The sequence below is a fragment of the Oncorhynchus clarkii genome, chromosome 22 (assembly GCF_045791955.1).
Source record: "Oncorhynchus clarkii lewisi isolate Uvic-CL-2024 chromosome 22, UVic_Ocla_1.0, whole genome shotgun sequence".
In the NCBI taxonomy this organism is placed as follows: Eukaryota; Metazoa; Chordata; class Actinopteri; order Salmoniformes; family Salmonidae; genus Oncorhynchus; species Oncorhynchus clarkii.
The window spans coordinates 40,933,371-41,003,549 of record NC_092168.1 but is presented as its reverse complement, the minus strand read 5'-3'; the positions used below and the strand labels follow the sequence as shown (position 1 = coordinate 41,003,549).

The 70,179-nt window shown below is 43.8% G+C and overlaps 2 protein-coding genes across 9 annotated transcripts in view; one reads left to right on the top strand and one right to left on the bottom strand.

Annotated features, from left to right (window-relative positions):
• Nucleotides 1-7,785, top strand: part of LOC139380502 (ly6/PLAUR domain-containing protein 6-like) — an 11,290-nt gene extending 3,505 nt beyond the window's left edge. Inside the window, exons 2-4 of the mRNA XM_071123210.1 lie at nt 3,315-3,413; nt 5,322-5,452; nt 7,076-7,785. Coding sequence (XP_070979311.1) covers nt 3,315-3,413; nt 5,322-5,452; nt 7,076-7,249 — 404 coding nt within the window. The 3' untranslated portion in view covers nt 7,250-7,785. The remainder of the gene's footprint in view (nt 1-3,314; nt 3,414-5,321; nt 5,453-7,075) is intronic.
• A 21,362-nt stretch (nt 7,786-29,147) lies between these two features.
• On the bottom strand, nt 29,148-41,149 carry LOC139380912 (cobalamin trafficking protein CblD-like). 8 transcript variants are annotated; one of them, XR_011628481.1, is made up of 9 exons: nt 40,982-41,149; nt 40,637-40,683; nt 40,403-40,553; nt 39,987-40,207; nt 37,249-37,357; nt 36,817-36,947; nt 31,062-31,148; nt 29,657-30,851; nt 29,148-29,544 (listed from the first exon to the last, which is right to left on the bottom strand). XR_011628481.1 is itself a non-coding variant. In XM_071124073.1 (8 exons), exons 2-8 carry the CDS (start codon nt 40,643-40,645, stop codon nt 30,651-30,653), a joined length of 909 nt encoding a protein of 302 aa, XP_070980174.1. In that variant the 5' UTR covers nt 40,646-40,683; nt 40,982-41,142; the 3' UTR covers nt 29,148-30,650. The 8 variants fall into 8 exon arrangements, 2 of the variants coding, with proteins under 2 accessions (XP_070980174.1, XP_070980173.1); XR_011628483.1 differs by having other exon boundaries at nt 29,148-29,509; nt 30,058-30,851; nt 40,982-41,147; XR_011628484.1 differs by having other exon boundaries at nt 29,148-29,480; nt 29,613-30,851; nt 40,982-41,136.
• Nucleotides 41,150-70,179: the final 29,030 nt, after the last annotated feature.

Genomic DNA, 70,179 nt, shown 5'->3' with positions numbered 1-70,179 from the left:
GCGATATCATGGTCTAGCTAGCCATGACAAAGCGATATCATGGTCTAGCTAGACATGTCAAGGCAGTATCATGGTCTAGCTAGCCATGGAAAGGCAATATCATGGTCTAGCTAGCCATGGCCAGGCAGTATCATGGTCTAGCTAGCCATGACAAGGCGGTATCGTGGTCTAGCTAGCCATGGCAAGGCAGTATCATGGTCTAGCTAGCCATGGCAAGGCGGTATCATGGTATAGCTAGCTAGCCATGGCAAGGCAGTATCATGGTCTAGCTAGCCATGGCAAGGCGATATCATGGTCTAGCTAGCCATGGCAAGGCGATATCATGGTCTAGCTAGCTAGCCACGGCAAGGCAGTATCATGGTCTAGCTAGCCATGACAAAGCGATATCATGGTCTAGCTAGCCATGACAAAGCGATATCATGGTCTAGCTAGACATGTCAAGGCAGTATCATGGTCTAGCTAGCCATGGGAAGGCAATATCATGGTCTAGCTAGCCATGGCCAGGCAGTATCATGGTCTAGCTAGCCATGGCAAGGCGGTATCATGGTCTAGCTAGCCATGGCAAGGCAGTATCATGGTCTAGCTAGCCATGGCAAGGCGGTATCATGGTCTAGCTAGCTAGCCATGGCAAGGCAGTATCATGGTCTACATAGCCATGGCAAGGCGGTATCATGGTCTAGCTAGCCATGGCAAGGCGATATCATGGTCTAGCTAGCCATGGCAAGGCGATATCATGGTCTGGCTAGCCATGACAAAGCGATATCATGGTCTAGCTAGCCATGACAAAGCGATATCATGGTCTAGCTAGACATGTCAAGGCAGTATCATGGTCTAGCTAGCCATGGAAAGGCAATATCATGGTCTAGCTAGCCATGGCCAGGCAGTATCATGGTCTAGCTAGCCATGACAAGGCGGTATCGTGGTCTAGCTAGCCATGGCAAGGCAGTATCATGGTCTAGCTAGCCATGGCAAGGCGGTATCATGGTATAGCTAGCTAGCCATGGCAAGGCAGTATCATGGTCTAGCTAGCCATGGCAAGGCGATATCATGGTCTAGCTAGCCATGGCAAGGCGATATCATGGTCTAGCTAGCTAGCCACGGCAAGGCAGTATCATGGTCTAGCTAGCCATGACAAAGCGATATCATGGTCTAGCTAGCCATGACAAAGCTATATCATGGTCTAGCTAGACATGTCAAGGCAGTATCATGGTCTAGCTAGCCATGGGAAGGCAATATCATGGTCTAGCTAGCCATGGCCAGGCAGTATCATGGTCTAGCTAGCCATGGCAAGGCGGTATCATGGTCTAGCTAGCCATGGCAAGGCAGTATCATGGTCTAGCTAGCCATGGCAAGGCGGTATCATGGTCTAGCTAGCTAGCCATGGCAAGGCAGTATCATGGTCTACATAGCCATGGCAAGGCGGTATCATGGTCTAGCTAGCCATGGCAAGGCGATATCATGGTCTAGCTAGCCATGGCAAGGCGATATCATGGTCTGGCTAGCCATGGCAAGGCGGTATCATGGTCTAGCTAGCTAGCCATGGCAAGGAGATATCATGGTCTAGCTAGCTAGCCATGGCAAGAAGGTATCAAGGTCTAGCTAGCTAGCCATGGCAAGGCAGTATCATGGTCTAGCTAGCCATGACAAGGCGATATTATGGTCTAGCTAGACATGGCAAGGCGGTATCATGGTCTAGCTAGCTAGCCATGACAAGGCAGTATCATGGTCTAGCTAGCTAGACATGGCAAGGCAGTATTATGGTCTAGCTAGCCATGGCAAGGCAGTCTCATGGTTTAGCTAGACATGGCAAGGCAGTATCATGGTCTAGCTAGACATTGCAAGGCGATATTATGGTCTAGCTAGACATGGCAAGGCGGTATCATGGTCTAGCTAGACATGGCAAGGCGGTATCATGGTCTAGCTAGACATGGCAAGGCGGTATCATGGTCTAGCTAACCATTGTAAGGCGGTATCATGGTCTAGCTAGACATAACATGGCAGTATCATGGCATGCGACCCAAAGGGGACCCTATTCCCTATGAACTGCACTACTTTTGAGCAGAGCCCTTTAGGATATATAGTGCACTACATGAGGAATAGGGTGCCATTGGAGATGTAGCCATGGTGATTGGCAACATACTTTGTGTTCTAAATGGTGTTTGCCTGCTCTGCAGACCTTCAGCTGTCACTTGGGGAGGGTGTGGACCTGGCCAATTAGATTAATGAAATGGTGCGAAATTGGAAAGACTAACAGCTTCCTCGTCTGTTTGCTCACAACATATGGCCAATAATTGAGAAGGGAAGGGAGCAACTGGGCTACATGCTCTTAGTCTTAGTGTTTTACTCGATTAGCAGAGTGCATGATGGGTTAAACTGTACTTGACACTATAGGTCTATATGAGAACAATTGTGGGAGAGAGATAAATGGCTTGGCTGGTGATAACAGCTATAAAGAGAGATAGATTAAACTACAGTATATGTTTGGAAGGACTGAGTTCCCCCAGACAATGGTTTCTCAGAGTCCATATTAGAAGTGTGACTATATTAAACCAATCCAAAACAAGGCCTTCGATGCATTCCAAACTTTTTTATCCATCTTAATTATCCAGATGTTTCATATTTTTCTGGCCAGATTTCCTAAACTGATGTTATTAACACAGTTTATGGTATGAACTTGCAAATCTTATTCAACATTTCAGAACCTCTGTATACACTGAGTGTACAAAACATTAGGAACATCTTCCTACTATTGAGTTGCAGCCCCTTTTGCTCTCAGAACAGCCTCAATTCGTCAGGGAATGGACTCTACAAGGTGTCAAGTGTTCCACAAGGGATGCTGGCCCATGTTGACTCCAATGCTTACCACAGTTGTGTCAAGTTGGCTGGATGTCCTTTGGGTGGTGGACCATTCTTGATACACACAGAAAACTGTTGAGCGTGAAAAACCCAGCAACGTTGCAGTTCTCGACACACTCAATCCGGTGCGCCTGACCCTTACTACCAAAGGCACTTAAATATTTTGTCTTGCCCATTCACCCTCTGAATGGCACAACCCATGTCTCAATTGTCTCAAAAGCTTAAAAATCATTATTTAACCTGTCTCCTCCCCTTCATCTACACTGATTGAGGTGGATTTAACAAGTGACATCAATAAGGGATCACCTGGATTCACCTGGTCAGTCGATCACGTTCCTAACTTATTCAATGTTTCAGAACCTCTGTATATAGCTTATTCATGTCTGTTAAGGTGATTCGTTATGGCTGTCCCAGTGCCCTGTGCATGACCCCTTCTAAGTGTGTGTATGTTTCCGCAGCTACTCCATTCCCAGGCGGGTTCAAGTGCTTCACCTGTGAAGAAGCACCTGACAACTATGAGTGTAATCGCTGGGCGCCAGACCTGTACTGCCCACAAGGTGAGTCAGATCACTAGGACAAACCATTGTTCTTCTCAGCACTGTTGATGATTACATTATGACTTTAAGCTCAGGAAGTAATACTCAATGTGTAAATTCTACACTCCCTCTGCTCTCGGATAGGCCTACTCTTATATTGTATTTAGATTAGGTGTTCTCATTAGGTGTTCTTTCTCCGAGTGCTTCCAACAAAGTTGTAAATGAACACTCTATTGGTTCAATGGAGGCCTCTGTACCTGTGTATTATTGAGTATAATGTCACCCTGCTGTTGACATGTTTAGCTCATAAATAGCTAACCTCATCAAGAGAGTTAGCGTGTCGTGACCACAATCAGGCCAGATTTACAGCACTCTCTTAAGGACTAATAAATTACTGTGGTCGAGCCCTAACTTCATAGATTGTTGGATGGAGAGATGCTGTGCTTGACCTAAACTGCCTGGAATGCACTGTGTAACATGGTATGATTGGCATTTCCTCCAGGTTTTAGTGGGTTTGATACTAAAAGTGACCAAGGTGACCTACAGTCATGTGTCACTTTGGAGTATATCAGATACCGTATGGCAGGGACTTTAATTCAGATACCGTTTGGCAGGGGTGTCAATTCAGATACCGTATGGCAGAGACTTCAATTCAGATACCGTATGGCAGGGGTGTCAATTCAGATACCGTATGGCAGGGGTGTCAATTCAGATACCGTATGGCAGGGGTGTCAATTCAGATACCGTTTGGCAGGGGTGTCAATTCAGATACCGTTTGGCAGGGGTGTCAATTCAGATACCGTTTGGCAGGGGTGTCAATTCAGATACCGTTTGGCAGGGGTGTCAATTCAGATACCGTATGGCAGGGGTGTCAATTCAGATACCGTATGGCAGGGGTGTCATTTCAGATACCGTATGGCAGGGGTGTCAATTCAGATACCGTATGGCAGTGGTGTCAATTCAGACATTGTATGGCAGGGGTGTCAATTCAGATACCGTATGGCAGGGGTGTCAATTCAGATACCGTATGGCAGGGGTGTCAATTCAGATACCGTATGGCAGGGGTGTCAATTCAGATACCGTATGGCAGGGGTGTCAATTCAGATACCGTATGGCAGGGGTGTCAATTCAGATACCGTATGGCAGGGGTGTCAATTCAGATACCGTATGGCAGGGGTGTCAATTCAGATACCGTATGGCAGGGGTGTCAATTCAGATACCGTATGGCAGGGGTGTCAATTCAGATACCGTATGGCAGGGGTGTCAATTCAGATACCGTATGGCAGGGGTGTCAATTCAGATACCGTATGGCAGGGGTGTCAATTCAGATACCGTATGGCAGGGGTGTCAATTCAGATACCGTATGGCAGGGGTGTCAATTCAGATACCGTATGGCAGGGGTGTCAATTCAGATACCGTATGGCAGGGGTGTCAATTCAGATACCGTATGGCAGGGGTGTCAATTCAGATACCGTTTGGCAGGGGTGTCAATTCAGAGACCGTATGGCAGGGGTGTCAATTCAGATACCGTATGGCAGGGGTGTCAATTCAGATACCGTATGGCAGGGGTGTCAATTCAGATACCGTATGGCAGGGGTGTCAATTCAGATACCGTATGGCAGGGGTGTCAATTCAGATACCGTATGGCAGGGGTGTCAATTCAGATACCGTATGGCAGAGGTGTCAATTCAGATACCGTATGGCAGGGGTGTCAATCCAGATACCGTTTGGCAGAGGCGTTAGATGGAGTTAGTCTGGGGTGTTTTTAGCCCACAAACTGAACAGAAAAAAAATAACAACAGTTTTTCTATCAATTCTTAGTCCCTGGTTAAGCTGAGTTAACTCAGTATCCATCCATGCTAACCAAAAAGTGGCATTGTAGCTACCAGGTCAATATGTCTTATTTACTATATTTATTATTCTCAACAGAGGCTAGATACTGTTACACGCGGCACAAGATGGACATGGAGGGGGACAGTGTCTCTGTGACAAAGCGTTGTGTGGCTTTGGGAGACTGCCTCTCTACTGGATGCTCTGAAGAAGACAATGAAGGAACCAGGGTAAGGAGTGGGGAGTATTCAATAAGGGGAATAGTGTTGGGAGGTTAGATTCAAGATGGGAAGAGGGGAATAGTGTTGGGAGGTTAGATTCAAGATGGGAAGAGGGGAATAGTTTGGCCTGGTGTTGGGAGGATAGAATGGAATGATGTGGGGTAGGGGTTTCTCTGGCGTAATTATTCTGGTTGACCTTGGGCATGGCATTTTCTTACTTGGAAAATAAGAAAAAAATCTTATATTAAGCAAACCAGACAGGCACCATTTTAAAAACTTTTTTTTTAATGGATAAACTGGAGGCACACTCAGACATTATTTACAAATGAAGAATGCGCACTTAGTGAGTATGCCAGATCAGAGACAGTAGGGATGACCAGGGATGTTCTCTTGATACATGTATGAATTGGACCATTTTCCTGTCCTGCAAAGTATTACAAATGTAACGAGTACTTTTTTGTGTCAAGGAAATAGTAAAGTCAAGTACAGATACCCCCAAAACTACTCAAGTAGTACTTTAAATAATATTTACTTAAAATTGTCCGGGGGGTCAATAACCAGGGTCAGACTATGTGAACATGGCCCTTTATGTTACGGCCCAGTCCATGTCACCACCACAGTGCTCACTCCAGTACACTGCCATTCTAATCCCTGGTGAAAGGTGTGTCCTCACAACCTGGGAAGTCTGCATGATTCCCCTGGAGAGAGGGAGAGACAGAGAGGGGAGACAAGGAGGAGAGACAGAGAGGGGAGACAAGGAGGAGAGGGAGAGAGGGGAGACAAGGAGGAGAGGGAGAGAGGGGAGACAGAGAGGAGAGAGAGAGAGAGGGGAGACAGAGAGGAGAGAGAGAGAGGGGGAGACAGAGAGGAGAGAGAGAGAGGGGAGACAGAGAGGAGAGAGAGAGGGGAGACAGAGAGGAGAGAGAGAGAGGGGAGACAGAGAGGAGAGAGAGAGCAGAGAGAGAGAGAGAGGGGAGAGAGAGCAGAGAGAGAGAGAGGGGAGAGAGAGCAGAGAGAGAGAGCAGAGAGAGAGAGAGAGAGAGAGAGGGGAGAGAGAGAGGAGAGAGAGCAGAGAGAGAGAGAGAGGGGAGAGAGAGAGAGAGGGGGAGAGAGAGAGAGCAGAGGGAGAGAGCGCAGAGTGAGAGAGAGAAAGCAGAGAGAGAGAGAAGCCTGCAACAGGAAAAGATAGAGCTTGACCCTTATATAAAAGTTGGACATTAACTTTATGAAAGGATGTGTAAAACATTTCATAAGGCGCATTCCCTTTAGAAGTAAACGCCATATTCAATACTATAGACTAATATGTCTGTCAAAGGCTATACTAAAGGCCCGATGTCTGTTAGTAAAAATGGAAAACTGAAATTGATTCCACGGGAGGGAGGGAGAGGGAGAGGGAGAGGGAGAGGGGAGAGGGAGGAGAGAGAGAGAGAGAGAGAGAGAGAGAGAGAGAGAGAGAGAGAGAGAGAGAGAGAGAGAGAGAGAGAGAGAGAGAGAGAGAGAGAGAGAGAGAGAGAGAGAGAGAGAGAGAGAGAGAGAGAGAGAGAGAGAGAGAGAGAGAGAGAGAGAGAGAGAGAGAGAGAGAGAGAGAGAGAGAGAGAGAGAGAGATCTAATGGTGAAACGTTCCTCCTTAGGTTTGCACAGCATGCTGTGAGGGGAATATCTGTAACCTTCCTCTCCCCTGGAACGTGACGGAGGCTGTGTTCGCCACCACCTCACCCCTCAGCGGCACCACAGGGCTCTCACAGTGCTACACACTAACATCCAGCCTGCTCTACTTCACCCTGCTCATCTCCACCTATGTCTGACCAGTGGAAAGAAACACACATATATATAGCATTTTATTTAACAGTTGAAGGTCTGAAACGACTAGATGGACTCAATATACACCCGATGGAGATAGGACTCACTGCAGGGTTTGGACAATTTATTTCCCTTTTAATTCAATAGGAAACCAATTTTGATTACCTTTCATCGTTATGCAGGGCCTCAATAAAACAAGCACTTAGAGCTCGACACTGCTTCTGAAATAGGCAATATGGCTGTCAATCTTGAAGGATCAAACATACTAAATATCACAGTATGACATTGCATCATTCTCCCCCTACTAGTCTTCTGCACAGGGACAGAAGGAGGGGAACCGTGGCGTGTCTGGACTCGTCAGTAGGCTATAGGTCATTGTAAAAGCTGCCATATTTTCCAGTGATGAGGAAGAATAACAGACAGCAGCTTCTGTGAGGATTAGTCTGCTTGAAACTTTTTTGTGTTTTTATGTTTTCACATTTGTGAGTCGGTTCCCCATGTTGTATGTTTGACACATTATGTACATATACATAGTATTTATTTTTTTAAGGAACATGTTTGTTAGACAGTGATTATGTATGTGTGAAATGTTAGCATTTAGGTAAAGTGGAACAGATAACACTGCTCATGTCTTTATGTGTAGTATGTGGAGAGTCTTTTTAACAACAGAATGAGAGCCTGGTGCCCATCAAACAAACGTAGAACGCTTTGCATGAGGTGGTGTTTCTGTTGTGGAAAAACTATTTCCTCAAACCTTAAAAAGGTTTAAAGTTAATTACAGGTCTATTTTGGCTTAACATTTTCCGATCATGAAAAATAAATCTGACTTTCCACACAGTACAGTAAGCCACCCCCATAGCTAAGCACAGCACTTGGGCTAGGCTTCGGGAGCTGTACTGTAATTCTAGCACTTAACTGCAGTTTTAGTGAGAGGCAACAATGCATGACACCATTATTTACTGATACTACATTGCATATGCTCTTAACCAGAGCTCCTTACAATAGTGAGTGCATACATTTTCATACATGTCCCCCGTGGGAATCGAACCCACAACCTTGGCATTGCAAACACCATGCTGAACCAACTGAGCCACACAGGATGCTCTACAGTGTTTTACTTACCCCTGTTTTAATGTTTTCCGTTCTCGTGACACATACCTCTGGTGTTTATACGGTGTTTCGTGACATGTTTGTCATCCATCACTCTTTGTTGGCCGGCGTGGCTGCCTGGCTGGCCGAGAAAAATGCAGAGTAAGCAAATACAGTGTTATTGTTCTCCAGGCTTTTATGATTTGTTTAGGCTGACCGCCCGAGACATAGAGGAGACCGGTCATTTCAAATGGTATTTGAACCAAGGTGTGCAAGCCTCCATCTCTGCTGTCTGTTCAGTAGCACTTACAGGCAAATGATAAGAGGAAAAGAGTGAAGCGTGATTTACAGATGGCAAACGTTTTTATCTACTGTAGTCTGCTTCTGTTCACATTTGATAAATTACATTCAGTTTTTTTTATGACGGGCCTTGTGTTGTCCACTATCACAGCAAGATGTTATCCTGTATTCTGAGCTTATCCAGAAATGAGAATTGCACCCGATTTGCATTTGTCTGAGGATGGTTCTGGACCATCTGAAACAAACAGAAAAAGGGGGCAGTTTTTAAGGTTCAAATCCAGGTCATGTGACGATTGCTCAAAACACAGGGTCCTATTTATGGGGTAAACAAAGGAATTCTTCGGGATTTTGGCAATGATGCCCTTTATTTATTTTCCTAGAGTCAGATGAACTCACGGACACCATTTTATGTCTCTGTGTCCAGTACGAAGGACGTTGGAGGTAGTTTCGCTGTTAGCATGCTAGCAGATACCCATAGACTTCCAGTCATTGTGCTAACGCTACTTCACATTGGCTCGCGAAATAACCTCTAACCTTCATACTGGACACAGAGTCATAAAAATGATATTCGTGAGTTCGTCTGACTCTGGGTAAGTAGATAAAGAGCCTCATTGCCAAAATCCCGAAGTATCCCTTTAAGGGCTAGAACATGTTGTTCCCCTTAAACTCTAGTATTGCCTGATTGATTTAATCTTTAAAATATTTCACAAGGTCTTTTGCATTGTGACCTGAGAGCCAATGTAACGGATGTGAAACGCTAGCTTAGTTAGCGGTGGTGCGCGCTAAATAGCGTTTCAATCGGTGACGTCACTCGCTCTGAGACCTTGAAGTAGTAGTTCCCTTTGCTCTGCAAGGGCTGCGGCTTTTGTGGAGTGATGGGTAACGATGCTTCGTGGGTGACTGTTGTTGATGTGTGCAGAGGGTCTCTGGTTCGCGCGAGGGGACGGTCTAAAATTATACTGTTACACCAACATATCTTGCCAGATGTTGCCTTAATCTGACTCTAGAGAAGCACCGTACAAGTGCGTTTGCATGAGTTTATCAACATTGATAATGTGGCTGTTGCATGTTATGTTGTGCCAATTGATATTATGTAAATATCATCTCTGTTTTTTTACATGCAATGTTTTTGTAAATAACTGTATATATAGATGTGAACAACTTTGTAACTTCATATTAAAGATGAAGACATGACCACTTAGTCAATGGCGTATGAGATAAGTGTTATTTGAGCAACAAAACAATACTACTGTAGTGCTGGATACTAATTCAACCAATGGTCTGACCAAACTAGGCCTGAATACCCATTCAGAGTCAGGCAAGAGAATCAGCATTCAATCACTACGCTTCGTCCTCTCACTACAATAGGAATTAGTGGGAGATTCCTGTAGGTGAGGATCATTTGATAGATGTCCCATTTTTGCCATGCATCTGCATTCCATTGCTATTCATATCCGTCCCTTTTCCACAGATTGCAGAATTTCCATCAATTGCGGCCCAAGTCCCAGCCCCAGTCCCAGCCTCAGTCCCAGCCCCAGCCCCAGCCCCAACCCCAGTCCCAGTCCCAGCCCCAACCCCAGTCCCAACCCCAGTCCCAGCCCCCAACCCCAGCCCCCAGTCCCAGCCCCAGCCCCCAGCCCCCAACCCCAGCCCCCAACCCCAGTCCCAGCCCCCAGTCCCAGTCCCAGCCCCCAACCCCAGTCCCAGCCCCAGTGTGGTGCCTATAAATCTGTTTGTTTTTCTACCCGTCCAACTTTCAGTGGTCATAAATATAAAAGTGACATCTGAGGATGACTCTTCGGAACCGAGCAGACCAATGTCATCAGTAGAATCGGCAGCAGTTCCTGATAAGCCATCTCTGGAGTGTTGATCGGGCCCCTGTGTGCCTCTGACAGGCCCCTGATTCCCCGTTCTAATACTTAGGGGTGGCAAAGCAAACAAACAACCCTTCAGTCTGGACAGTGTTTATGTCCCCCTTGGGTGAGGAATGGTCGCTATGCTGATCCTCAGGGCAGGGTAGCCCTACGGGTAGTATACAGTGTCTGGTGTATTGGACTGCAAAGGGATGGAATGCAACAGTATAAGCAATAGGCACTAGGTAAATGTGCATCATTCCAGAGAAGGCATTCAAGAGTAAATATGACAAATTGACGGTTTAACATTGAAAATAAAGTGAATTGTGGTGCTTTGTTCCAATTCAGATCCAAATTACTTGAGCAAACAGTCAAAACAAGTGGTCAAATACAATACAACAGTAAAATCTGTTGGGACTGGGTGATGGTGAGTTATGGTCTGGTCCCAGGGGCCTCAGACTGCTCCCATAGTGAGGCGTTGTTTGGGAACATGACCCCAGTTGGATAGATCTCCAGGGGAGTCGGGGGTTAATATCCTGGGGCCTTTGTCCTCTTCCTACCGCATATGGACTCCGCGGCGAAAATGAAGTCGACTTTGTAGAAAATTCTAAAGGCTTTAGGTTTCACTCTGAGGTGGCGTCAGTGGTAGCTGGGGTTCTTAGGTGATGTCCTAATCTGGAAACAGCCGTATATGTATGGCAGTCAGTGGGAGAAAAATATCTTGTTCTCTTTTTTTTGCCTTCTCCTCTTTCAGGGGCAGTGAAAACAGCAATAGCGTTCTCAGGCTTTAGACCCTGCAGTGTCATTTCCAATCCTTTTTTTCTCCAAAGGGATTAACCTCTTTCTCTTTTGCCTCAGGATCTTTGTTCATTTAAAGGTGACCGGTGGAGTGGTTGTGTTGCCCAGAGATCTGCTCTCACAGCCTCTCATCGTAGGAAAAGAGAAACACAGAAACATGAGTTTAGAGGAGTCAACAAGAAACCACAGCTATACAGAAGCATGAGAGAGAGAGAGGGGGAGAGCAGAGAGAGAGAGAGGGGGGGAGAGCAGAGAGAGAGAGGGGGGGGGGGAGCAGAGAGAGAGAGAGGGGGAGAGCAGAGAGAGAAAGAGAGGGAGAGCAGAGAGAGAGGGGGGAGAGCAGAGAGAGAGAGGGGGGAGAGCAGAGAGGGGGAGAGCAGAGAGAGAGAGGGAGAGCAGAGAGAGAGAGGGGGAGAGCAGAGAGAGAGAGAGAGAGAGAGAAAGAGGGAGAGCAGAGAGAGAGAGAGGGGGAGAGCAGAGAGAGAGAGAGGGGGAGAGCAGAGAGAGAAAGAGAGGGAGAGCAGAGAGAGAGAGGGTGAGCAGAGAGAGAGAGAGGGGGGGAGAGCAGAGAGAGAGAGGGGGAGAGCAGAGAGAGAGAGGGAGAGCAGAGAGAGAGAGAGAGGGGGAGAGCAGAGAGAGAGCGAGAGGGAGAGCAGAGAGAGAGAGAGAAAGAGGGAGAGCAGAGAGAGAGAGAGGGGGAGAGCAGAGAGAGAGAGAGAGAGAGAGGGGGGGGAGAGCAGAGAGAGAGAGGGGGAGAGCAGAGAGAGAAAGAGAGGGAGAGCAGAGAGAGAGAGAGAGAGAGAGAGGGGAGAGCAGAGAGAAAGAGAGGGAGAACAGAGAGAGAGAGAGAGAGAGAGAGAGAGAGGGGGGAGAGCAGAGAGCGAGAGAGAGGGGGAGAGCAGAGAGAGAGAGAGAGAAAGAGGGAGAGCAGAGAGAGAGAGAGGGGGAGAGCAGAGAGAGAGAGAGGGGGAGAGCAGAGAGAGAAAGAGAGGGAGAGCAGAGAGAGAAAGAGAGGGAGAGCAGAGAGAGAGAGAGGGAGAGCAGAGAGAGAGAGAGAGGGAGAGCAGAGAGAGAGAGAGGGGGAGAGCAGAGAGAGAGAGAGAGAGGGGGAGAGCAGAGAGAGAGAGGGGGAGAGCAGAGAGAGAAAGAGAGGGAGAGCAGAGAGAGAGAGAGAGAGAGAGAGAGAGGGAGAGAGAGAGAGAGGGGGAGAGCAGAGAGAGAGAGAGAGAGAAAGAGGGAGAGCAGAGAGAGAGAGAGGGGGAGAGCAGAGAGAGAGAGAGAGAGAGGGGGGGGAGAGCAGAGAGAGAGAGGGGAGAGCAGAGAGAGAAAGAGAGGGAGAGCAGAGAGAGAAAGAGAGGGAGAGCAGAGAGAGAGAGCGAGAGAGAGAGAGGGGAGAGCAGAGAGAGAAAGAGAGGGAGAGCAGAGAGAGAAAGAGAGAGAGAGAGCAGAGAGAGAGAGGGGGGAGAGCAGAGAGAGAAAGAGAGGGAGAGCAGAGAGAGAGAGAGAGAGGGGGGGGAGAGCAGAGAGAGAGGGGGGGGAGCAGAGAGAGAGAGGGGGAGAGCAGAGAGAGAGAGAGGGGGAGAGCAGAGAGAGAGAGAGAGGGAGAGAAGAGAGAGAGGGGGGGGGGAGAGCAGAGCAGAGAGGGAGAGAGAAAGAGAGGGAGAGCAGAGAGAGAGAGAGGGATAGAAGAGAGTGAGAGAGAGGGGGAGAGCAGAGAGAAAGAGAGGGAGAGCAGAGAGAGAGAGAGAGAGAGAGCAGAGAGAGAGAGAGGGAGAAAGAGAAGGAGAGCAGAGAGAGAAAGAGAGGGAGAGCAGATAGAGAGGGAGAGCAGAGAGAGAGAGAGAGCGAGGGAAGAGAGAGAGAGAGAGGGAGAGCAGAGAGAGAAAGAGGGAGAGAAGAGAGACAGAGAGCAGAGAGAGAAAGAGAGGGAGAGCAGAGAGAGAGAGAGAAAGAGGGAGAGGAGAGAGAGAGAGCAGAGAGAGAAAGAGAGGGAGAGCAGAGAGAGAGAGGGGGAGAGCAGAGAGAGAAGCCTGCAACAGGAAAAGATAGAGCTTGACCCTTATATAAATGTTGTGATTGAGGGCTGTTTCAGGCCTGGTTGTTAAATTACATGTTTTTAGTGATTGTGATTGAGGGCTGTTTCAGGCCTAGTTGTCGGATGCCTGGCTGGTGCAGGGTTTCAAGAATGACCCTCATTGTATGAGGGCACGGCTGCATATCCTGTTCAGCTTCTACCTGCTGAGGTTTTAATTACCCTTCGAGGACTCTCAGGGAAGAGGGATCTGCAATGGAAACACATCAAGTCCTCTCTCACTGCAGGGGAAACACCCAACGACACAGCACAGTACAGGGCTCTCTGGATTCCTGTGCCATTTAGCAGACGCTGTGCATTGAAACAAGTGGTTGCCGGTGGCAATGGTATTCTTGTAATGGCAATAATGGTCACCTGACATAAAGTAGGCTACAGTACACATGATCACCTGACATAAAGTAGGCTACAGTACACATGGTCACCTGACATAGCTTTTAAGTGGAGTAAAACAAGGCTGTCCATTGTCTCCATATCTAAACTCAGTAAAAAAAGAAACATCCCTTTTTCAGGACCCTGTCTTTCAAAGATCATTTGTAAAACTCCAACTTCACAGATCTTCATTGTAAAGGGTTTTAACACTGTTTCCCATGCATGTTCAATGAACCATAAACAATGAATTAACATGCACCTGTGGAACGGTCGTTAAGACACTAACAGCTTACAGACGGTAGGCAATTAAGGTCACAGTTACGAAAACTTAGGAGACTAAAGAGGCCTTTCTACAGACTCTGAAAAACACCAAAAGAAAGATGCCCAGGGTCGCTGGTCATCTGCGTGAACGTGCCTTAGGCATGCTGCAAGGTGGCATGAGGACAGCAGGTGGCCAGGGCAATAAATTGTAATGTCCGTACTGTGAGACGCCTAAGACAGCACTACAGGGAGACAGGATGGACAGCTGATCGTCCTCGCAGTGGCAGACCACGTGTAACAACACCTGCACAGGATCGGTACATCCGAATATCACACTGGCGGGACAGGTACAGGATGGCAACAACAACTGCCGAGTTACACCAGGAACGCACAATCCTTCCATCAATGCTCAGACTGTCCACAATAGGCTGGACTGGGGGCTTGTAGGCCTGTTGTAAGGCAGGTCCATACCAGACATCACCGGCAACAACGTCGCCTATGGGCACGAAACCACCGTCGCTGGAACAGACAGGACTGGCAAAAAGTGCTCTTCACTGACAAGACGCAGTTATCTCTCTCCATGGGTGATGGTCGGATTCACGTTTACCGTTGAAGGAATGAGCGTTACACCGAGGCCTGTACTCTGGAGCGGAATCGATTTGGAGGTGGAGGGTCTGTCATGGTCGGGGGCGGTGTGTCACAGCATCATCGGACAGAGCATGTTGCCATTGTAAGCAATCTCAATGCTGTGAATTACAGGGAAGACATCCTCCTCCCTCATGTGGTACCCTTCCTGCAGGCTCATCCTGACATGACCCTCCAGCATGACAATGCCACCAGCCATACTGCTCGTTCTGTGCGTGATTTCCTGCAAGACAGGAATATCAGTGTTCTGCCATGGCCAGCGAAGAGCCCGGATCTCAAGGTCACGTCTGGGACCTGTTGGATTGGAGGGTGAGGACTAGGGCCATTCCCTCAAGAAATGTCCGGGAACTTGCAGGTGCCTTGGTGGAAGACTGGGGTAACATCTCACAGCAAGAACTGGCGAATCTGGTGCAGCCCATGAGGAGGAGATGCACTGCAGTACTTAATGCAGCTGGTGGCCACACCAGATACTGACCGCTACTTTTGATTGTGACCCCCCTTTGTTCAGGGACATATTATTCCATTTCTGTTAGTCACATGTCTGTGGAACTTGTTCAGTTTATGTCTCAGTTGTTGAATCTTGTTATGTTCATACAAATATTTACACACGTTAAGTTTGCTGAAAATAAACACAGTTGACAGTGAGAGGAAAATATTTGTCCTCTGAAGAGGGGGGAGGGGGGGTGGATTGGGGGGGGGGTTAATATATTTTTTTAAATAAGAGGTGACAGTGTAGCTAGGTCGAAGTGCTTGTGATTCTGAAAATGGCCAGAGATTAGGACACTACCTTGTACGAATGTTAATTTGATCCTATTTTAATGTTCTTACATTGATGTAATGAAACAATGATAGGACTGATGAAGCCGTTGCACCTGGACTGGTAGGGGTGTTGTGAACTGTGGAGAAGCAGAGAAAGGAGCGTGAACAACCATGACAGAGATTTTATGGATGGTTGCTGATCCATGGAAAGGATGAGACAGGAAAGAGAAGAAGGGGACATAAGTACAGGGGGGTACAGGGGTGGATGGGGGTACGGGGGGTGGATGGGGGTACGTGGGGTGGATGGAGGGGTATGATTACAGGGGCATATGGGTGCCCTGGTGACTGGGTTGGTCAGCTGTGAACCACAATCCCCCTGGAATGTCAGGGAAGGGGATTAAAAGTGTATCTGGAGCACAGGCCAGATGAGATTACAGTGTGTGTGTGTGTGTGTGTGTGTGTGTGTGTGTGTGTGTGTGTGTGTGTGTGTGTGTGTGTGTGTGTGTGTGTGTGTGTGTGTGTGTGTGTGTGTGTGTGTGTGTGTGTGTGTGTGTGTGTGTGTGTCAGACCTGGGTTAAAATACTATTTGGGGGTATTTCAGTTACTTTCAAAGACATTTGGAAGTAAGTATTTAGATTTTATAAAATTGAAAATACTCAAAATGACTCAAATAAACTGACTCATATACACTGATTCATATACACTGGCTCAAAATGACTCAAATACACTGACTCATATACACTGATTCATATACACTGGCTCAAAATGACTCAAATAAACTGACTCATATACACTGATTCATATACACTGGCTCAAAATGACTCAAATAAACGGACTCATATACACTGATTCATATACACTGGCTCAAAATGACTCAAATAAACTGACTCATATACACTGATTCATATACACTGGCTCAAAATGACTCAAATAAACGGACTCAAATACACTGATTCATATACACTGACTCATATACACTGATTCATATACACTGGCTCAAAATGACTCAAATAAACTGACTCATATACACTGATTCATATACACTGGCTCAAAATGACTCAAATAAACTGACTCATATACACTGATTCATATACACTGGCTCAAAATGACTCAAATACACTGTCTCAAATACACTGACTCATACACACTGGCTCAAAATGACTACATACACACTCCCATGCATTTCATCCAGGTATTTGAAAATACTTTCAAACACCTCCAATAGAAGTAGTTGATTTGTGCCACATTATTTGAAGATACTCAAACACATTGAAAATATATTTTTAAATAAAAAATACTAAAATTCACATGTATTTGAACCCAGGTTGTGTGTGTGTTTAAAGAACTCTGGAGACATTGTTTTATACAATGAGTGTGCAAAACATTAGGAAATATTTCCATGACACAGACTGACCAGTGAATCCAGGTGAAAGCTATGAACCCTTATTGAAGTCACCTGTTAAATCCCCTTCAATCAATGTAGATGAACGGGAGGAGACAGGTTAAAGAAGGATTTTTAAGCCTTGAGAAAATTGAGACATGGATTGTGTATGTGTGCCATTCAGAGGGTGAATGGGCAAGACAAAATATTGAAGTGCCTTTGAACAGGGTATGGTACAGTAGTTGGTGCCAGGTGCACCGGTTTGAGTGAGTCAAGAACTGCAACACTGCTGGGTTTTTCATGCTCAACATTTTCCCGTGTGTATCAAGAACGATCCACCATCCAATGGACATCCAGCCCACTTGACACAATTGCGGCAAGCATTGGAATCAACATGGACCAGCATCCCTGTGGAACAGTTTTGACACCTTGTAGAGTCTATGCCCTCCACTTTGTAGAGTCCATGCTCTCCACTTTGTAGAGTCCATGCCCACCACTTTGTAGAGTCCATGCCCACCACTTTGTAGAGTCCATGCCCTCCACTTTGTAGTCCATGCCCTCCACTTTGTAGAGTCCATGCCCACCACTTTGTAGAGTCCATGCCCTCCACTTTGTAGAGTCCATGCCCTCCACTTTGTAGAGTCCATGCCCTCCACTTTGTAGAGTCCATGCCCTCCACTTTGTAGAGTCCATGCCCTCCACTTTGTAGAGTCCATGCCCTCCACTTTGTAGAGTCCATGCCCTCCACTTTGTAGAGTCCATGCCCTCCACTTTGTAGTCCATGCCCACCACTTTGTAGAGTCCATGCCCTCCACTTTGTAGAGTCCATGCCCTCCACTTTGTAGTCAATGCCCACCACTTTGTAGAGTACATGCCCTCCACTTTGTAGAGTCCATGCCCACCACTTTGTAGAGTCCATGCCCTCCACTTTATAGAGTCCATGCCCTCCACTTTGTAGAGTCCATGCCCTCCACTTTGTAGAGTCTATGCCCTCCACTTTGTAGAGTCCATGCCCTCCACTTTGTAGTCCATTTCCTCCACTTTGTAGAGTCCATGCCCTCCACTTTGTAGAGTCCATGCCCTCCACTTTGTAGAGTCCATGCCCTCCACTTTGTAGAGTCCATGCCCTCCACTTTGTAGTCCATGCCCACCACTTTGTAGAGTCCATGCCCACCACTTTGTAGAGTCCATGCCCTCCACTTTGTAGAGTCCATGCCCTCCACTTTGTAGAGTCCATGCCCTCCACTTTGTAGAGTCCATGCCCTCCACTTTGTAGAGTCCATGCCCTCCACTTTGTAGAGTCTATGCCCTCCACTTTGTAGAGTCCATGCCCTCCACTTTGTAGAGTCCATGCCCTCCACTTTGTAGAGTCTATGCCCTCCACTTTGTAGAGTCTATGCCCTCCACTTTGTAGAGTCCATGCCCTCCACTTTGTAGAGTCCATGCCCTCCACTTTGTAGAGTCCATGCCCTCCACTTTGTAGAGTCCATGCCCTCCACTTTGTAGAGTCCATGCCCTCCACTTTGTAGAGTCTATGCCCTCCACTTTGTAGAGTCCATGCCCTCCACTTTGTAGAGTCTATGCCCTCCACTTTGTAGAGTCCATGCCCTCCACTTTGTAGAGTCTATGCCCTCCACTTTGTAGAGTCCATGCCCTCCACTTTGTAGAGTCCATGCCCTCCACTTTGTAGAGTCTATGCCCTCCACTTTGTAGAGTCCATGCCCTCCACTTTGTAGAGTCTATGCCCTCCACTTTGTAGAGTCCATGCCCTCCACTTTGTAGAGTCCATGCCCTCCACTTTGTAGAGTCCATGCCCTCCACTTTGTAGAGTCCATGCCCTCCACTTTGTAGAGTCCATGCCCTCCACTTTGTAGAGTCCATGCCCTCCACTTTGTAGAGTCCATGCCCTCCACTTTGTAGAGTCCATGCCCTCCACTTTGTAGAGTCTATGCCCTCCACTTTGTAGAGTCCATGCCCTCCACTTTGTAGAGTCCATGCCCTCCACTTTGTAGAGTCTATGCCCTCCACTTTGTAGAGTCCATGCCCTCCACTTTGTAGAGTCTATGCCCTCCACTTTGTAGAGTCCATGCCCTCCACTTTGTAGAGTCCATGCCCTCCACTTTGTAGAGTCCATGCCCACCACTTTGTAGAGTCCATGCCCTCCACTCTGTAGAGTCTATGCCCTCCACTTTGTAGAGTCCATGCCCACCACTTTGTAGAGTCCATGCCCTCCACTTTGTAGAGTCTATGCCCTCCACTTTGTAGAGTCTATGCCCTCCACTTTGTAGAGTCCATGCCCTCCACTTTGTAGAGTCCATGCCCTCCACTTTGTAGAGTCCATGCCCACCACTTTGTAGAGTCTATGCCCACCACTTTGTAGAGTCTATGCCCTCCACTTTGTAGAGTCCATGCCCTCCACTTTGTAGAGTCCATGCCCACCACTTTGTAGAGTCCATGCCCTCCACTCTGTAGAGTCTATGCCCTCCACTTTGTAGAGTCCATGCCCACCACTTTGTAGAGTCCATGCCCTCCACTTTGTAGAGTCCATGCCCTCCACTTTGTAGAGTCCATGCCCTCCACTTTGTAGAGTCTATGCCCTCCACTTTGTAGAGTCCATGCCCTCCACTTTGTAGAGTCTATGCCCTCCACTTTGTAGAGTCCATGCCCTCCACTTTGTAGAGTCTATGCCCTACACTTTGTAGAGTCCATGCCCTCCACTTTGTAGAGTCTATGCCCTCCACTTTGTAGAGTCCATGCCCTCCACTTTGTAGAGTCCATGCCCTCCACTTTGTAGAGTCCATGCCCACCACTTTGTAGAGTCCATGCCCTCCACTCTGTAGAGTCTATGCCCTCCACTTTGTAGAGTCCATGCCCACCACTTTGTAGAGTCCATGCCCTCCACTTTGTAGAGTCTATGCCCTCCACTTTGTAGAGTCTATGCCCTCCACTTTGTAGAGTCCATGCCCACCACTTTGTAGAGTCCATGCCCTCCACTTTGTAGAGTCCATGCCCACCTAGGAGGCCAACACAAGTTCTCCTCCAACTCTTTCCCATATTTATTTAATTGCCGTAATCACCAGCCCACTCAGACTGCTTAATCATTTCAATGTGTCACTTTTTCCAGATCAAACCACTGATAAAAGGAACAGAACAAGGTCAAAGGAAAACAGTTATTTTGTCAAGAGTCTGGCTAATAAAATGTTTAAATCGATGAAAGGCTTTGGTGCATGTTAGAATTATCAGTGAACAGCCCAGGGCCCGGTTTCCCACAAGGTTCTAACATGAACTTAGCCTTAAGATACTTTTGGGAAACCGGGCCCTGGCCCTAAAGATCAAACACCCTGATTTGTCATTGTTAATGCTTCTAGCATATAGGAAGTATTAGTGTAGGAAATGATATGAGGTGAAAATGTCAGCCTTGCTGAGAAGGATTTCTATAAATGAAGACATTACCGTGGGAACGTGGTAAAATGGCACAGCTATATTGTCTCTCGGCGTAACCGACAAAACAATAAAGTGGATATTGAAGTAAGACATTGACAGTAAGGAAGCATGTTGTGAGAAACCCCAACATATTTATGGGTGTTGTTTCTGGTTTTGGAAGTGATCCAGGAAGTGTAACTGTTTTAGATGCATTATGGAAGTTTGCGTCATGGCAACTTGTTAGGGAGAGCGTGACGGATGGATAGATGGATGGGGTTCTCTGACCCCTTTACAGTAAAACAGAAGAACAGAACCAACTTTCAACACCTGATTATAAGTGTACAAAAATAGAAAATTGCTTGCTTGTTATGAAAGTTGGTATGGAAGGAAATCACTAACCTCCAATTTGGCAACACACATTTGTGCTCTACTGATCCAACTATGTGCCATGCTGCAAAGCTCTCTATGCCCAGCACTCCCACACCGCAGCTTTCCCAGAAGCACCCTCTGTCTATGTCAGGTAAACTGTGTTTGCTTTTGTCTGCCCAAAACCCAGTCCTGTAGTTCATTGCAAACCCCTGTGCTAATCTGTGTCTTAATTGAATGAATTCCCTGGCGTGAAGGTCTAACAGGATTAAGTGGTTGTGGGTATGAGAATGAAAAGACAGAGCACCCGTCCTGGCCCTGGACAACCCTGGGATTATTGTAGACCATCATTGTAAATAAGAGTTTGTTCTTAACTGACTTGCCTAGTTAATTAAAAAACAAATAAAGTTGGAAGTTTACATACACTTAGGTTGGAGTCATTAAAACTCGTTTTTCAACCACTCCACAAATTTCTTGTTAACAAACTATAGTTCTGGCAAGTCGGTTAGGACATCTACTTTGTGCATGAGCCAAGTAATTTTTCCAACAATTGTTTACAGATAGATTATTTCACTTATAATTCACTGTATCACAACTCCAGTGGGTCAGAGGCTTACATACACTAAATTGACTGTGCCTTTAAATAGCTTGGAAAATTCCAGAAAATAATGTCATGGCTTTAGAAGCTTTTATTAGGCTAATTTACATAATTTGAGTCAATTGGAGGTGTACCTGTGGGTGTATTTCAAGGCCTACCTTCAAACTCAGTGCCTCTTTGCTTGACATCATGGGAAAATCAAAAGAAATCAGCCAAGACCTCAGAAAAAAGTCTGGTTCATCCTTGGGAACAATTTCCAAACGCCTGAAGGTACGACGTTCATCTGTACAAACAATAGTACGCAAGTATAAACACCATGGGCCACGCAGCCATCATACCGCTTAGGAAGGAGACACGTTCTGTCTCCTAGAGATGAACGTACTTTGGTGTGAAAAGTGCAAATCAATCCCAGAACAACAGCAAAGGACATTGTGAAGATGCTGGAGGAAACAGGTACAAAAGTATCTATACCCACAGTAAAACGAGTCCTATATCGACATAACCTGAAAGTCCACTCAGCAAGGAAGAAGCCACTGCTCCAAAACCGCCATAAAAGCCAGACTACGGTTTGCAACTGCACATGAGGACAAAGATCATACTTTTGGAGAAATGTCCTCTGGTCTGATGAAACAAACATAGAACTGTTTGGCCATAATGACCATTGTTATGTTTGGAGGGAAAAGGGTGAGGCTTGCAACAAAGTCAAGGTATTAGAGTGGCCATCACAAAGCCCTGACCTCAATCCTATAAAAAATTTGTGGGCAGAACTGAAAAAGAATGTGTGAGCAAGGAGGCCTACAAACCTGACTCAGTTACACCAGCTCTGTCAGGAGGAATGGGCCAAAATTCACCCAACTTATTGTGGGAAGCATGTGGAAGGCTACCCGAAATGTTTGACCCAAGTTAAACAATTTAAAGGCAATGCTACCAAATACTAATTGAGTGTATGTAAACTTCTGACCCACTGGGAATGTGATGAAAGAAATAAAAGCTGAAATAAATCATTCTCTCTACTATTATTCTGACATTTCACATTCTTAAAAGAAAGTGGTGATCCTAACTGACCTAAGACAGTACATTTTTCTAGGATTAAATGTCAGGAAAAACTGAGTTGAAATGTATTTGGCTAAGGTGTATGTAAACTTACGACTTCATCTGTATATATAATTACACTGGCTACAGTATCTGACTGGGGCCAGAGCAGGTCTCTGACTACACTGTCTCTGACTGGGGCCAGAGCAGGTCTCTGACTACACTGTCTCTGACTGACTGGGGCCAGAGCAGGTCTGTAACTGACTACACTGTCTCTGACTGACTGGGGCCAGAGCAGGTCTCTGACTGACTACACTGTCTCTGACTGACTGGGGTCAGAGCAGGTCTCTGACTACACTGTCTCTGACTGACTGGGGCCAGAGCAGGTCTGTAACTGACTACACTGTCTCTGACTGACTGGGGTCAGAGCAGGTCTGTAACTGACTACACTGTCTCTGACTAACTGGGGCCAGCAGCAGGTCTCTGACTGACTACACTGTCTCTGACTGACTGGGGCCAGCAGCAGGTCTCTGACTGACTACACTGCCTCTGACTGACTGGGGCCAGAGCAGGTCTCTGACTGACTACACTGTCTCTGACTGACTGGGGTCAGAGCAGGTCTGTAACTGACTACACTGTCTCTGACTAACTGGGGCCAGAGCAGGTCTCTGACTGACTACACTGTCTCTGACTGACTGGGGCCAGCAGCAGGTCTGTAACTGACTACACTGTCTCTGACTGACTGGGGCCAGAGCAGGTCTCTGACTGACTACACTGTCTCTGACTGACTGGGGCCAGCAGCAGGTCTGTAACTGACTACACTGTCTCTGACTAACTGGGGCCAGTAGCAGGTCTCTTACTGACTACACTGTCTCTGACTGACTGGGGCCAGCAGCAGGTCTGTAACTGACTACACTGTCTCTGACTTACTGGGGTCAGCAGCAGGTCTGTAACTGACTACACTGTCTCTGACTGACTGGGACCAGAGCAGGTCTCTGACTACACTGTCTCTGACTGACTGGGGCCAGAGCAGGTCTCTGACTGACTACACTGTCTCTGACTGACTGGGGCCAGCAGCAGGTCTGTAACTGACTACACTGCCTCTGACTAACTGGGGCCAGAGCAGGTCTCTGACTGACTACACTGTCTCTGACTGACTGGGGCCAGAGCAGGTCTCTGACTGACTACACTGTCTCTGACTGACTGGGGTCAGAGCAGGTCTGTAACTGACTACACTGTCTCTGACTGACTGGGGCCAGCAGCAGGTCTGTAACTGACTACACTGTCTCTGACTAACTGGGGCCAGCAGCAGGTCTCTTACTGACTACACTGTCTCTGACTGACTTGGGCCAGCAGCAGGTCTGTAACTGACTACATTGTCTCTGACTGACTGGGGCCAGCAGCAGGTCTGTAACTGACTACGCTGTCTCTGACTTACTGGGGTCAGCAGCAGGTCTGTAACTGACTACACTGTCTCTGACTGACTGGGACCAGAGCAGGTCTCTGACTACACTGTCTCTGACTGACTGGGGCCAGAGCAGGTCTCTGACTGACTACACTGTCTCTGACTGACTGGGGCCAGCAGCAGGTCTGTAACTGACTACACTGTCTCTGACTGACTGGGGCCAGCAGCAGGTCTCTAACTACACTGTCTCTGACTGACTGGGGCCAGAGCAGGTCTGTAACTGACTACACTGTCTCTGACTGACTGGGGCCAGAGCAGGTCTCTAACTGACTACACTGGCTCTGACTGACTTGGGCCAGAGCAGGTCTCTAACTGACTACACTGTCTCTGACTGACTGGGGCCAGCAGCAGGTCTCTAACTACACTGTCTCTGACTGACTGGGGCCAGAGCAGGTCTGTAACTGACTACACTGTCTCTGACTGACTGGGGCCAGAGCAGGTCTCTAACTGACTACACTGTCTCTGACTGACTTGGGCCAGAGCAGGTCTGTAACTGACTACACTGTCTCTGACTGACTGGGGCCAGAGCAGGTCTCTGACTGACTACACTGCCTCTGACTGACTGGGGCCAGAGCAGGTCTCTGACTGACTACACTGTCTCTGACTGACTGGGGTCAGAGCAGGTCTGTAACTGACTACACTGTCTCTGACTAACTGGGGCCAGAGCAGGTCTCTGACTGACTACACTGTCTCTGACTAACTGGGGCCAGCAGCAGGTCTGTAACTGACTACACTGTCTCTGACTGACTGGGGCCAGAGCAGGTCTCTGACTGACTACACTGTCTCTGACTGACTGGGGCCAGCAGCAGGTCTGTAACGGACTACACTGTCTCTGACTAACTGGGGCCAGCAGCAGGTCTCTTACTGACTACACTGTCTCTGACTGACTGGGGCCAGCAGCAGGTCTGTAACTGACTACATTGTCTCTGACTGACTGGGGCCAGCAGCAAGTCTGTAACTGACTACACTGTCTCTGACTTACTGGGGTCAGCAGCAGGTCTGTAACTGACTACACTGTCTCTGACTGACTGGGGCCAGCAGCAGGTCTGTAACTGACTACACTGTCTCTGACTGACTGGGGCCAGAGCAGGTCTCTAACTGACTACACTGTCTCTGACTGACTGGGGCCAGCAGCAGGTCTGTAACTGACTACACTGTCTCTGACTAACTGGGGCCAGCAGCAGGTCTCTTACTACACTGTCTCTGACTGACTGGGGCCAGCAGCAAGTCTGTAACGTTTGGAACGTGGATCATGAAAACTGGTTCTGGGGATCTGAATGAAAGCTCTGCCACAGAGATGTTCTGTACATGAATGTAACGCAGACGAGGTACCGGCATATGTTTTGAAATAGATTCATGTCAATTTGAAGGAATGCAGTATAGTTCAGACAGTTAATTAAACAGGAAATAATGAATTATAGATAGTTTTGTTTCTCCATTGTTCTTTCCCACTCCCTACAATAAGGTACATCCTCCTGGCCTGGCTGAACACTGGCCCTGACTCAGTAAACTTGAAACAATAAACTTAGCAAGCGCTGATTTCTCATGACTGTATGCTTAATGTTTTTGCACGTGGTCCTTGGAGCCTGTTTATCACAAGAAGTGTGTGCGTGATACAGTTGATTAATGGGGTCTTTTAATAATAAATACAGGCTAAACATGTTTTTATCCTATTTCATTTGAATGTCGGAAATTATTTGTCAGGTTTGATGTTAATTACTCTTTTTTTAAATGAAAACTAACAAAGCAACTAGTCTGACCTAGCTATCAACCTTGACTAAATATGAATAAAGATGAATTAATGTGATAAATTCTGCCGGCATGTGTGAAACCCCACAGTAACAGTATCAGATATTTTTTGTATTGCTGACAGGATCGATCCATAATCAGCTCATATCAAGACCGACAGACAGCTTTTTCTTGTCTGGCGGGCCATTGCCATTTCCTTAAGAAAGTAATTCCAAGGAGGGAGTCAGACTTTAGGAAATGACAAGAACCCCTCTCATCACTAACAGAACAACCTCCTCGACCTCTATTCTTTAGACAGGAAACGGAGACCATAGAGTTTTCATCCACATACTGTACAGTATGTATAATATTTACACTAACCTCTTGGTTACAGTTGTGGGGATGATAAATGGAAATACACACTGATTGACTAATCGTACATGAAACACTTTACTTTCATGTAATATTCCATCAACACAATAGCAGAAATCACAATGACAGAAAAAAAATAAGTGTTGACACTGGCATACAAAGCCAGTGTCAACGTTGAGTTGTGAGCAGAAATAAGAAGTACTTCGTGTTTGAACCGAGACTGATCTGTGAGACTGACAGACCCAGTCAACCACTGTCGGTAGGCCTGCTGTATGTAGTGATGAGAACTTGAGACTAAAACCTCAGAGGCCATGGTTAGAGATGCCCGATAGTACCAGACTTCAGAAGAGTTGCGGGATTCAGAGATAGTACAACCAGGTTAACTTGTTTGCTCCCTGGCGCTCGCCAACCATCACTGTCTCTGTCTCGCAACCTGCCTGGAATTTGGGCTAATTGTTGTGTGGCTCATGGCCTGATCTGTCAGCAGCATGGGGCCTTGCTTCGCCCATTAACCTTTCACTGTCTGATGGGAGAGAAATCACACAACTAAACCGACTAGAGTTCGAGTTCTAGGCCCATGATTAGCACACAACTAAACCGACTAGAGTTCCAGAGTTCTAGGCCCATGATTAGTTCCAGGCCCCCATGATTAGTTCCAGGCCCCCATGATTAGTTCCATACTCCGGAACTAGATGTGCCTGGGCTCCCCGCTTGTGCCATCAAACCCCTGCAACTTATCCAGAATGCTGCAGCCCGCCTGGTTTTCAATCTTCCCAAGTTCTCTCATGTCACCCCGCTCCTCCACACACTCCACTGGCTTCCAGTCGAAGCGTGCATCCACTACAAAACCATGGTGCTTACCTACAGAACAGCAAGAGGAACTGCCCCTCCCTACCTTCAGGCTATGCTCAAACCCCACACCCCAACTGAGCACTCCATTCTGCCACCTCAGGTCTTTGTCCCTCCCACCCCTACAGGAGGGCAGCTCCAGCTCAGCCCAGTCCAAGCTCTTCTCTGTCAAATCAAATCACATGTATTATTTTTTTGTTTGAATTTTACCCCTTTTTCTCCCCAATTTCATGGTATCCAATTGTTTAGTAGCTACTATCTTGTCTCATCGCTACAACTCCCGTACGGGCTCGGGAGAGACGAAGGTTGAAAGTCATGCGTCCTCCGATACACAACCCAACCAAGCCGCACTGCTTCACAGCGCGCATCCAACCCGGAAGCCAGCCGCACCAATGTGTCGGAGGAAACACCGTGCACTTGGCAACCTTGGTTAGCGTGCACTGCGCCCGGCCCGCCACAGGAGTCGCTGGTGCGCGATGAGACAAGGATATCCCTACCGGCCAACCCCACCCTAACCCGAATGACACTAGGCCAATTGTGTGTCGCCCCACTGACCTCCCGGTCGCGGCCGGTTACGACAGAGTTCATTTTTATTTATTTTATCTCACCTTTATTTAACCAGGTAGGCTAGTTGAGAACAAGTTCTCATTTGCAACTGCGACCTGGCCAAGATACAGCATAGCAATTCGACATATACAACAACACAGAGTTACACATGGAATAAACAAACATACAGTCAATAATATAGTAGAACAAAAGAAAACAAAAAGTATATATACAGTGAGTGCAAATGACGTAAGATAAGGGAGTTAAGGCAATAAATAGGCCATGGTGGCGAAGTAATTACAATATAGCAATTAAACACTAGAATGGTAGATGTGCAGAAGATGAATGTGCAAGTAGATACTGGGGTGCAAAGGTGCAAGACAAATAAGTAAATACAGTATGGGGATGAGGTAGGTAGATTGGATGGGCTGTTTACAGATGGGCTATGTACAGGTGCAGTGATCTGTGAGCTGATCTGACAGCTGGCACTTAAAGCTAGTGAGGGAGATATGAGTCTCCAGCTTCAGAGATTTTTGCAGTTCGTTCCAGTCATTGGCAGCAGAGAACTGGAAGGAAAGATGACCAAAGGGGGAATTGGCTTTGGGGGTGCCCAGTGAGATATACCTGCTGGAGCGCATGCTACAAGTGGGTGCTGCTATGGTGACCAGTGAGCTGAGATAAGGCGGGGCTTTACCTAGCAGAGACTTGTAGTTAACCTGTAGCCAGTAGGTTTGGCGACGAGTATGAAGCGAGGGCCAGCCAACGAGAGCGTACAGGTCGCAATGGTGGGTAGTGTATGGGGCTTTGGCGACAAAATGGATGGCACTGTGATAGACTGCATCCAGTTTGTTGAGTAGAGTGTTGGAGGCTAATATATAGATGACATCACCAAAGTCGAGGATCGGTAGGATGGTCAGTTTTACGAGGGTATGTTTGGCAGCATGAGTGAAGGATGCTTTGTTGCGATATAGGAAGCCAATTCGAGATTTAATTTTGGATTGGAGATGCTTAATGTGAGTCTGGAAGGAGAGTTTACAGTCTAACCAGACACCTAGGTATTTGTAGTTGTCCATGTATTCTAAGTCAGAGACGTCCAGAGTAGTGAAATTTCTGCCTGAAGAATGTACTCATTAATTACAAGTAAGTACCCCTTTTTTTATGTCATTCTGTCCTTGAGCTGTTCTTGTCTATTAATGTTCTGTATTATGTCATGTTTAATGTTCTGTGTTGGACTCCAGGAAGAGTAGCTGCTACTTTTGCAACAGCTAATGGGGATCCTAATAAAATACAAACAAACAAAAAATACCAAAGTTGACCAAGTTAATTTTGTGGGATAGTTTACTGGCCTATGCTATGTTGTTGGGTATTTGTTAGTTAGATTTTGGGCTCATAGCAATAACGTACTTACAAAGTTCAGACTTTAAGAACAAGGATAGTGAATTTGAACGCATTATTCCCAGTAGGTACAAAAGACAACAACGGCAATTCATTTCAGATCGTGTGTTGACAGAGGACCCATCTAAATGATGCAGGGAATAATCCCGGTGTCTAAAAGGAGACTATGTCCCATCTGCTGTGTGATTGTTGGAACAGTAGAGGTCAATGAATGTTAATGGTACCACATACACTCCCTACTACTGACACCTTCCAGAAAAACAGCCTGAACCGACAGGTGCTCATTTCAGCTTATCAAGTTCAACACGTGCCTCTTACAGTCAATGAGAGCTGTGGGTCATGATGACAAATAATTACAATCTAAATGTTATCATTTTTGTTTTATATCCCTCCCTTTTACTAAGCTTTTTGGGCATATAGAATACATTTTTTGTGTGCTTTTATTTCAGCTCATGAAACCAACACTTTACATGTTGCGTTTATATTTTTGTTCAGTATATATATCAATGTATTAGTACTATGAAGGTTAGTTAATCAACAATAACCGTTTTCCCTTCACCCTGAAAGAACTGACCACAGTGACAAGATTATTGGGTTTATTGCAGTTCACGTGTGAACATCTGGATTAAAGCACCCTCAAGAATCACAGACCCGTTTCTAAAACAGATGATTTTGTAGAGCGAGACAATACCCGTCTCTTTCAGACCCAAGTGCACTGATTACTGTCACGAGCACAATATTCAAGGATTTGAGGGTTAACTGGATCTCAGGACCTGTGAACAAGACACGAGGTCTCTATTCTGAAGGTAACATGGATCAAATAAGAGCTCTTGAGATTCATCTCATGACATCTTCTGATAAAAAATGGCGGGTGATCAACCCAAGTCAGGTGCAGCAGCAGATCCCCCGTGTTGTCTTTATATCTAACTACATGACTTATTCTACTAACTGGACAGAGTCAACCCAGCTTTATATCTAACTACATGACTTATTGTCTTTATATCTAACTACATGACTTATTCTACTAACTGGACAGAGTCAACCCACCTTTATATCTAACTACATGACTTATTGTCTTTATATCTAACTACATGACTTATTCTACTAACTGGACAGAGTCAACCCAGCTTTATATCTAACTACATGACTTATTCTACTAACTGGACAGAGTCAACCCAGCTTTATATCTAACTACATGACTTATTCTACTAACTGGACAGAGTCAACCCAGCTTTATATCTAACTACATGACTTATTCTACTAACTGGACAGAGTCAACCCAGCTTTATATCTAACTACATGACTTATTCTACTAACTGGACAGAGTCAACCCACCTTTATATCTAACTACATGACTTATTCTACTAACTGGACAGAGTCAACCCAGCTTTATATCTAACTACATGACTTATTCTACTAACTGGACAGAGTCAACCCACCTTTATATCTAACTACATGACTTATTCTACTAACTGGACAGAGTCAACCCAGCTTTATATCTAACTACATGACTTATTCCACTAACTGGACAGAGTCAACCCAGCTTTATATCTAACTACATGACTTATTCTACTAACTGGACAGAGTCAACCCAGCTTTATATCTAACTACATGACTTATTCTACTAACTGGACAGAGTCAACCCACCTTTATATCTAACTACATGACTTATTCTACTAACTGGACAGAGTCAACCCAGCTTTATATCTAACTACATGACTTATTCTACTAACTGGACAGAGTCAACCCAGCTTTAACCACTTTCTATTTCACATTCAATATAACATTTATTTCTACAGTTAAGTCTCTGAGATAAAAATCTATTTTGCAAGAGAGACCCTTTTCAAAATCAGGCCTTCGACCACAACACACCGAAGGGGAAAAAAAACACTGTCTGGCACATAGACACCAAATAGGTAATATCCTCAGGGACCATGTGTGTGGGTATTTCACCCTAGTACTATTTTGAGGGTTTCTATAGAAATGTGAACAACAAACCGCTCTCCAAACAGTAGTTGAGGCCTGTGTAGAGCCATGACACATCAAGGTATAATAGCAACCACATGCCAGACACTCTCCCATCATTCAGGGTAAGTTCCCTTGCAGCTTCTTCATGATATGGCTATCGGGAGGTGCGTTGGTGAAAACTGTCCCCACAAAAACATGTGTTCCCCACAAGGTGTGGCGGATGACTTTGCAGCAGCCCAGGTCCTCGATGCTGAAGCCCAGGTTACAGTACCGCTCGTCGGTCTCAAACAGTGTGTTGTTGGTGTACGACCCAAAGAACTGGAAGAGAGACAGAAGACATTTAGGGAAAGATCTGAATACTGCTCGTTTATGTTTGAAAGACTTTAGTTTAACAATTATAATCCATTTCAATTGGCAAGAAGACCACACAATTGTCATCACTGTGTCACAACTGTATGTACTGTTTGTTATGAGACAGCTATTTCTGTAGCATAGTGCTAATCCTTGAGCAGCTATGAGTTGTCTTACCGCCATGCCTGACGATGGGTCGATGAAGTCAGCCCAGAAGCCTTCTGTCCTCAGGGCATAACAGATCTCTTTGGCACCAGCAACAAACTGCAACAAGAGAACAATGCAAAACTTATCTTAAGACAATTGATTTCATTTTCATGTTCGTTACAAACATGTGAGAAAGTGTCAAACATTCTGAATGTACACTACTGTTCAAAAGTTTGGGGTCACTTAGAAATGTCCTTGTTTTTGAAAGATTTTTTTTTGTCCATTAAAATAACATCAAATTGATCAGAAATACAGTGTAGACATGGTTAATGTTGTAAATTACTATTGTAGCTAGAAACGGCTGATTTTTTTATGGAATATCTACATAGGCGTACAGAGGCACATTATCAGCAACCAATCACTCCTGTGTTCCAATGCCACGTTGTGGTAGCTAATCCAAGTTTATCATTTTAATAGGCTAATTGATCATTAGAAAACCCTTTTGAAATTATGTTAGCACAGCTGAAAACTGTTGTTCTGATTAAAGAAGCAATAAAACTGGCCTTCTTTAGACTAGTTGAGTATCAGGAGCATCAGAATTTGTGAGTTCGATTTCAGGCTCAAAATGGCCAGAAACAAAGAGCTTTCTTCTGAAACTCATCAGTCTTCTTATTCTTGTTTTGAGAAATGAAGGATATTCCATGCAATAAATTGCCAAGAAACAGAAGATCTCGTACAACGCTGTGTACTACTCCCTTCACAGAACAGAGCAAACTGTCTCAAATAGAATTGGGCTGTGCACATTTGGCCCAGTGTCATCCGGGTTAGGGAGGGTTTGGCCGGCAGGGATATCCTTGTCTCATCGCGCACTAGCGACTCCTGTGGCGGGCCGGGCGCAGTGCATGCTGACCAGGTCGCCAGCAGTGCACGCTGACCAGGTCGCCAGCCGACACATTGGTGTGGCTGGCTTCCGGGTTGGAAGCATTGTGTCAAGAAGCAGTGCGGCTGTTGTGTTTCGGAGGACGAATGGCTCTCGAACTTCGCCTCTCCTGAGTCCGTACGGGAGCTGCAGTGATGAGACAAGACTGTACCACGAAATTGGGGAGAAAAAAGGGGTAAAAAAAACAAACAAAAAACCCCCACATGTGAAACAGATGTGCTGTTAACAGTATAGCTTCCTGTCCCCATACTGGGCTCCAACCCGTTTTCCTCTGATCTTAACACACGTGACCCTCCTTGACAACGTACCAGCCGTTTGAGCTATCGAAACATCTAATTTGATAGCTCTATCGGCGACATTTCAAGCTAGCTGTGGACTGAGCTTACGGTACGCTCTTAACTTGTTTGGCCCTGTCCGGGGATGTCCTCGGAGTGGGCCACAGTGTCTCCTGACCCCTCCTGTCTCAGCCTCCAGTATTTATGCTGCAGTAGTTTATGTGTCGGGGGGCTAGGGTCAGTTTGTTATATCTGGAGTACTTCTCCTGTCCTATTCGGTGTCCTGTGTGAATCTAAGTGTGCGTTCTCTAATTCTCTCCTTCTCTCTTTCTCTTTCTCGGAGGACCTGAGCCCTAGGACCATGCCCCAGGACTACCTGACATGATGACTCCTTGCTGTCCCCAGTCCACCTGGCTGTGCTGCTGCTCCAGTTTCAACTGTTCTGCCTTATTATTATTCGACCATGCTGGTCATTTATGAACATTTGAACATCTTGGCCATGTTCTGTTATAATCTCCACCCGGCACAGCCAGAAGAGGACTGGCCACCCCACATAGCCTGGTTCCTCTCTAGGTTTCTTCCTAGGTTTTGGCCTTTCTAGGGAGTTTTTCCTAGCCACCGTGCTTCTACACCTGCATTGCTTGCTGTTTGGGGTTTTAGGCTGGGTTTCTGTACAGCACTTTGAGATATCAGCTGATGTACGAAGGGCTATATAAATAAATTTGATTTGATTTGATTTAACTCTGTACACACGAAACAAGTGCTGTTGTAGAGATGTGGCCAATTGCTGGGACGGGGGGGGTACGTGTCAGTGTGTAATAAATGAGTGCAGTCAAGGGGGTAAGCAGCACAATTAGATCGATTCTCAGCCATGGGCATGTTAACCAGACGGTGAATAACAGTCAAAAACAAGTCCTGCTCTTACACGCTCTACACACTCAGACTACTTAATGCTGGGATCAGAAATAAGTAATGCACAATCCCATTATCGTATTACCAGTGCAGTCTTGGTCTTAGTCGGGGGGAGACAATTAAAGTTGACACTCATTCTGCAGCTAATTTACAACAACTACGTACTTGCTAATACTTTAAGAGGCATTGAGTTAGAGAGTATAGTTCAATCCGTACAGGTTAACAAAGATAGTGCTAAAACATACATGTTAGCCATAGACTAGCAAATCATAACTCCATACTACTTCAGGCAGTAAAAGTGCCAGAATGGTCTTCAGTGGTTCTGTAAACAAGCATAACAGAGCAGCGAATTTAACAGACATTTTTATTGATTAGCATCCGGGATAATATATATCCAAGTCTTTACTGTGTTGTAGGGACAACAAATGGAATATAGGAATTCACTGGACATCTTCATAGGTTTAGGAAAAAAACAGCACAATGTGGAAGCACATTGTTCCTAGGCCGTCATTGAAAATACTAGACTTGCCTAGTTAAATAAAGGTACAATTAAAATAAATATTATGGCAAGAACAGCTCAAATAAGCAAACAGAAACGACAGTCCATCATTACTTAAAGACATGTAGGTCAGTCAATCCGGGAACATTTCAAGAACTTTGAAAGTTTCTTCAAGTGCAGTCGCAAAAACTATCAAGCGCTATGATGAAACTGGCTCTCATGAGGACCGCCACAGGAAAGGAAGACCCAGAGTTACCTCTGCTGCAGAGGATAAGTTCATTAGAGTTACCTGTCTCTCATGAGGAAGGAAAGGAAGACCCAGAGTTACCTCTGCTGCAGAGGCTAAGTTCATTAGAGTTACCTGTCTCTCATGAGGAAGGAAAGGAAGACCCAGAGTTACCTCTGCTGCAGAGGCTGTTCATTAGAGTTACCTGTTTCTCATGAGGAAGGAAAGGAAGACCCAGAGTTACCTCTGCTGCAGAGGCTAAGTTCATTAGAGTTACCTGTCTCTCATGAGGAAGGAAAGGAAGACCCAGAGTTACCTCTGCTGCAGAGGCTAAGTTCATTAGAGTTACCAGCCCAAATAAATGCTTCAGAGTTCAAGTAAGAGACACATCTCAACATCAACTGTTCAGAGGAGACTGCGTGAATCAGGCCTTTATGGTCAAATTGCTGCAAAGAAACCACTACTAAGGACACCAATAAGAAGAAGAGACTTGCTTGGGCCAAGAAACAGCAATGTGCAATGGACATTAGACCGGTGGAAATCTGTCCTTTGGTCTGATGAGTCCAAATTTTGAATTTTGGGTTCAGACCGCAGTGTCTTTGAGACGCTGAGTAGGTGAACGGATGATCTCTGCATGTGTGGTCCCCACTGTGAAGCATGGAGGAGGAGTCATGGTGTGGGGATGCTTTGCTGGTGACACTGTCTGTGATTTATTTAGAATTCAAGGCACACTTAACCAGCATGGCTACCACAGCATTCTGCAGCGATACTCCATCCCATCTGGTTTGCGCTTAGTGGAACTATCATTTGTTTTTCAACAGAACAATGACCCAACACAATTCCAGGCTGTGTAAAGGCTATTTGACCAAGGAGAGTGATGTGCTGCATCAGATGACCTGGCCTCCACAATCACCCTACCTCAACCCAATTGAGATGGTTTGGGATGAGTTGGACCGCAGAGTGAAGGAAAAGCAGCCAACAAGTGCTCAGCATATGTGGGAACTCCTTCAAGACTGTTGGAAAAGCATTCCAGGTGAAGCGGGTTAAGAGAATGCCAAGAGTATGCAAAGCTGTCATCAAGGCAAAGGGTGGCTACTTTGAAGAATCTAAAATACATTTTGGTTTGTTTAACACTTTTTTGGTTGCTACATGATTCCATATCTGTAATTTCATAGTTTTGATGTCTTGACTATTGTTCTACAATGTAGAAAATAGTACAAATAAATAAAAACCCTTGAATGAGTAGGTGTGTCTAAACTTTTGACTGGTACTGTACATATCAGTGGAGGACCATCCTCCCCAGTGAAATTTCATAAAAATAGTGAAACATTAAAAAATAAATTATCCTTTTTAGATAAAACTATACTAAATATATTCATATGTTACCAAATAATTGATTAAAATACACTGTTTTGCAATGAAGGTCTACAGTAACTTCAACAGCACTGTCTGGGGTAGCACCATGGTGTAGCTGGAGGACAGCTAGCTTCTGTCCTCCTCTGGCGACATTGACTTTAATATAAAACCTAGGAGGGTGGTAGGCCTCACCCTCTTCCATAGACATACATGTTAATTATGACCACTTCTGGAGGACGACCTCCAACCAATCAAAGGTTTTGCAGTATGAACTGAAATGTAGTCCATCCAATCATAGAATGAACCTAGTGTGCTGTATTAGGATTGTGCCACAGAGCATTATGGTGGTTCGCTTGGTGACATTGTTGGATAGAGATTAAAAGTGAACAGTTAAAGTTTAGAATTGTTGGGATATTATTCAATTCAAATGAGTTTTTTCAAATTGCAGGAGACGGAGGAGGTATATTATTCAATGTTTTTGGTTATATTCGCACACACACACACACACACACACACACACACACACACACACACACACACACACACACACACACACACACACACACACACACACACACACACACACACACACACACACACACACACACACACACACACACACACACACACGTTAAGTATTCAGGCCCCTTGACTTTTTCCAAATTTCCAATACAGCGTTATTCTAAAAAGGATTCAGTTGTTTTTTCCCCTCATTAATCTACACACAATACTCCACAAGGCAAAAACAGGTTTAAAAAAACAAACAGAAATATAACATTTACATAACTATTCTGACCCTTTACTCTGTACTTTGTTAAAGCACCTTTGGCAGTGATTACAGCATTGAGTCTTCTTGCTGCAGAGATGGTTGACCTTCTGGAAGGATCTCCCATCTCCACAGAGGAACTCTGGAGCTCTGTCAGAGTGACCATCTTGGTCACCTCCTTGACAAATGCCCTTCTTCTCGGGCAGCCAGCTCTAGGAAGAGTCTTGGTGGTTCCAAACGTCTTCCATTTAAGAAGGATGGAGGCCACTGTGTTCTTGGGGACCTTCAATGCTGCAGACATTTTTTGGTACCCTCACCAAATCTGTGCCTCGACACAATCCTGTCTCGGAGCTCTATGGACAATTCCTTTGTCCTCATGGCGTTGTTTTTGCTCTGACATGCACTGTCAACTGTAGGACCTTATATAGACTGGTGTGTGCCTTTCCAAATCATGTCCAATCAATTGAATTTACCACAGGTGGACTCCAATCAAGTTGTAGATCAAGGATGATTAATGGAAACAGGATGCAGCTCAATTTTGAGTCTCATAGCAAAGGGTCTGAATACTTATGTAAATAAGGTATTTCTGTTTTCGCTTTGTCATTATGGGGTATTGTGTGTAGATTGATGAGAAAACATTTGTATCTTATCCATTTTAGAACAAGGCAGTAACCTAACAAAATGTGGAAAAAGGGAAGGGGTCTGAATACTTTCCAAATGCACTGGGACTATAATAAATAAATAAATAATATATATATATATAGCTAGCTCTGGGGACAACTACCCAGTGTGGATTGAGACCCAAACTCACTTCATCTAGCATCAACTCCCTCTCTTTGTCCACTGCCTCACACCACGCTGTCATGTCATTCTGCGTCTTCTGGGTCACTGTGACAACCGTCATGATGTTGTTAGGGGCCTCAGGGAACATTGACTCAAACTCTGTAAACACATGGGGAGAACAAGCACGATCAAAACTTCGTTCAGAACAAGCATGGATCAACATTTCTTCAGTATTCGAGCCCCCTCTACTGGACACATGTAGAATATCAATTTCACAACAACGTGTAGTAACCACTTCCACCTCTTTTCCCTACACATTCCCCTTTTAATACAGTTTACACAAACTAGAGACAGTATAACAACAAATTGGAAAACATGTGCCAGAAAATGTGTGTAGCATCTTCAGAGTGTGTGCTTCAAATAGTAGGCTTATATCTGATTGGGCTAAGGAAAACAGAACCTTTCTTCAGCAGCTCAGGGCAGGGCTGTATGGCACACTCCACATTGGAGTTCTCAAAGTACTGTTCTGTTCTGTTGACCGTTTGTTCTGGGGGAGTGGCCTCTTTCCCCTAAGAACAAACAAACCAATCAGGGGATGTTGCTCAGAAAACCAAAACATCTCTGAATTTTTTTTACTGGTTAATATACACATGCTTCATTATCTCTCTTATCAATGCAAATAAGACTTTACATGCACAGAGGAAACAGTTGTAGCAAAAATATCCATTTAAATGGGCAGTGCAGTTAAAAATGTGATCTTTCCTTTTTATATTTCCACACTATGGAGGTCAAAATAACACTCTGAAATTGTGAAAATTACGATAATGCCCTTTTTGCGTAAGAGCCATTTGAAAAGAAATGCCTGGAATTTCAGCCTGTTCAGTAGATGGGATGGAGTTTGTTTCCCAGATCATGACATCAATCTGATCTGATTATAATAGACAGATGACTGTTCATCTGGGTAAGGGGTGGGCTCTAGACAATCCTATCAGATAATCAGAGCTGTCTCAGTAAATATCTTCAAATGTATTACCTAACGCCCACTAGGGCTGGGGTGATATGGCCTAAAACGAATATCTCAATTATTTTCTAACTTGGGGGCGATTCACAATATCTAGATTTAAAATATTTTTTTCTCTCTAAATAAGCTTTGTTGTACAATTAATGGTCAAATACACTGCATAACTAGTTGTACCCGTTTTTTTGTTGTTACAATAATCACTGATCTGGCTTTCAGGTCCGTCTATAAAAAGCCCCTTTTGTTAACATTTTTACCAGAACCACGCACAATCACTAATAACGTAGCAGGCATTATAGAAAAATGAACACTGGTCTCACAAACAATCTCTCAAGCACAAGCCCATGTGCTAGTGAGTAGCCAGCTAATATTTAGTCAACTTAGACCTAGGTATAATTTCACAAGCTCTGAATTCAGCTACCAATTGTTATGAACACAACCTTCTGTCTCCGAACTGTTTGAACAGCATGGTAGCCTGTCCACTTTGTTCAGATGTTGGAATCAAGTGGCCTACCTTGTTTCTCCGAACGAGTTGCCAACTCCTTACATAATTGGTTTATGCTTATTGCACTTTTTTTCCCTTGTGGATTTTTTACCCCTTTTTCTCCCCAATTTCGTGGTATCCAATTGTTGTAGTAGCTACTATCTTGTCTCATCGCTACAACTCCCGTACGGGCTCGGGAGAGACGAAGGTTGAAAGTCATGCGTCCTCCGATACCCAACCAAGCCGCACTGCTTCTTAACACAGCGCGCATCCAACCCGGAAGCCAGCCGCACCAATGCGCCGGAGGAAACACCGTGCACCTGGCCACCCTGGTTAGCGCACACTGCGCCCAGCCCGCCACAGGAGTCGCTGGTGAGCGATGAGACAAGGACACCCCTACCGACCAAGCCCTCCCTAACCCGGGCGACGCTAGGCCAATTGTGCGTCGCCTCCCGGTCGCGGCCGGTTACGACAGAGCCTTGGCGCAAACCCAGGGACTCTGATGGCACCTTAACCACTGCGCCACCGGGGAGGCCCCCGCTTATTGCACTTTTATAAAACACAGACTAAAGAGCTAGAAGATAAATCTTTAACTAAAATGCTGCTAGCGATACGCGGTATCGTAATGCACACAACAAACTGAGCATTCCTTTTTTCCAGAATGAATGTTAATTGGTACATCGGTTTTAATCGTGTCTGCTCTGCTCCAAATGTGAGTTGCAACGGTTTGATAGGTTAACTTCTCCTCTATTACACTAAACTAATGTCTGTGTGTTTCGGTGTCTATATGACAAGATTCTGTTGGACCAAACCTCAAATGCAAATAGCGAGGATGAAGTGACCGCTCATCTTTGTTGTTGTGAGTGGTAAGGGGAGGGGCATGGGAGAAAGAGGCTTTCACTCTCGCCAAAATAAGCCCAACGCTATTCTATGTGCTTATTTTGAACCTAAGCTTGGTCGTCTGCCTTCCCGCCTTTGGGACAATGACTCCCATTGCGAGGGCGGAGACATGAGCATCTTGTTTATTATATAGAGATCTCTGGTGTAAATGGGAAGGTGCACACAGCACAGAAGGAGCGAACTAGACTAGACCAAAAAAACAATACGAAAACAAGCAGACATCAAAGTTCATAAAAACACGAAATACCAAAACACTTTATTCTGTGATACAGCCATATGGAATATTGCGCAAAAACTTAGGTTGGAATTAATTCGATATTACACCCAGTCCTAACGCCCACACGATCAGACTGCGCATTTCAATGGACAAAATAGGCTGAGGGAAATCAATGATAAAATATTTTATTTTCATTAAATAAACACACAGTAATTTATTATACGTAAAAAAAACATTTAAAAAACTGGCATAGGCTATTTAAAAAAAAAATCATTGCAGATCACCATTAGGCCTACTTCCACACACCAGAACAAAATAGGGCAAGGAAACAAAACATGAGGTGGATTTAAATTCTTCAGATTAACAGCCCTGATGTTGGAAACAAACATCATTATGTTGTCATCCAGAGTCTCATTTACTTATTTTTCAAGCTATAGCACACAATAGTTTACATACAGCAGGTTTTTAATAGGACCAAAGATTTGTGTCTGCTTCTGGTTTTCATTTTTGCCATGGAAAATGGCATCATCACAGCCCTAGAAGAAATGTGTGTCAATTGTCATTCCAAACCTTACTTACTTGGAACTCTCCGACAACATGAGCCAGGAGGAACTCATACCTCTCGCTGCTGGAGAGGGCAGACAGTACATCGGGCACTGTCTGGTGGACTGGGCCTTTAATTTTCTGTTCTGCTGTGCCCTCCAGGTGGCAGTCAAAGCCTGCGTTACCTGGCAGCTGGAAGCGCTGGTCCTGAGGCCCGAACGGACCCATGTTCTCATCAGGCCACACTGTCCTGTGACCTGATGTAAACAAATAACAACGAGACATAATATAACACTTTCTAAAACACTGGGAACTGAAAATAAATGTTTTTCAAGAAGTTGACCCAAATATTGAACTGATTAACTTTCCTTCTGAATAACAGACAGTTGGTTTATGATGTTCACGTTCAGGCAAGTACAGTAGCATCATTGTGATTAGAGGTCTGTGCTTACCAAGGTCAGGGGGTTTGACGGGTAATCGAGGCTCATTAGAGCCAGAGGATCCAGCACCAGAGAATGTTCTCTGGTTGGGTCCAGCGATCCGCCGGACAAGTACGTGAAGCCCTGGCAGGTATGTCACCAGCCTGGCTCTACTACAGAGCACCTGGGGAACAGAGAATGGACGTCCCCATTAGGTCACACACACGATAAAATAAAAAAACATGTTAGGTGTGTGTGTTGACTTACACTGGCCATCCTGTTGGGCCTCTCTCTTCTGTGGTCCACTTGTAAAACTGCAAAAGAAAACGGAATAAATTAACTAAACGCATAGCTTGCTAATTATTTGAACACACAATTATGAATATCTTATAAATTTGCTCGTATGTCTGTCATTTGTTACGCTCAATTATGATAAAAATGTCAAACTATATAGCTGTCTGCCTCATTACATAACGGGCTACAGAACGGAACGTTTACTTTGTTAGCTAACAAGTGAGAGGTACTGCAACTACTGCTAACGTTAGCTAGCTTCTAGGTGGAGGATTTTCCTTAGTGGATTAGCTCTGACAATCGTAACTTCAGAAGTTTTACCTTAAATATATACCTTGAAGAATATCCCCTTCTTGCATGCATAAATCAATAAAATACGTTGGTAAACTCAATAGTTTTAATCTGTGTTTATAGCTGGCCTGCACTATGCCTGCGTCACATCGCTTCTGATGCGCACATGTGCCGTTACGTGGGTTAACTGCAGGAACCAACAAGGGACAAGAACAGTCTGACGTAACACTGTTCTTCTTCTTCGATTAAGTTTAACGGCGGTTGGCATCCAATAAATGTTGCATTACCGCCACCTGCTAGACTGCATTACCGCTACCTGCTTATACTTTGCTTTAAAAAAAATATAGACCATACCATCAAACACATCCTTCACAAAAAAACATAAACACAACCCTACTCCATTATTTAATCTATTAGGTCCTACTTCAGGCCAACAACCTAAAAGGATGGGACACCACCACTTAACACACCCTGCAACTCTCCCAATGTCAAGTCTCACTCACCCAAACACCTCTCTGCAGCTGCCACCCCAACCTATTTTCTGCGACTTACATTCCATCTCTGCAGTACAGTTGATATCCATTGCTATAATTGCCAAAAAATCTAATTGTACTGAAACATGCAGTACCAGTCAAGTTTGGACAGACCTACTCATTCCAGGGTTTTTCTTAATTTTTACTATTTACATTGTAGAATAACAGTGAAGACATTAACACTATGAAATAACACATATGGAATCATGTACTAACAAAAAAAAAGTGTTAAACAAATTAATATGTATTTTATATTTGAGATTCTTTAAAGTAGCCACCCTTTGCCTTGATGACAGCTTTGCACACTAATATCACTTTTCCCACCATTTTTAACCGACTCAAACTCACCCTCTTTCTCCCTCTCTCTCTCTCTCGCTCGCTCTCTTTTTCCCCCCATCCATCCTCTGTATTCCAAGTATACGTCTCCTTGTGATAATACTGCACTTCTCCTGACATACCTCTTGTTCTTACCTACTCAAGGGACGCCACTTAACCGGCTGTCACAATCTCCATACACTCAACACGAACCCCTGGGGATGTAGCGCTCAACAGATCATCCCAACTTGTAAAGCAGCTGCTTCGTCTTGATGTCTGTCTGCTTCATCAATAGCTACCGTGAAAACAAATACAAAATATAAGCGCAACATGCAGAATCATGTTTGTCCACTAGAAGTCGTCATATGCCTATCCATGAGTACCAGCATTTTTCTACAGATTGTTACTCTTGGTGCCAGTGGCAATTCTAATGATTGTTTTCAGACAAAAAATAAATGTGACAGGGTAGGAACCAAAGTGTTTCATATGGGACTCTAATTATTGATTAACCTTTACAATGTATAACACTAGCCCTCTAACTTTAGCTCATATGAGAACTTGGTACCTGAAGATACATGTGTTTATACAGGTAAGTTGTCAAATCAAATCAAATCAAATTTTATTTGTCACATACACATGGTTAGCAGATGTTAATGCGAGTGTAGCGAAATGCTTGTGCTTCTAGTTCCGACAATGCAGTAATAACAAGTAATCTAACTAACAATTCCAAAACTACTGTCTTGTACACAGTGTAAGGGGATAAAGAATATGTACATAAGGATATATGAATGAGTGATGGTACAGAGCAGCATAGGCAAGATACAGTAGATGGTATCGAGTACAGTATGTACAAATGAGATGAGTATGTAAACAAAGTGGCATAGTTTAAAGTGGCTAGTGATACATGTATTACATAAGGATACAGTCGATGATATAGAGTACAGTATATACGTATGCATATGAGATGAATAATGTAGGGTAAGTAACATTATATAAGGTAGCATTGTTTAAAGTGGCTAGTGATATATTTACATCATTTCCCATCAATTCCCATTATTAAAGTGGCTGGAGTTGAGTCAGTGTCAGTGTGTTGGCAGCAGCCACTCAGTGTTAGTGGTGGCTGTTTAACAGTCTGATGGCCTTGAGATAGAAGCTGTTTTTCAGTCTCTCGGTCCCAGCTTTGATGCACCTGTACTGACCTCGCCTTCTGGATGATAGCGGGGTGAACAGGCAGTGGCTCGGGTGGTTGATGTCCTTGATGATCTTTATGGCCTTCCTGTGACATCGGGTGGTGTAGGTGTCCTGGAGGGCAGGTAGTTTGCCCCCGGTGATGCGTTGTGCAGACCTCACTACCCTCTGGAGAGCCTTACGGTTGAGGGCGGTGCAGTTGCCATGCCAGGCGGTGATACAGCCCGCCAGGATGCTCTCGATTGTGCATCTGTAGAAGTTTGTGAGTGCTTTTGGTGACAAGCCGAATTTCTTCAGCCTCCTGAGGTTGAAGAGGCGCTGCTGCGCCTTCTTCACGATGCTGTCTGTGTGAGTGGACCAATTCAGTTTGTCTGTGATGTCCTGTGTTGTTGCTATGCAAATGTTTTTATTTTAGGGCAACCGGCCCCAGTATCAGTATCCTCCAGTATCTAATGCCCCGGAACCTCCGATTCAAACTCTGCAAGCGTTATAATGTCAAAATACGTTAGTTCCTCACCAAATATGGAGATTCGCTAAGCAACTATCTTAATTTACTCACGTTACGGTCAGTGTGTTCTTTCAAAAAGGTATGAAAAATAATAATGTACAGCCTTTGTTAACCTAATACTTTGCAAAAGCAGAATTGGCATTTTCCATCTTGTTAACTTCCAGACCAAATAGCCAACCATCCAGCAGCACATTTTACTAACCATATGAGGCAGGTTAAGAAATAACTAGTGCTGGGATTAACCTTGTGTTTTGTTATTCGTAATCCTGTATCCATTCTGTGATCATTTTGTTTTATTGAGATTGATTGTGCGTTATAGCAGCCCAAGGCTCCTGTGCATAAAATCAACCTTTCCCACTATGTAATTGAATACACTGTCACACAAATATGCCGTATACAATGGAAATATGTGAACGAGGGCTTTGGTGTTCTCAATGTCTTGGAAAAGACCAGGTGTGGACAATCTGCAGCAGCCCTGAGCCAACAGGATATTACATAGCAGCCCTCCAAAACACAGGATGCGGGCTGTGTGAGTATAATGTATTATAGCTTGTTTTCATCAGTCTATATGGGTTTGGGTTATATTTAGTTTGGACTAATTCAATCCACAGGTCTCTGGTTCTGCTCCACCTGTTGAGTGACTCACAGAGGTTCTGAACCTGAGAGGAGATGACGTCATTCACCTGCATTCAATCACCATGCTCTCCTAGAGACTGACCACAGTGACATGGATGTTCTGTGCCCTTTTGGTCACGTTAATTAACTAACAGATGTCTTTCAAAAAAGTGCATGCTGTTGTGCTTCCGTAGAGACCGCGTAAATATACTTGTATGGTATGATGGGAATACATATAAAAAGTAGGCTACATTGTTGTTGGTGTATGCACAGTGCCTTGCAAAAGTATTCATCCACTTGCCATTTTTCCTATTTTGTTGCATTACAACCTGTAATTTAAATAGATTTTTATTTGGATTTCATGTAATGGACATACACAAAATAGTCCAAATTGGTGACATGAAATTTAAACAATTACTTGTTAAAAAATAAAAAATAAATAAAAAAGTGGTAAAAAAATATCAGAAACTTTGAACATCCCACTGAGCACCATTAAATCCATTATTAAAAAATGGAAAGAATATGTCACCACAACTCACTTGCTAAGAGAGGGCCGCCCACCAAAACCTAGAAACCAGGCAAGGAGGGCAATAATTAATCAGAGAGGCAACAAAAATACCAAAAGTAACCCTGAAAGAGCTGCAAAGCTCCACAGCGGAGATTGGAGTATCTGTCTATAGGACCACCTTAAGTTGTACACTACACAGAGCTGGGCTTTATGGAAGAGTGGCCATAAAAAGCCATTGCTTAAAGAAAAAAATTGGGGTTCGCCAAAGGCATGTGGGAGACTGCCCAAACATATGGAAGAAGGTACTCAGATGAGACTCAAATTGAGCTTCTTGGCCATCAAGGAAAATGCTATGTCTGGTGCAAACCCAACACCTCTCATCACCCTGGGAACACCATCCCCACAGTGAAGCTAGTAGTGGCAGCATCATGATGTGGGAATGTTTTTCATCGGCAGGGACTGGGAAACTGGTCAGAATTGAAGGCATGATGGATAGTGCTAAATACAGGGAAATTCTTGAGGGAAACCTGTTTCAGTCTTCTGGAGATTTGAGACTGGGATGGAGGGTCACCTTCCAGCAGGACAATGACCCTAAGCATACTGCTAAAGCAACACTTGAGTGGTTTAAGGGGAAAAATGTAAATGTCTTGGAATGGCCTAGTCAAAGCCCAGACCTCAATCCAATTGAGAATCTGTGGTATGACTTAAAGATTGCTGTACACAAGCGGAACTCATCCAACTTGAAGGAGCTGGAGCAGTTTTGCCTCGAAGAATGGGCAAAAATCCCAGTGACTAGATGTGCCAAGCTTATAGAGACATACCCCAAGAGACTTGCAGCTGTAAATGCTGCAAAAGTTGGCTCTACAAAGTATTGGCTTTTTTTTGTGGGTGGGGGTGGGGGGGGGGGGGGGGGGGGGGGGTTGAGTAGTTATGCACACTCAAGTTAAGTTCTGTTTTATTGTCTTATTTCTTGTTTGTTTCACACCAAAAAATATTTTGCATCTTCAAAGTGGTAGGCATGTTGTGTAAATCAAAAAAATCTATTTTAATTCCAGGTTGTTAGGCAACAAAATAGGATAAATGCCAAAGGGGGGGGAATACTTTCCCAAGCTACTGTATGCCCTGTATAACTTCCATTTGAGACTTATCAGCTGAACACCAGAGAACCTGCATGCAGAGTGAGTGTGTAGTGAATATGCTCTGCTTATTAGATCTCTCTGTTCAGACAATCATATTTTATTGGCCTTTGCTGAATGTCACCATTAAAGAGTGATTCGCAGCAGTGAGGTGCTTTCCCACCTTTTAGGCAGCTCAGTGGAGTGATAAAAAGATGTGTTTGTAATTTGGCTCCCATTAAGATGGGTGTTTTCGCAGGAGGTGTGAAACTCACTGCGCCTCAACAGATGCTTTACAATCGGTTACTGTTAAAGGATCTTCGGTAAAACAAATACAAACGCTTGATAGTAGACATATCCCTGATGGTTTATATTGTAGTAGGGCTTACAGCAGCATGCTATGAAGTACAGTGCCTTGCGAAAGTATTCGGCCCCCTTGAACTTTGCGACCTTTTGCCACATTTCAGGCTTCAAACATAAATATATAAAACTGTATTTTTTTGTGAAGAATCAACAACAAGTGGGACACAATCATGAAGTGGAACGACATTTATTGGATATTTCAAACTTTTTTAACAAATCAAAAACTGAAAAATTGGGCGTGCAAAATTATTCAGCCCCATTAAGTTAATACTTTGTAGCGCCACCTTTTGCTGCGATTACAGCTGTAAGTCGCTTGGGGTATGTCTCTATCAGTTTTGCACATCGAGAGACTGAATTTTTTTCCCATTCCTCCTTGCAAAACAGCTCGAGCTCAGTGAGGTTGGATGGTGAGCATTTGTGAACAGCAGTTTTCAGTTCTTTCCACAGATTCTCGATTGGATTCAGGTCTGGACTTTGACTTGGCCATTCTAACACCTGGATATGTTTATTTTTGAACCATTCCATTGTAGATTTTGCTTTATGTTTTGGATCATTGTCTTGTTGGAAGACAAATCTCCGTCCCAGTCTCAGGTCTTTTGCAGACTCCATCAGGTTTTCTTCCAGAATGGTCCTGTATTTGGCTCCATCCATCTTCCCATCAATTTTAACCATCTTCCCTGTCCCTGCTGAAGAAAAGCAGGCCCAAACCATGATGCTGCCACCACCATGTTTGACAGTGGGGATGGTGTGTTCAGCTGTGTTGCTTTTACGCCAAACATAACGTCTTGCATTGTTGCCAAAAAGTTCAATTTTGGTTTCATCTGACCAGAGCACCTTCTTCCACATGTTTGGTGTGTCTCCCAGGTGGCTTGTGGCAAACTTTAAACGACACTTTTTATGGATATCTTTAAGAAATGGCTTTCTTCTTGCCACTCTTCCATAAAGGCCAGATTTGTGCAATATACGACTGATTGTTGTCCTATGGACAGAGTCTCCCACCTCAGCTGTAGATCTCTGCAGTTCATCCAGAGTGATCATGGGCCTCTTGGCTGCATCTCTGATCAGTCTTCTCCTTGTATGAGCTGAAAGTTTAGAGGGACGGCCAGGTCTTGGTAGATTTGCAGTGGTCTGATACTCCTTCCATTTCAATATTATCGCTTGCACAGTGCTCCTTGGGATGTTTAAAGCTTGGGAAATCTTTTTGTATCCAAATCCGGCTTTAAACTTCTTCACAACAGTATCTCGGACCTGCCTGGTGTGTTCCTTGTTCTTCATGATGCTCTCTGCGCTTTTAACGGACCTCTGAGACTATCACAGTGCAGGTGCATTTATACGGAGACTTGATTACACACAGGTGGATTGTATTTATCATCATTAGTCATTTAGGTCAACATTGGATCATTCAGAGATCCTCACTGAACTTCTGGAGAGAGTTTGCTGCACTGAAAGTAAAGGGGCTGAATAATTTTGCACGCCCAATTTTTCAGTTTTTGATTTGTTAAAAAAGTTTGAAATATCCAATAAATGTCGTTCCACTTCATGATTGTGTCCCACTTGTTGTTGATTCTTCACAAAAAAATACAGTTTTATATATTTATGTTTGAAGCCTGAAATGTGGCAAAAGGTCGCAAAGTTCAAGGGGGCCGAATACTTTCGCAAGGCACTGTAGTTCGAAATACAACGACACATTTGATTTTTTTGCTCTGTATGCCAGCACTTTGGATTTGAAATGATATTATATATGAATATATATGTATGAAATACATGATATGAAATTATATATCGTAGTAGAAGCTACTGTTAGGCTCCTCCATCCACAAATGTATAAAATGTGCTGAGATGTTACTGTTGAGCTTTACCATGACTACGGATAATGCTGAAAGAATCGTGAATAGTGATGAGTGAGAAAGTTACATACACACATATCAAACCCCCAAGAAATGCTAACCTCTCACCATTACAATAACAGGGGAGTTAGCATTTTTTTGTGGGGGGGGTATGATATTTATGCCTCTGTAACTTTCTCATTCATCATTATTCACGATTCATTCAGGATTATCTGTAATCATAGCAGCATCCACATTAATGTAGAAGTGTTAAGAAACATATTCTATTCTTGTTCACGATAAAAGTGATTCCAAAATGACACAATACATTATTTACCATTCATTTATATATTGGGCACAAAATAATCTAAAACACAACGAAAACAAACAGCAAACGCATCCAACTTGTAGAATCACAAGCTCGATGTAGTCATTCCTATGAATATGGGACCAAATACTTCACTTTTTACTACTTTAATTCACATACTGTATAAGTGAATTTGTCCCTATACATTTGGTCCCATAAAATGTCATTTCGAAACGGTTCACCCGATATGGATGAAAATACCCTACAATGAAAGCTGACAGGTTGCACTTTAACCTCATAGTCATTGTATCATTTGAAATCCAAAGTGCTGGAGTACAGAGCCAAAACAACAACACAAATCACTGTCCCAATACTTCTGGAACTCACTGTATTCCAACACATTTTTTAAGCTGGCTTCACACTGTCTGACAGTCAACACTCCAGAACACGCAGATGACGGAGGCCTTAATGGATGGAGAAGCCCAGCAGTAGCTTCTGCTATGATGTATTTTTTAGGGATTTGAGGAAGAACTTGTAAAGTGACTGAAGAGATTCCAAAAAAGCTGTGAACATTCTGATGTCTTTGAAGACTAGGTGGTTGCCCTATTCTACAATAAGCCCAGTTGCTGAGTACTGTACATGAAGACTAGGTGGTTGCCCTATTCTACAATAAGCCCAGTTGCTGACTACTGTACATGAAGACTAGGTGGTTGCCCTATTCTACAATAAGCCCAGTTGCTGACTACTGTACATGAAGACTAGGTGGTTGCCCTATTCTACAATAAGCCCAGTTGCTGACTACTGTACATGAAGACTAGGTGGTTGCCCTATTCTACAATAAGCCCAGTTGCTGACTACTGTACATGAAGACTAGGTGGTTGCCCTATTCTACAATAAGCCCAGTTGCTGAGTACTGTACATGAAGACTAGGTGGTTGCCCTATTCTACAATAAGCCCAGTTGCTGACTACTGTACATGAAGACTAGGTGGTTGCCCTATTCTACAATAAGCCCAGTTGCTGACTACTGTACATGAAGACTAGGTGGTTGCCCTATTCTACAATAAGCCCAGTTGCTGACTACTGTACATGAAGACTAGGTGGTTGCCCTATTCTACAATAAGCCCAAGCTTTAGCTCTATGCTAAACACCAGGCAAGCACTGGTCTCTTAATGACAGCTGAATCTGCAAGCTTTTGAATAGAGGATCAGGAGTGTAAAATTGCAATTGCTGCAGTGACTTGTTTGAATCTGTACAACAGCACTGCCACTACAGCCCCTCTGCATCTAAAGAGATTACACACATTGAAAAAGCATTTCTAGTTCTGAAAGAAGGTTTTAAAATACTTTTTCCTGCTGGACATTTCTTTTAAAAGGCATGTTATCCGTCCAATGTTTCTCCATGCTGTGGGAGAAACACATTTCAGAGCAGCACGTGTGTGTCTGACTGAGTGATGTAAAAAAAAAAAAAAATCTAACCTCTAACTCAACAGCTCTCTTTAGGCTCATTTGTTACCTGTTGCCTGTTGTAATTGTTTCGATAGACTCATTTGGGATCCTTGAGGCGTTACGAGGAAATGTCTGGTCTGGCCTGTCGTTGGGGCATAAAGAATCCCACATGGACGTTTTCATGAAGGAAGAACATGTGTCATCCATAACAGCAGATAGGAGTGTGATATGAATGGCTGTCACCGGTTGGTCAGAAAACACACAGGGTAAAAATTGTGTTAACATAAAATAAATAAAAAAGATCTTTGGGGAGGTGTGAATGAAAGACATAGATAGATCTTTAACGTGTCATTTTTCAAAAGCCAAAATATTCAAGAGGAATAGATGGTTCACATACCAGATAGTCACATAACAGCTAGTCACATACCTAATAGCCACTCACCAGATAGTCAAATATCATCTAATCACACACCAGCTAGTCAGATATAAGATAGTTAAATGGCAGCAAGTCACAATCCTGCTAGTCATATATCAGTTGGTCATAAACCAAATAGTCATGTATCAGCTAGTCATATACCAGATAGTCACATACCTGCTAGTCACATACCAGCTAGTCACATACCTGCTAGTCACATACCTGCTAGTCACATACCAGCTAGTCACATACCAGATAGTCACATACCAGCTAGTCACATACCAGCTAGTCATATACCAGATAGTCACATACCAGCTAGTCACATACCAGCTAGTCACATACCAGATAGTCACATACCAGATAGTCACATACCAGCTAGTCACATACCAGCTAGTCACATACCAGCTAGTCACATACCAGCTAGTCACATACCAGCTAGTCACATACCAGCTAGTCACATACCAGATAGTCACATACCAGCTAGTCACATACCAGCTAGTCACATACCAGCTAGTCACATACCAGCTAGTCACATACCAGCTGGTCACATACCTGCTAGTCACATACCTGCTAGTCACATACCAGCTAGTCACATACCAGCTAGTCACATACCAGCTAGTCACATACCAGATAGTCACATACCAGCTAGTCACATACCAGCTAGTCACATACCAGCTGGTCACATACCTGCTAGTCACATACCTGCTAGTCACACACCTGCTAGTCATCTACCAGCTAGTCACATAACTGCTAGTCACATAACTGCTAGTCATCTACCAGTGAGTCATGTACCAGCTAGTCACATACCTGCCAGGCATCTACCAGCTAGTCACACACCTGCTAGTCATCTACCGGCTAGTCACACACCTGCCAGTCACATACCTGCTAGTCACATACCAGATAGTCACATACCAGCTAGTCACATACCAGCTAGTCACATACCAGCTAGTCACATACCAGATAGTCACATACCAGATAGTCACATACCAGCTAGTCACATACCAGCTAGTCACATACCAGCTAGTCACATACCAGCTAGTCACATACCAGCTAGTCACATACCAGCTGGTCACATACCTGCTAGTCACATACCTGCTAGTCACACACCATATAGTCATCCTCAGCTAGTCATAGCCTTTAGGGAGGAGGTCAGAGACCTGGCCGGGTGGTGCCAGAATAACAACCTATCCCTCAACGTAACCAAGACTAAGGAGATGATTGTGGACGACAGGAAAAGGAGGACCGAGCACGCCCCCATTCTCATCGACAGGGCTGTAGTGGAGCAGGTTGAGAGCTTCAAATTCCTTGGTGTCCACATCACCAACAAACTAAAATGGTCCAAACACACCAAGACAGTCGTGAAGAGGGCACAACAAAGCCTATTCCCCCTCAGGAAACTAAAAAGATTTGGCATGGGTCCTGAGATCCTCAAAAGGTTCTACAGCTGCAACATCGAGAGCATGCTGACCGGTTGCATCACTGCCTGGTACAGCATTTGCTCTGCCTCCGATAGCAAGGCACTTCAGAGGGTAATGTGTATGGCCCAGTACATCACTAGGGCTAAGCTTCCTGCCATCCAGGACCTCCATACCAGGCGGTGTCAGAGGAAGGCCCTAAAAATGGTCAAAGACCCCAGCCACCCCGGTCATAGACTGTTCTCTCTACTACCGCATTGCAAGTTGTACCGGAGTGCCAAGTCCAGGACAAAAAGGATTCTCAACAGTTTTTACCCCCAAGCCATAAGACTCCTGAACAGGTAATCAAATGGCTACCTGGACTATTTGTATTGTGTGCCCCCCCAACCCCTCTTTTACTCTGCTGCTACTCTCTGTTTATCATATATGCATAGTCACTTTAACTATACATTCATGTACATACTACCTAAATTGGCCCAACCAACCAGTGCCCCTGCACATTGGCTAACCAGGCTATCTGCATTGTGTCCCACTACCCGCCAACCCCTCTTCTTACGCTTCTGCTACTCTCTGTTCATCATATATGCATAGTCACTTTAACCATATCTACATGTACATACTACCTCAATAAGCCTGACTAACCGGTGTCTGTATATAGCCTCGCTAATCTTTTTTCAAATGTCTTTTTACTGTTGTTTTATTTCTTTACCTACCTACCTACACACACACACACACACACACACACACACACACACACACACACACACACACACACACACACACACACACACACACACACACACACACACACACACACACACACACACCTTTTCCCCCACACCATTGGTTAGAGCCTGTAATTAAGCATTTCACTCTAAGGTCTACCTGTTGTTTTCAGAGCACGTGACAAATATGCTTTGATTTGATTTGATATACCGGCTAGTCACACACCTGCTAGTCATCTACCGGCTAGTCACACACCTGCCAGTCATCTACCGGCTAGTCACACACCTGCCAGTCATCTACCGGCTAGTCACACACCTGCCAGTCATCTACCGGCTAGTCACATACCTGCTAGTCATCTACCAGCTAGTCACACACCTGCTAGTCATCTACCAGCTAGTCATCTACCGGCTAGTCAAATACCTGCCAGTCATCTACCAGCTAGTCATCTACCGGCTAGTCATCTACCGGCTAGTCATCTACCAGCTAGTCATCTACCAGCTAGTCATCTACCTGCCAGTCATCTACCAGCTAGTCATCTACCAGCTAGTCATCTACCGGCTAGTCAAATACCTGCTAGTCATCTACCAGCTAGTCACACCCCTGCTAGTCATCTACCAGCTAGTCACACCCCTGCTAGTCATCTACCAGCTAGTCACACACCTGCCAGGCATCTACCAGCTAGTCACACACCTGCTAGTCATCTACCTGCTAGTCACATAACTGCTAGTCATCTACCAGCTAGTCACATAACTGCTAGTCATCTACCAGCTAGTCACACACCTGCTAGTCATCTACCAGCTAGTCACACACCTGCTAGTCATCTACCAGCTAGTCATACACCTGCTAGTCACATAACTGCTAGTCATCTACCAGATAGTCACACACCTGCTAGTCATCTACCAGCTAGTCACACACCTGCTAGTCATCTACCAGCTAGTCACACACCTGCTAGTCATCTACCAGCTAGTCACATAACTGCTAGTCACATAACTGCTAGTCATCTACCAGCTAGTCATCTACCTGCTAGTAATCTACCAGTGAGTCATGTACCAGCTAGTCACATACCTGCCAGGCATCTACCAGCTAGTCACACACCTGATTGTCATCTACCAGCTAGTCACATAACTGCTAGTCACATAACTGCTAGTCATCTACCAGCTAGTCACATACCTGCTAGTCAAATACCAGCTAGTCACATACCAGCTAGTCACATACCAGCTAGTCATCTACCAGCTAGTCATCTACCAGCTTGTCATTTACCAGCTAGTCATCTACCAGCTAGTCATGTACCAGCTAGTCATCTACCAGCTAGTCATCTACCAGCTTGTCATTTACCAGCTAGTCCCATACCTGCTAGTCAAATACCAGCTAGTCATCTACCAGCTAGTCATCTACCAGCTAGTCATATACCAGCTAGTCATATACCAGCTGGTCATCTACCAGCTAGTCACATACCAGCTAGTCACATACCAGCTAGTCATCTACCAGCTAGTCATCTACCAGCTAGTCATCTACCAGCTAGTCATCTACCTGCTAGTCACATAACTGCTAGTCATCTACCAGCTAGTTACACACCTGCTAGTCATCTACCAGCTAGTCACACACCTGCTAGTCATCTACCAGCTAGTCACACACCTGTTAGTCATCTACCAGCTAGTCATACACCTGCTAGTCACACACCTGCTAGTCATCTACCAGCTAGTCACATAACTGCTAGTCACATAACTGCTAGTCATCTACCAGCTAGTCATCTACCTGCTAGTCATCTACCTGCTAGTCATCTACCTGCTAGTCATCTACCTGCCAGTCATCTACCTGCTAGTCATCTACCTGCTAGTCATCTACCGGCTAGTCAAATACCAGCTAGTCACCTACCATCTAGTTATCTACCAGCTAGTCACACACCTGATTGTCATATACCTGCTAGTCACATACCTGCTAGTCAAATACCAGCTAGTCATGTACCAGCTAGTCATCTACCAGCTTGTCATTTACCAGCTAGTCATATACCAGCTTGTCATTTACCAGCTAGTCCCATACCTGCTAGTCAAATACCAGCTAGTCATGTACCAGCTAGTCATCTACCAGCTAGTCATGTACCAGCTTGTCATTTACCAGCTAGTCCCATACCTGCTAGTCAAATACCAGCTAGTCATGTACCAGCTAGTCATCTACCAGCTAGTCATGTACCAGCTAGTCATCTACCAGCTTGTCATTTACCAGCTAGTCATGTACCAGCTAGTCATGTACCAGCTAGTCACATACCTGCTAGTCAAATACCAGCTAGTCATGTACCAGCTAGTCATCTACCAGCTAGTCATGTACCAGCTAGTCATCTACCAGCTTGTCATTTACCAGCTAGTCCCATACCTGCTAGTCAAATACCAGCTAGTCATGTACCAGCTAGTCATCTACCAGCTAGTCATCTACCAGCTAGTCATATACCAGCTAGTCATATACCTGCTAGTCATCTACCAGCTAGTCACATACCAGCTAGTCACATACCAGCTAGTCATCTACCAGCTAGTCATCTACCAGCTAGTCATCTACCAGCTAGTCATCTACCTGCTAGTCACATAACTGCTAGTCATCTACCAGCTAGTTACACACCTGCTAGTCATCTACCAGCTAGTCACACACCTGCTAGTCATCTACCAGCTAGTCACACACCTGTTAGTCATCTACCAGCTAGTCATACACCTGCTAGTCACACACCTGCTAGTCATCTACCAGCTAGTCACATAACTGCTAGTCACATAACTGCTAGTCATCTACCAGCTAGTCATCTACCTGCTAGTCATCTACCTGCTAGTCATCTACCTGCTAGTCATCTACCTGCTAGTCATCTACCTGCTAGTCATCTACCTGCCAGTCATCTACCAGCTAGTCATCTACCTGCTAGTCATCTACCTGCTAGTCATATACCAGCTTGTGATCTACCAGCTAGTCACATACCTGCTAGTCATATACCAGCTTGTCATCTACCAGCTAGTCATCTACCAGCTAGTCACCTACCAGCTAGTCAAATACCAGCTAGTCACCTACCATCTAGTTATCTACCAGCTAGTCATATACCAGCTCGTCACATACCTGCTAGTCAAGTACCAGCTAGTCATATACCAGCTAGTCATGCACCTGCTAGTCTCATACCAGTTGATCATATACCAGCTAGTCATATAACAGCTATTCACATACCAGTTAGTCACTGGAATGGGTTTGCTATTCTGGGAAATTGGAAAAGCCACAGGCAATTAAGCAGATAACACAGTAAATCTTTCTGTGGCTGATAGGATCGCAGTATCAGATAACACTAAAACCCAGAATATTAGCTCTATTTTCAGTGATGTGTCTGGAGATTCTGTTGGGATTAACTGAATCAATAGCCTGTGCCTGGGTTTAATTTCTAATATGATGGGCCCTGGATTAGATTTAATTTGATGACCTCCCCCATTGGTAAAAGTAATTAAGACAGGAAATAGGCCTGATTTATCAGGAGATAGAGTCAGAGCGAGTACACATTAAACAATACACTCAAGATGTGACAATGCATTTGTCTCATTTGCATAAGATTAATGAATAAAGATCATAAAAGCAAAATAGGCATCTATTCAAAACCATTTTCAACTGGCACGCATCCAATTTTTGGGTTTGCTTTGACAAAATGTGGAAACTGTTGAGATTATTTGCAATTTGAAACACCATTTTGGGTGAGTAATTTCCATACATTGAAGTTCCAGAGTGACCTTGAATTTCAAGCAACCTTCATGTGTTGGCAGCCTGTACTTCTTTCTCTGGCCTGTTGAGGGAGCTCTAATATGTAACATTATCTGTAAACATTGGACTGCTCCACTTGCCAGTGCCCAACATTTCACCTCTTTATCTTTCGCTTCTCAGATGAAGACTTCTCCCTAACTCATCACCTCCTCTGGCAATAACTGGCGCTCTCGGGCAGAGCATGCACCATCCCCATTCCTGGTACAGGTAAGTCCAGTACGCAAAATGTGTCAAATAGAAAATGTTTTTCGGAGTAGTTATTTATCCCAAACATGTTTCTACATGAGTTTTACCACAGCACCACATTCTGAGACATTTCTCTTTGCCATGTTTCACAGCTATGGCAATAGACGCTAGTGTGTTGACATAATCGATCCCCTCCAGGGAAATATGTTGTTGTTTTTGCCCATGAAAACATTTAATATTGTCCCATGAACCTGTACAGTAGCTGTTCCTTTGTGAAACAAACAACGCATCGAGGAATTACTGTGGCTTCAAGAACCTTCCCTGAAGCCGTTTTCAATTGGGTTGAATTCGTTCTCCTATGGTAACGAGTACCTCCCCAAGCATGCTGTGAACATGTAGAGAGAAACATTTCCAATCTAACAAAAGAAAAACAGCCCTCTGAGGTAATTGGTGTAACAGGCTTAATAGCGCTTCCTTAAAGGAGATTTGTTCCTATTTAGGAAAGGAAGAAAACATTGTTTAAAGGCTCATGCAGGTTCTAACAAGTTATTCCCCTAACAGGTTATTCCCCTAACAGGTTATTCCCCTAACAGCACAAGAACTTGCATTACCCGAAACAGTTAGAAGCAAGACAAAAATACAAATCCTCCAATAAATATTCAAATGAGCGGCAGGGGGACAAGAGTCTCAAGTTTAAGTTTAGTCTGCAGGCTATTCCACAGGCAAGGAGCGTAACAGGAAAAGGCCCAAATCTGTGGAAATCACATGGGCCTCAAGTGTAATCCATGCTTGAGACCTGGTTTTAGGAATTCTAATTCTAGTATTGATGAGTGATGATAAATAAGAAGGTAGCTTATTCAGAAGTGCTTTGACTTGTCCCAAAGCCACTCCTGTATTGTATTGGCTGTGTGCTTAGAGTTGTTGTCCTGTTGGAAGTTGAAACTTCACCTCAGTCTGAGGTCCTGAGCGCTCTGGATCAGGTTTTCATCAAGGATCTCTGTACTTTTCGCCGTTAATTTTTCGCTTGATCCTGACTAGTCTCCCAGTCCCTGCCGCTGAAAAACATCCCCACAGCATGATGCTGCCACCACCATGCTTCACAGTAGGGATGGTGCCAGGTTTCTTCTAGACGTGGCACTTTGCATTCAGGCCAAAGAGTTCAATCTTGGTTTCATCAGACCAAAGAATCTTGTTTCTCCTGGCCGGAGAGTCCTTTAGGTACCTTTTGGCAAACTCCAAGCGGGCTGTCATATGCCTTTTACAGGGGAGTGGCTTCCGTCTGGCCACTACCATAAAGGCCTGATTGGTGGGGTGCTGCAGAGATGGTTGTCTTTCTGGAAGGTTCACCCATCTCCACAGTGGAACTCTGGAGCTCTGTCAGAGTGACCATCTGGTTCTTGGTCACCTCCCTGACCAAGACCCTTCTCCCCGATTGCTCAGTTTGGCCAAGCGGCCAGATCTAGGAACAGTCATGGTGATTCCAAAAGTCTTCCATTTAAGAATGATGGAGGGCACTGTGTTCGTGGGGATCTTCAATGCTGCATAAATGTTTTGGTACCATTCCCCAGATCTGTGACTCGACATAATCCTGTCTCGGAGCTCTACGGACAATTCCTTCGACCTCATTGCTTGGTTTTTGCTCTGACAGGCACTGTCAATTGTGGGACCTTATATAGACAGGTAGGTGCCTTTCCAAATCATGTCCAATCAATTGAATTTACTTTCGAGTCTCATAGCAAAGGGTTTTGTATACTTACAGTACGTAAATAAGGTATTTCTGTTTGTCTTTTGCAAAAAGTTCTAAAAACACATTTTCACTTTGTCATTATGGGGTATTGTGTGACGAAGAAATGTATTTAATACATTTTATAATAAGGAATAACGCTGTAACGTAACAAAATGTGGAAAAAGTCAAGGGGTCTGAATAATTTCCAAATGCACTGTATATACTGTCAATAATTAATTTATTTTTATTTAACCTTTATTTAAGTCAGTTAAGATCAAATTCTTATTTAGAATGACAGCCTACCAAAAGACAAAAGGCCTCCTGCGGGGATGGGGGCTGGGTTAAAAATACATTAAATAAAATATAGGACAAAACACACATCACGACAAGAGAGACAACACTACATAAACAGAGACCTAAGACAACATAGCATGGTAGCAACACATGACAACACACCATGGTAGCAACACAACATGACAAGAAATCATGCATTCAACTGCATCCATCTATTCTGCCAACAATGACTCACTATGTCATGGACTTTTTAAAGTTTGTTTTGTAGCATAAACTGGGAATTTGATACTTTTGACTGATATGATTGTCTGTTTGTTTTAAATCTGCAAAGTAGACCAAGTGTGATTTGCCTTTAATGTGATTTTCTTCATGCCCATTCACTCATCTTGAAACCCAAATGTTAAAACATTAATTTGAAGTGGATTGCACATGCATCACTTTATAAACAGGATGTGTGATGCAGACACTTCACTAAGTTCCTACGATACAGTGGGTGTCACGATCGCCGTAATGAGTAGACCAAGGCGCAGCGTGAGTAGATTTCCACATATTTTTTATAAATCGAAACTCAGCAAAACAAAAACAAACAAGCACAAACGAAACGTGAAGCTACTGGTGCACACAGGCAACTAACCGTAAACAAGATCCCACAACCACAAATGAGGAAATGGCTACCTAAATATGATCCCCAATCAGAGACAACGATAAACAGCTGTCTCTGATTGGGAACCATATCACGCCAACATAGACATACAAAAATCCTAGATGATACAAAACCCTAGAGTACCCACCCTAGTCACACCCTGACATAACCAAAATATATAGAAAACAGAGATATCTAAGGTCAGGGTGTGACAGTGGGTCTCCAGAGTTCAGAGCCATTGCTAGTAAGATTTTCCAATGAATACTTATCTATGAGACATAAACAGTGAGCCGTGGGTAATGTCAGTTGTCCGTCCACTTCTGTCCAGTGTCCACATCTCCTCCAGGCTGTGTGTGTAGCTTCCCTCTGTCCCTCTGTCCCTCTTCTCTCCTCTCTCATCTCTCCATATGCTGGGTCCTCAGTCTACGCTGTGCTCAAACCTCCAGGCTCTGTCCTATGTCTGGACCCATCTGGTCCCCTGCTCTCTCTCTCTTTCTCTCTATAGTGGCCCTCCAGTTGGGAACCATGCCAACACCTCTCCTGGTTGGCACCCAGTGTCTGGTATTCCATCTTCCAGTCTCTGCTGCCTTGTCTGGAAGTTGTTAATGTCAATTTATACTATCCCTGTCTAGCTTTTTAATGGCCTCTGTTTGTTGCCAATAGTGGTAGCACCACTGACCTACCGGGGTTATCACTGCCTAAAGAAGCAGGGTATGTAAAACCATAACCTGCCAACCCCCAGAGAGTGTGTATTGTTCTCTCTTCTCAACAATATAGGGCAGGGATACCCAGTGACAATAGCACGACCTACAGTACTGTGTCTGTGAGTGAGTGAGTGAGTGAGTGAGTGAGTGAGTGAGTGAGTGAGCACTTATTTCCTGTAAGCCCACCACACAGGAGGCTGTAATAAATGACGTACTTCCTCTAGGGGACCCTCTCTCCTCAATCAAATCAAATGTTATTTGTCACGTGCCAAATACAACTCCTTACTGTGAAATGCTTCCTGACAAGCTCTTAACCAACAACACAGTTTTAAGAAAAATTTCTTTAGTAAATAGTTTCTTAAGTTTAAAAAAAATAAAAGCGCAACAATAAAATAACAATAACAAGGCTATATACAGGGGTTACCGGTACTGAGTCAATGTGCGGGGTACAGAGAACGTTCCTGAGAATGTACTGAATTTGCATTATACCTGACATTGAAACTATGTAGAATCTATTATAGATGGGGTATGAGTATGAACCCTGGCTGGCTGGTGGCACACAGAAGGGACAACAACCCAAAGGAAACTATATCAACCGGGTGTAATCAGAAGAGCCTATATACCCTTTTCACAACTGAGCTTGACTGTCGCTAAAGAAATCTGAGGTCAGCAGAGACTGCACTCTCCATATGACCTCCTCCTTACATGACTTGATCTCTGACATGCAACTTCTATCAGTGGCGGAGCATCTGGTTGTGTTTTCAGTGTAGACATGTTTACCCATGTGCTCTACCCACAATGTCAACAGTAGAAACCGCAGGTTGACATTTATCGGGATGGATCTTGTCCTGGAGGTAGAACTGATTGATTTCCGCTACATGGGCCAGCTGCAAAGTCAAAATTGGCTATAATTGTAAAAAAAATCATGAAAACAATCATTTAAGGTTAGGTTGAATGATTGTAAGACTTTGTGGCTGTGCTAGCTAGTGACCACTCCACGGCTCTGCCTCCAGAACAAGATTCATGAGGAAAAACACTAACCTACGTTGAAACCACTGGATGGTGTGAGAGCCACCCAACACCACACCCCTTAAACAATGACATCAGTCACGTCTGGCCTAAACTGTAGCAAATTGAATGGTTAAAATACTTGAGTGGTGACCAGATAGTTTCAGTACATGAAGAAAAGCACACGTTACATGCTATCTGAATGGCTTTACTCAATAAGTACATTTTCTTCCGGTATAAGGCTTTTGTCTCAGGTCTTCCAAAATGTGCTTCAGGTAATGTACCTTTCGACCCATAAAGACTCTTATATCCACTTGAAGCTTGAAGTGACTGGGAGAACACTCAGAACAGATCATTGAAGCCTGCCCAGAGGCTCAAAATTCCATTACCAAGACCCTGTTCATCAAGTCAATCAATGACCACAAGACTGCAAGGCAATGGGACTTATATGTACCATAGCTACAGGGGCTCTCTATCTGTGACAACATGACGACAGCCCGAACAACAAGAGGCAGGCCAGGGCCTAGACAATGCTAGTAACGGAGCGTGCGGCTGGTTGTTGAACACAGTGCCTCTCTGGCAATGGAATGCCCAGGGGATGAGCTCCCAGTGCTCTTTTCGCAGCACTCTGACATGCTTTTTGGCAGCCATCTTGTGATGTTGGAGATGTAGTGATGTTGCTGGGGGTGGAAGATACTCTTCAGAGGATCTACGACGCAAACAGGTCTGTTTCAGGCAGGGACTATCATTAAGCCATTTCTACTTCTAAATGACAACTTGTGGAAAAAAACTGAAAAACAGCCATGTGAGCCAACTCATGCATACGAGATTCCATTTACTCAAAAAGGTCTGTAGCCTGCACCTTATCCATTGCGTACGCTACATATTTGTTATATATCAGGGAATCTAATGGAATAAAATAAAATGGAGTCTGAAGTGGCATGCCACCATTAAGTATACCTCCAAAGTTATCAATATAATCCACAATGATATGTCAAACGGGGTAAACATTTACTTTAATGGGCAGTAATATGTGATATGTGTACATACAGTATATTATGTATACATCACATGTGACTCGTTATAAGACTAAGCAATTACCCCATTAAATGAATTATCTGACTCCATAAGATAAATAGCAATATGCAAGAACACTATAGTTGAGTTACAGTAATAGAACACTATAGTTGAGTTACAGTAATAGAACAGTATAGTTGAGTTACAGTAATAGAACACTATAGTTGAGTTACAGTAATAGAACACAGAGTTACAGTAATAGAACACTATAGTTGAGTTACAGTAATAGAACACAGAGTTACAGTAATAGAACACTATAGTTGAGTTACAGTAATAGAACACTATAGTTGAGTTACAGTAATAGAACACTATGGATGAGTTACAGTAATAGAACACTATAGTTAAGTTAGAGTAATAGGACACTGAGTTACAGTAATATAACACTATAGTTGAGTTACAGTAATAGAACGCTGAGTTACAGTAATAGAACACTGAGTTACAGTAATAGAACACTATAGCTGAGTTACGGTAATAGAACACTATAGTTGAGTTACAGTAATAGAACACTATAGTTGAGTTACAGTAATAGAACACTATAGTTGAGTTACAGTAATAGAACACAGAGTTACAGTAATAGAACACTATGGTTGAGTTAGAGTAATAGAACACTATGGTTGAGTTACAGTAATAGAACACTATAGTTGAGTTACAGTAATAGAACACTATAGTTGAGTTACAGTAATAGAACACTATAGTTGAGTTACAGTAATAGAACACTATAGTTGAGTTACAGTAATAGAACACTATAGTTGAGTTACAGTAATAGAACACTATAGTTGAGTTACAGTAATAGAACACTATAGTTGAGTTACAGTAATAGAACACAGTTACAGTAATAGAACACTATAGTTGAGTTACAGTAATAGAACACTATAGTTGAGTTACAGTAATAGAACACTATAGTTGAGTTACAGTAATAGAACACTATAGTTGAGTTACAGTAATAGAACACTATAGTTGAGTTACAGTAATAGAACACAGAGTTACAGTAATAGAACACAGAGTTACAGTAATAGAACACTGAGTTACAGTAATAGAACACTATAGTTGAGTTACAGTAATAGAACACTATAGTTGAGTTACAGTAATAGAACACTATAGTTGAGTTACAGTAATAGAACACAGAGTTACAGTAATAGAACACTATAGTTGAGTTACAGTAATAGAACACTATGGTTGAGTTAGAGTAATATAACACTATAGTTGAGTTACAGTAATAGAACACTATAGTTAAGTTAGTGTAATAGAACACTATAGTTGAGTTACAGTAATAGAACACTATAGTTGAGTTAGTGTAATAGAACACTATAGTTGAGTTACAGTAATAGAACACTATAGTTGAGTTAGAGTAATAGAACACTGAGTTACAGTAATATAACACTATAGTTGAGTTACAGTAATATAACACTATAGTTGAGTTAGTGTAATAGAACACTATAGTTGAGTTAGAGTAATAGAACACTATAGTTGAGTTACAGTAATAGAACACTATAGTTGAGTTACAGTAATAGAACACTATAGTTGAGTTAGTGTAATAGAACACTATAGTTGAGTTACAGTAATAGAACACAGAGTTACAGTAATAGAACACTATAGTTGAGTTACAGTAATAGAACACTATAGTTGAGTTACAGTAATATAACACTATAGTTGAGTTAGTGTAATAGAACACTATAGTTGAGTTACAGTAATAGAACACTATAGTTGAGTTACAGTAATAGAACACAGAGTTACAGTAATAGAACACAGAGTTACAGTAATAGAACACTGAGTTACAGTAATAGAACACTATAGTTGAGTTACAGTAATAGAACACTATAGTTGAGTTACAGTAATAGAACACTATAGTTGAGTTACAGTAATAGAACACAGAGTTACAGTAATAGAACACTATAGTTGAGTTACAGTAATAGAACACTATGGTTGAGTTAGAGTAATATAACACTATAGTTGAGTTACAGTAATAGAACACTATAGTTAAGTTAGTGTAATAGAACACTATAGTTGAGTTACAGTAATAGAACACTATAGTTGAGTTAGTGTAATAGAACACTATAGTTGAGTTACAGTAATAGAACACTATAGTTGAGTTACAGTAATAGAACACTATAGTTGAGTTAGTGTAATAGAACACCATAGTTGAGTTACAGTAATAGAACACTATAGTTGAGTTAGAGTAATAGAACACTATAGTTGAGTTACAGTAATAGAACACTATAGTTGAGTTACAGTAATAGAACACTATAGTTGAGTTAGTGTAATAAAACACTATAGTTGAGTTAGTGTAATAAAACACTATAGTTGAGTTAGAGTAATAGAACACTATAGTTGAGTTACAGTAATAGAACACTATAGTTGAGTTACAGTAATAGAACACTATAGTTGAGTTACAGTAATAGAACACTATAGTTGAGTTACAGTAATAGAACACTATAGTTGAGTTACAGTAATAGAACACAGAGTTACAGTAATAGAACACTATAGTTGAGTTACAGTAATAGAACACTATAGTTGAGTTACAGTAATAGAACACTATAGTTGAGTTACAGTAATAGGTAATGAAGAAATGTCTGAGAATGGAATTCTAAATATTAGTGTATTGAATTACTTTGTTATAAAGCTGAAGTTGCAAAGCATTAACCAACACAGGATTAATGTCCCTGTACCGGGACGGTTGTTGCCAACATGCTAATGTGACTAGAATGATGTTGTAAGTAACATCCAACTTGTCATGACATAGGCATGTCTTATATGTGCAGAAAGCTTAAATTCTTGTTAATCTAACTACACTGTCCAATTTACAGAAGCTATTACAGTGTAACAATACCATGTTATTGTTTGAGGAGAGTGCACAAAAATAAATTTTATCACAGCACTTGGTTCGATACATTCTCCTCTGAAGGTAAATAATCTACTTACATTCAGTTATCTTGCTCTGATTTGTCATCTTGTGGGTCCCAGAGATAAGTTTTATATTCAAATGTAGGAACTGGGTTTTAAAGTTTGAACCCCTGATGTTTCTGTTTCTGTTGGTATTATCTTTTACCAGATCTAATGTGTTATATTCTCCTACATTCATTTCACATTTACACAAACTTCAAAGTGTTTCCTTTCAAATGGTATCAAGAATATGCATTTCCTCGCTTCAGGTCCTGAGCTACAGGCAGTTAGATTTGGGTATGTCATTTTAGGTCCTGAGCTACAGGCAGTTAGATTTGGGTATGTCATTTTAGGCGAACATTTTTAAAAAAAGGGTCCGATCCTTATTTACAAGCATGTAGATCCTAAGGTTCACTTACAAGACAAAGTATGATCAAATATATGCCTACTAGGCCAGAGGCCTAGAAGTCTAGGAAATGTGAATTGATCATACAACCTTCCTCCGTGGACTAGATACAGGTTAAGAGAGATAACATACAACCTTCCTCCATGGACTAGATACAGGATAAGATAGATAACATACAACCTTCCTCAATGGACTAGATACAGGATAAGAGAGATAACATACAACCTTCCTCCATGGACTAGATACAGGATAAGAGAGATAACATGAAACCTTCCTCCCAGACTAGATACAGGATAAGAGAGATAACATACAACCTTCCTCAATGGACTAGATACAGGATAAGATAGATAACATGAAACCTTCCTCCCAGACTAGATACAGGATAAGAGAGATAACATACAACCTTCTTCCATGGACTAGATACAGGTTAAGAGAGATAACATACAACCTTCCTCCATGGACTAGATACAGGATAAGATAGATAACATACAACCTTCCTCAATGGACTAGATACAGGATAAGAGAGATAACATACAACCTTCCTCCATGGACTAGATACAGGATAAGAGAGATAACATGAAACCTTCCTCCCAGACTAGATACAGGATAAGAGAGATAACATACAACCTTCCTCAATGGACTAGATACAGAATAAGATAGATAACATGAAACCTTCCTCCCAGACTAGATACAGGATAAGAGAGATAACATACAACCTTCCTCTATGGACTAGATACAGGATAAGAGAGATAACATACAACTTTCCTCCATGGACTAGATACAGGATAAGAGAGCTAACATACAACATTCCTCCCAGACTAGATACAGGATAAGAGAGATAACATACAACTTTCCTCCATGGACTAGATACAGGATAAGAGAGATAACATACAACCTTCCTCCCAGACTAGATACAGGATAAGATAGATAACATACAACCTTCCTCCATGGACTGGATCGAGGATGAGCGAGATAACAACATAATTTCCTTCTATTTATAACATCTGTAGGTGTAACCTTCCAACCCTAAACCAACCACCAATCAAACGATACCAAGTTTACAGTAACCTAAACACTCCCAGGCTCAATCTCCACAGGGTGTCACAGGCGTGTGTGGGGGATGAGACCAATGTAAATAAGACAGATTTCCTGAGAAGACAATAAAAGCCCTTTGTATAGATTCATTCAGAGTTGACCTTGTACAGATACAAGTAACCACAGATATCCTACATCCATATAGTCAGGATCAGAGTTATCCCCAGTGAGCAAGTTTCAGATAGAGACCAAACATGGAACTGTAACATTGTTCTATCACAATAGACAGTCCTCTGGATACTGTAACAAAGAGATACATTTGTCCCCTCAGAGGCGGAAGGGCTGAGTAGTCCTTGGTCACTGTCCTTTGTGCTTTCCTCATGTGTCTGGACCATTTGCCATGCAGGTCCAGGTGACAGGAAGCACATACATTAGGGCCGAACCTACAGTAGCACTGTACTGTATTGTTCCATTCCATGCTACTGTACAACCCTTCCTCTACAGTGAAGGAAGAGGGGATTGGTGTATGCTCAGTGATCTTTTGGCATTCGCTGTCTGTTCCTGTTGCTGCACTATGCACTGAGATGGATTAAAGAGTATGATTAAAATGTATTATGGAGGTACCATTGAAATGAACTCACAAGCCAGTAAGCTTTCAGCGAGCCATGATTTCTTATTCAGTTAAAATAACTTATTCATTAGAATAGCAACATGAATGAACTATAAGAGGATTTCGTAACTCTGTGTATCACTTTAAATGACAACAGTTATGTGAAGTTAGGGCTGTGGCAGTCACAACATTTCATTAGCCAGTGATTGTCAAGCAAATAACTGTCGGTCTCTTGGAAATTGACTGTGAATTAACATAAACACATTTAGCATCTCCTGGACTCCTACAAGCCAATGATGCAGACCGTTGGAACATCTGCATTTTAAAAAGTATAATAAATCCATGTAATGTAGCCTACACCTTCACAATAAATCCATAATTTTTTTTTAGACAGGTCTAAAGAAGAATGATAGAAGAAAATGTAGTCTATTTCAGAAGAACAGAATAGCAAACTGAGTTGTTCTTATGTTAGGTCCTGATCTGGCTATGACAAATGGCTGTAGGCTACACTGTTAACCGCTCAACACATAATAGCAAACTGAGTTGTTCTTATGTTAGGTCCTGATCTGGCTATGACAAATGGCTGTAGGCTACACTGTTAACCGCTCAACACAGAATAGCAAACTGAGTTGTTCTTATGTTAGGTCCTGATCTGGCTATGACAAATCCAAGAGATCGCATAGCAGTTCAGACGTCTTTTGTCCTCGTCTTGTCGTGTCCTGTATATATATATATTTACAACTTTTTTCACATACATTTTATTTTTATTTTCCATCAACTCATCTTCTAAACACTCTCCTGCAACCAGCCTCACCAATTTATATTTATAAAAAAGTATTATTTACCTCAGATCTGTAATCCTCCAAGAAGCTAGCCAGAAACTCCAAGAAGCTAGCCAGAAGCTAGCCAGGAGCTAGCCCAGAAGCTAATCCAGAAGCTAATCAGAAGCTAGTTAGCTTCTTTACTGGCAAATCGTTAGTATTCAGCTAACCACGGTTTGTGGTCATCAGCTATCCTTTAGCTCGAAAATCCATCGAAAATCTATCGCCAGTTTTGTACGGCGCAGCGCGGCTCGGAACGGAACATACCGGACCAATTTTTCTCTCCATGTCCCTGGATTTCAACTGCTCTCTGGACATTCATACCCGGATCTCACAGCTAGCTATCTGCTATCCGTGTGACAGTCGGCTTTCGTCGATTCCGGAGCAAACATCGATTGTTCCGGTGCTAGCCAGCTCCGTCAATCACTCCTGAGTTCCATCATTCACTCCTGGGCTGCAGTCACCTATCTGGACCCGTTTCACTGCCTACGCGGAGCCCCACCGGGCCTTCACAACTGGACTGCCGACGTTATCTACCTGAATGAGATCCGGCTGGCTCCTCTGTCGCGACGTTACCTGAACGCCCATCTGCGGCCCGCTAACCGTTAGCTGTCTTACCGGCTGCTATCTGAATAGACAATCGGACAATTTATTTATTTTTATTATTATTATGTTTTCTTCTCGGGCCTCTATAACTATATCTATTGTTCTTATTTTTGTTGTTGTTGTGTGATTTGGATTAATCCCCTCTACCTCACGGAACCCCACTAATCTACTGACCGAACGCAAGAGGTGGCTAACAACAGACTCCATCCTATGCTAGCTTGCTACCGGTTGGCCTGGCTAGCTGTCTAAATCGCCGTGACCCTCAACCAACCTCTCCACTCACTGGACCCTTTTGATCACTCGACTAAGCATGCCTCTCCTTAATGTCAATATGTCTTGTCCATTGCTGTTCTGGTTAGTGTTTATTGGCTTATTTCACTGTAGAGCCTCTAGTCCTGCTCACTATACCTTATCCAACCTATTAGTTCCACCACCCACACATGCAATGACATCTCCTGGTTTCAATGATGTTTCTAGAGACAATATCTCTCTCTTCATCACTCAATACCTAGGTTTACCTCCACTGTATTCACATCCTACCTTACCTTTGTCTGTACATTATACCTTGATGCTATTTTATCGCCCCCAGAAACCTCCTTTTACTCTCTGTTCCAGACGTTCTAGACGACCAATTCTTATTGCTTTTAGCCGCACCCTTATTCTACTCCTCCTATGTTCCTCTGGCGATGTAGAGGTGAATCCAGGCCCTGCAGTGCCTAGCTCCACTCCTATTCCCCAGGCGCTCTCTTTTGACGACTTCTGTAACCGTAATAGCCTTGGTTTCATGCATGTTAACATTAGAAGCCTCCTCCCTAAGTTTGTTCTATTCACTGCTTTAGCACACTCTGCCAACCCGGATGTTCTAGCTGTGTCTGAATCCTGGCTTAGGAAGACCACCAAAAATGCAGACATTTTAATTCCAAACTACAACATTTTCAGACAAGATAGAACTGCCAAAGGGGGCGGTGTTGCAATCTACTGCAAAGATAGCCTGCAGAGTTCTGTCCTACTATCCAGGTCTGTACCCAAACAATTTGAACTTCTACTTTTAAAAATCCACCTCTCTAAAAACAAGTCTCTCACCGTTGCCGCCTGCTATAGACCACCCTCTGCCCCCAGCTGTGCTCTGGACACCATATGTGAACTGATTGCCCCCCATCTATCTTCAGAGCTCGTGCTGCTAGGCGACCTAAACTGGAACATGCTTAACACCCCAGCCATCCTACAATCTAAACTTGATGCCCTCAATCTCACACAAATTATCAATGAACCTACCAGGTACCTCCCCAAAGCCTTAAACACGGGCACCCTCATAGATATCATCCTAACCAACTTCCCCTCTAAATACACCTCTGCTGTCTTCAACCAAGATCTCAGCGATCACTGCCTCATTGCCTGCATCCGTAATGGGTCAGCGGTCAAACGACCTCCTCTCATCACTGTAAAACGCTCCCTGAAACACTTCAGCGAGCAGGCCTTTCTAATCGACCTGGCCGGGGTATCCTGGAAGGATATTGACCTCATCCCGTCAGTAGAGGATGCCTGGATATTTTTTAAAAATGCCTTCCTAACCATCTTAAATAAACATGCCCCATTCAAGAAATTTAGAACCAGGAACAGATATAGCCCTTGGTTCTCCCCAGACCTGACTGCCCTTAACCAACACAAAAACATCCTATGGCGTTCTGCATTAGCATCGAACAGCCCCCGTGATATGCAGCTGTTCAGGGAAGCTAGAAACCACTATACACATGCAGTTAGAAAAGCCAAGGCTAGCTTTTTCAAGCAGAAATTTGCTTCTTGCAACACTAACTCAAAAAAGTTCTGGGACACTGTAAAGTCCATGGAGAATAAGAACACCTCCTCCCAGCTGCCCACTGCACTGAAGATAGGAAACACTGTCACCACTGATAAATCCACCATAATTGAACATTTCAATAAGCATTTTTCTACTGCTGGCCATGCTTTCCACCTGGCTACTCCTACCCCTGTCAACAGCACTGCACCCCCAACAGCAACTCGCCCAAGCCTTCCCCATTTCTCCTTCTCCCAAATCCATTCAGCTGATGTTCTGAAAGAGTTGCAAAATCTGGACCCCTACAAATCAGCCGGGCTAGACAATCTGGACCCTTTCTTTCTAAAATTATCTGCCGAAATTGTTGCCACCCCTATTACTAG

Coding starts and splice junctions, on each gene's coding strand:
- LOC139380912 (XM_071124072.1), bottom strand. CDS start 41,019: ATGCAAGAAGGGGATATTCTTCAAG. Junction 40,208..40,402: donor CGTCAAACCCCCTGACCTTG/GTAAGCACAGAC, acceptor TGTTTACATCAG/GTCACAGGACAGTGTGGCCT. Junction 37,358..39,986: donor ATGTTGTCGGAGAGTTCCAA/GTAAGTAAGGTT, acceptor GTTTGTTCTTAG/GGGAAAGAGGCCACTCCCCC.